The 72,089-nt window shown below is 37.2% G+C and overlaps 1 protein-coding gene across 1 annotated transcript; it reads left to right on the top strand.

The window, feature by feature from the left end:
* The first annotated feature begins 34,752 nt into the window (after positions 1–34,752).
* On the top strand, positions 34,753–61,120 carry SPMIP7 (sperm microtubule inner protein 7). The gene is given in 12 exon segments (XM_056331500.1): positions 34,753–35,020; positions 35,023–35,262; positions 41,973–42,055; positions 43,022–43,043; positions 43,046–43,093; positions 43,755–43,776; positions 43,778–43,890; positions 44,348–44,414; positions 45,507–45,541; positions 46,084–46,192; positions 56,807–56,914; positions 60,997–61,120. Coding segments are annotated over 12 exon segments (1,239 nt in total).
* Positions 61,121–72,089: the final 10,969 nt, after the last annotated feature.

Raw genomic sequence — 72,089 nt, 5'->3', positions numbered from 1 at the left:
GTAAGCTGAGGCAGTGTGGGTTAGACCAGTGGACAGTGCGGTGGACTGAGACCTGGCTGAACAGCACAGAGTAGGCAGAATTAAAGACAAACCTGTAAACCCACTTACTTTTATTTTTTCCAGTAGGCCTGAAAGGGTGTGCAAACTTCATGAATTGAAACTGAATGTCACCTATCGGAAGGACCAAGAAACATTGTTTCTATACTCTGCGAAAATTCATAAACTTATGCATGGAGAAGAAAGTAAATATTCTAGTGTGTATAGTATCCCAGTGAAAATTACATCAGCTTTATTATTCTCCCTCAAAGTATAGATAAAATTCTATAAATTACTTGAATTGATAATACGGTCTGCCAACCAGACCGTTCTCTTTCTGATGTGCAGCAGGAGGGTAAATGTATAAAAATGTCAAAATGCTGCTTAATCTGTATTGCTATTGCCTTAAAAGCTGCATTCATTTCAAAGCGTAATTCTCAAATTAATTTGCTATCCATACTGTAAGAAGTTCCATGTGCTGGTATTACTTGGTATGGTGTTTTGTTCTTTTTTTAAGAACAGTTTATATTTTCAGAAAGACAATACTGCATATCATGCTCTCTCTTTAGCCATCAAACTACTGCTAACTAATTTAGTGTTACTGTGAGTGGGAAATTATGAAGGTAACATATGGATGTGCAGTGCTTCAGCCTAATGTTAACAACCCAGTGGTCTGTTTATTTCTAATTACCACACAAAAATAAGGAATAGGTAGCCTTTAGTCATTCTATGGATTACAAATAGAGTTTCAGTTCTTAACTCCTAAACACTTTTTAACATGCTGGTTTGCAGCTATTTATTTTCAAATAACATTTGATAAAAAGAGCTATTTTATATATTCTGCTAGTTATGCTGTTTCTCCTAGTGTTTGAGCAATAAACAGTGTCACTCTAGAATCCTAATAATGCTTGTTTTCCTTTTTTTTTAAATGCCTTAGTTGCATATGTTCTATATAAAAGTTACTTTAGTTAATTCAAACCAAAAAGGCAAACCATACAATCTTACTAGTTACTTTCAAATGCACTGTTTTCCTTTTTTTGTCCCCTTCACATCAAAATACAATATATTTGGTGCGTCCGGCTCTGTCATGTAAACAATGTATTACTGGAATGGTTATAGTATAGTATCTTAATTTAATATACCATATTGAAAAATTACTTCTTAGATGTAGCACGATATTTCTTTTTATTCCTTCTTTTCAGAGTATAGTTCCAAAAGACAGACATATATTAATCTGTGGTCCTTATTTGTGCTTAAAAAAAAAAAACCCAAACACCTGCAAACCCCATTTTCCAGATAGGACAAAGAGCTAAAAATGGCCTTCACATGTAGCTCATTTTTATACATGGACTAGAAGGAAAAAGACCTAAAGGGAAAAAAAGAGTATAAATGTGATACTTATTAGAAATTCTGCCATTTGCATGGGGTATGATCTGCAAATACAAACACGATTTTAAACAGGATTGTGTTACTAAATACCAACTTAAATAAGGCTGTTAATGAATGACAATGACAAGGAATGCATTGAGCCAACTACTTAGTAATTCTCAACAGTCTTACAAAAGTGAAGATTAGTGTCATGAAGAGTACCATGGTATTTTATGTTACTGTTTGTTTTCTTCAGGTAAGAGCAAAAGTGTTATGCTCAACGTGGTATATCTATAAAGGTGGAACAGATGACTGACCGAAGTGGAATTTTACATTCTTTGGGAAGAAGTTACCAACTGGTCATTAGTGATATTATAATTAATCTTGAAAGTAAGTTTTTAGGATGTTTTTCCATTGGAGGCTACATTGCAATTGTTATGAGCTTTCAGTGCTGGATGTACACCATGAGCTGTTCACTATAATCCTGTTAACCAATGACTGAATGGACAGGTAGATGAAAACTACAATATAGACTTCTTACACCAGTCCATGCTGAGAGGAGCTGAGGTCTATCAGCAAAAGACAAACTATACAAAATACCTCTACTTTTGTATTTTCTTCTTGTGATTTAAATAGTTGTCTCTATTGGTGTTAACCTAGCAGCTACTCTAAAGACCTTAAAATTGAAGGAGTCCTAAGTAATAGGACCTAAAACATGTTTACCAATATGCTGCTGAATCATTATTTTCTAAAAATTAGTGTGTTCTATTGATGTAACCAAAACAAACTGTACACATTTTTTAAATATTTATTAATATGACCACATGAAAATACATAAGAGCTATTGCAAGAGTGCAAATCCCTCAGTCTTTAGAACTTTGTTGCTCCATATATCAAACTGCTGTCACATAGAAGACAGTGAATTCCATTACCAGGGTTGCATGATCCTGGGCTGCATGCAACTATGGACCAAAAAAAAACCAAAAACCAAGGGAAAAATGTGGAATTTAAGTGATAGTAATAAAAAATATTTACATTTGAAATGTTTAGAATGCATCGTTATCTATTTGAAAAAAGAACAGTTTTTCCAGCATTCTGCTAGTTGATGAAAAAATTGTATGTATTTCATACATTATCTGTCTATTAGACCTTATTTTTCTCTCTATCACTTTTCACTCCATTTACAGAGGATATGTCCATCAATTACATTTTAATATGGCCTATATCCAGTAATGTTTTAAATAAAGTGCTGTAGCTACTTATATAAGTAATAACAAAATAAAGCTGATAGCTAAGCTCTGATAATTATTAAAAAGTAGTGCAAAAATAATACATCAAACCAGAAATCAGTGTATGATGCAGAGCAAGTGTTCTAAAGTAAACGTTTTTTTTCCTGTTGAATCATGTTATGCCATTCAATGAAGTCTGTGCAGTCACCTGCAGAACGACTTCATCACAGAAGACTAACTCAGCATTACGCTCTTGGCAGAAAAAAAGCAGAATTTGAACTATTTGGTTATGACTATACTGAATCATACTTATAAGCTGGAAATGGTAGCCTTTTTTAGGATAGACCTTTAATTAATAGCATTAATATTCAGTATGCAAAGGTAATTAAGACCTTCCTTCCTTTTGCAGAGTTGGTGCTTAGCAGCAGGTCATTTGGTTTTCCCTGGCCTAACGACGAGTTCTTAGTCACTCCTGCACAAACCTTCACCAGGATTTTCAGTATTTGGTTTGGTTTATCTTTGTTTGCTGAGGCTGGCAGGATTCACTTGATCCCTAGTAGCTGTTGTTAGCTTGCCTAGCATTTTTTGCCACTGCTATTGACTGAAGAGGGTTTTAGAAGTCTTATGATGTGTAAGAGGAGTCCCCTGCAGCTGATGTCAAGACTCTGCCTTTTTAATAAATTAGTATAGGCAGGCCAAGACGGCTTTATGGGAAAGAGAAAGCCTGACACATGCGTGTAACTAAAGGCATTTTCTAACCTTGCTGTCTGGAAAATCAATCACCTTGTGTATCAGAAGAATAACTCTACTCTTTTTATTGAAGATTATAGGCACACTTCTAGTAAATCCTTCAGAATTTTCAGTTTATTTAATCAGAGCAAGGTAGGCCCCTCTTACAATGGGATAAAAACTTTATTTTTCAGAGGCATCATCTGATGCTGTCTAGCAGAAAGCATGAAAAAGAGAAAGGAATCTTAAGTAGGGACCTGTACTGGATTTAGCCAGATGCTGGAAAGTTTCTGTAACTGGTAAACTTGTTTCAATCTTTTCACTAATGGAAAACTTCTATTGGTATACCTTTACTTTGAAAGTATAAACATCTTTGCAAAATATTCTATCTTTAAATACATGTAAATACATCTAAAAATATATAATTTTTTTTATATATATACTTGCCACTTCACACCACACAAACTGAAATGCACACATCTCAATTTATTCTTGTATCCTGTAAGCTAACTAGTATTTTGCACTCTTCTGATTTTTAGGACTATTTTAAGATTGTCTTAAATAACATATTTCCTTTTGAACTTGCAAGTTACTATGATTCAATAATATAAATAATCACCATACTGTGAGAAAGAACTAAAGAAAACCAAATTAGAACTGACTATTCAGTATCTATTCTACTAAAAATAGCACAGAAATCAAGCCCTGCAAAATAATAAGAATAGTACAGAGTATGATATCAAATTGTCTCTCCAGAGAAGCCCTAAGAAATTTGTGACATTTTGTACTGTATTGATCTCCCAGCTGCATCTGGTTAAAAGAAAAAAAAAAAAAAACCAACCAAAAAAATCAGCATAAACAACAAAAAAACCCACCAAACACCCAGATTTAGAAAGCAGAAAAATCTCATATAGAAGATAAAATCATAGGAAGCAATTTCTAAAATGGCTGTACTTCATCAATTCAGTTTATTCAAGACTGCTTTACAGAAGCAGAAGACTAAATGGAAATATTAATCAGCAGTAACTCCATGTCTTTCAGTCACAGCCTCTATAAAATCACTCAGTAAAGGGTTGTGCCTGAGGCTTTTCTGGTACCTAACGAGCCAAATTTTGATATGTTCTACCACCAGTGTTTTCTGCCAAAAAAAATTCTTTAAAGATAGATGTATCACACAGTGACTAATCAGGTTAACTGATTAATTGACGAATTCAGAAAGAGATTTAGACTAGAAAATGGGAGTAGAAGGTGAGACAATAGCTCGATATTTAATGCCATTTAAATATAAAAGCAGAGGTGGAGAAAACAAATGAGAATATAGCATGATATAAAAGAACATAAGACTGAAGCATGGGGAAGAAAATGAATGCATGTTCTAATGCAGGAGATTTAGATTGGTAGATGATGCAGAAAGTGAAAAGGTTATGCTTAGCGCACAGATTTAGTGATGGCAGTGTGAAATAACTGATGTGCAGTTCACAGAGCACTGCACAACAATGTGGAGGAACCAGAGCTACTAGAACACTACATGAAACTAGGTATTCTAAACACAGTAGAGGAAAGAGAACAGCTTTAACTGAAAGTTAAAAAAAAGTATAAAGTAGAGTAGGTTTGTTTATGAATCCTGCAGAGGATATGCATAAGGTTTTTTATTTCTCCATGTTCTTGGGCCTACTCCATAACCTTTTATGTTCTGTCATATCCTTATGAAGACCTGGAGACTAGAAACACTCACACTACTCAAGGTTTAGTGTACTTTAAATTAGAAAGTCTGAGTAGCATCTGTTTAGATGTTCTAAAATAGAACTGGCCCATGAAATGGTAACACAGATGATAATCTGAGGTTTGCAATGTATCTGCAGTGATACCCTGTGACTGGTGCTAACCTCTGACTGGTAAGAAACGTATTATAAATTTTTCAGAAAAGAAAAAAAGAATCCAAGAAACCACAGGAAAGTTGATCAGACTTCTACACTATTTAAAGATTTCATGAATGAACACTGAAACACATGCAGGTAAGCAGAAAGTAATACAATTTGATGTAGTTCTATAAGCACATAATTAATTTTAAAGCACCTGATATGGCTGCACATACAAATGTAATAAACTACAGAAGACAATCAGAATGAAATTTTAAAGACTCTGAATGATGCTTAAAAGGGAAATAAAAGTTGGAACAAAATTGCTAAAGGCATTAGTCATGAGTTTGCTCTTAGACAGACCTTTACTAAATATTTCCACTAACAAGACTTATCAGAAAAAGTCCCAGTGAACTATGCTGACAACAAAACTAGGAGAAGCTGTGAATAAGGACAAGATTTAAATAGGCAGGAGAAATAAAAGAATGAGAAAGGCCTGTATATTTGTTTGATTAAAGAGCACTGTGAGCACAACTGGGCTCAATGGAAGGGGGAAGCATCATATTGTTACGTCACTTGAGACAGAGGTTCTTAGGACCAAAAGAAAAGCACTGACGATGAAAAGGCACTGGTAAGAGCTCTTCTGAAATACCATGTTAAATTCTAGCCACCCCTGTGCAAGAATATTAAACGCAAAACAGGGCATGTGAGATACAGGTTTGCTGAACGCAAACTTACAAAAGCAGATAGAAAGTAGTTGACTTGTTCTGAATATAAAATAGGAGACCAAAAAAATCTACTTAACCTAAAGGGCATTCTCACCATCAGGGCAAATGAGCATGAACCTTTCATGAATTAATTTAGATTGAAAGCTTGATCTTCTAACTACAAAACAAGAGTAGCTAATGAGACCAAAACTCCCAAATAGTTCTAAAATGGACCCTAAAAATGTTTTCACTGGATTACAAGACCTGGTTCCAGGAACTACATAGGAAACAACTGGATATCCCAAGAAGCTAAACTCTGCTGTACTTCCATGGAAATACTTGTCAAACTGTTTCTGTAAGTAAGTGCATGTTTTGGAAATAGCTCCCCCACTAACAAAGATATAAGGGAAATATTTTCTATTTAAGTAACAAATCTAGGGATTTTAGCAAATGACAATTAATTCTCCCATGTTAGCATGGTCTCCTAAGCACTGCTGCGTAAAGTTTAAGGCACTGAAAACACTTGCAGAGAACCTACAGCAGACAGTAATCAGGCTGAACAGAGGCCTGTCAAACACGACCAAAACCACTGAACTTGAGGTGGTTTAGTTCAGTGAAGACAATATCAGAAAAAGAAAATGGTCAGAGAGACACAGCAATTATTTCAAAGATAAAGGTAATAGTATCATTTCCAGATTTACTGATACAGAACAAGAAGTAACAGGTATAAACTACAGCAAGGGAAATGACATAAGTGCCTTAGAAAAAACCTTTCCAAAAGTGAGGATGTGCAGTACTAAGTTGTATTTCTTTGGGAGTCTGTGTAGTCTTCTGATTTTGTTTTTTATGTTTGTTATGTTTTGACATTTGTGCCAGATACATCTGTCAGGAATAACTGAAGCTCGTATCTTGCCTTCAGATACAATGGCAAGCAGAGGACCCTTTTGGTTTAACTGTCTATAATATGGTGGTTTGGATTCTGGGAAAGGAGATAAATTTTACCAAGAGGTCAATTAAGGAAAAGTGTATGTTTGAGCATGCTGACAGAATGACATCCTCAACTATGGGAAGCACTAATCAGTCCAGTTCCAAGACTGATAGTTTCAGATTTTTTGGTGCCTCTGGTGAGACAGCTTGACCCTCTGTCTGCCAAAGAGGTGCCTGTTACAATCCCAGCTGAACAGGGATCAGCCTCTTGGGCTGACACTGCTGTAGGGCTATGTAGTGTTTCTGTCTGCTGCAGGAAGTAAAGGTGCACGGCAGCAAAGGAAACAGTATTATTTTTTACAGCTCATGTTAAACAGCCACCACTGCTAGGATGAAAGTTGTGTTTTGAAGAAAAAAGGAATACAAATTACTTTAGAATGGAGTACGATATCCTGTGGGAAAGTCCAAAACAAAACTGCAGTCCATACAATCATCCTAAAGAAGACGTGCTTTTCTAAACTTGACTTTAATGTCACTTTTCCTGAAATCATGTGCAACAATATTCTGTATTACAATAAATGTAATAAATTGTATATTCATACATATCCCTTCCAGATATTTGTCACTTTTTGCTTGAAGACGTGGACCGAAAAATGTAAGTTCCTTCTGATTAAGACAACAAATTGGAAAAAACAATCACAAATGGAAATATTTACGCCATGTCCTGCAATTTTGGAATTGTCTCTGTTTTCTTCCATATTCTTATTATTTCTTTCCAAAGCGTAGTCCCTTCTGTAAACTGTCGTTCAATATGTAATCCAGTGTTTTTTCTCACCATTTCTAGGTCTGTAAGGAATCATCTCTGTCAAAAGCTTGACTACAGAATTATTCTCTATGTGTCTTGTCTTCCATTGTTCCCTTGAGACTTCAAGCTCAGTATTTGGAAATCAAATGCACAACCGTCTCTTGGGTGAAATGCAATCTGGCAAAGCCACTCTTTTAAACAACTCATCAACTCTTTAGCATCTAAGGAGGGCAGTATCACTCATTTTAAAATAAGGATTGACAAAAATAAAATTACTGGAATGCATTCCTCCCCTTTTTCTTTATTCTTCCAAAGGGATCACAAATATTTACAAATTTAACTTTATTTTGCAAAGCTATAGAGTGATATTTTATCAAATTATTTTTACTTTACTCAGATCTCGAATGTAGCATTTAAGTTTGTAATTAGATGAAAGCATTGCATTATTATGCCCCCTTTTATAAATTCAAGAACAAAAATAATTGTTTGTCTCATGGTAAAACAACACTTGAAACATACCTTGTCAGATTACAGATTTTCTATGCTAATTCTAAAAAAAAAACCTACTGCTATCTAGAGGTCTGAACTCTGATTGATTTTAATTTAAATCAGTCCATAGAAATAGTGGGTCTGGCCTAAAATCTAGATCAACGAGTTCTACCCAAGCACTAACCTGTTCTAGTACTGGTTACCTTAACAGAATTGACAGGATCACAGGCCAAAACAGTATGGCCTAACAATTTTATAAAATTAAATAGCAAAGTTCTAAGTTCAGTCAGAGCAAAAACCATTGTAACAGTAGTTAATACTTTGTACGATAAATGAATTTGTCACTTACCACAACACTCTGGACAGTCTGGATGTATTAGAGGATTCATTCCATACCCTGGATAGCAGCGATCAACCCATACCATTTGCATCATACCTTCAATGTAGTATATTTCAGGCAATGGTTCAGAACTTCTCCTGTGAAGTTCCACTTGTTTCTTAAAAAATCTCTCTATAAGTTTTTTTGCCTAAATTGAAACAAGTGATATTTTTTTCAGAATCTTTGATAGAAAGAGGTCAGAATACAAAAAAAAAAAAAAAAAAAAAAAAAAAAGATAAAAGAATGTGAGTATGAATAATGTGAGTATGGATTACGATTAAGATGTGCCACTAAATCTTTTGATTGTAGCTGAATGGAAACAGGAGGACAATCTGATATTCTTGGATATGCTGGTTTTAATTTAGATAAACCATGATCAATTAATACAATGTCTTTGAAAGTGTTCAGGATTATACAAATAGAACTTTAAAAGCTAATCCATGGCAATTCTGCCTACATTAGACATCTGTAGCCCAACATGAACAGACCTGCCGTTTTCCCATCTACCTAGGTACTATTACTTAGGTCCACTTATATTTCAGACATACTTTCCATCTTTATTAGCTACTTCTGTTCAATAAAAAGAGAATGCCAAAGGTCTCCTGAAACCAAATTAAATAAAGGGATTATTATTACTGTCTCAGTGAAATATAATCATGGAAGGCTAATTCTCTTACTCAAACAGATTTGCAAAAATGCAATCCTAGATAGGAAAAACACTCATTTCAATCAGTGCAGAACCAGCAGCACAGAATCACAGAAATGTTAGGATACAAGGGAGCAATAATTCAATCTCATCTACTCCACCTCCCTAGACTAAGGCAATATTTGTTTTTAAAAATCCTTGAATTTTGCTGGAATTTTGGACCATATTTTATGAAGTGTCTTCCACTGGAATATTAAAGATTTTAAGTCATAGTATTTAAATTTAAAAATGTGACTTCGAACTGGCTAAAATACATAAAATATGTAACAAAACCCAGACCCTTTAGCAAGTGACAAAGTCTAAGAGTAAAAAGTACATAGTGCTTCATATCCAGACAGTGCTTCATTTGTATGCAGGGATTAATTATATATATATAAAGCTAAAAAGAAAAAGCGAAAAAAAAACCCTTGTTGCTTGGCTTGCAAGTTTCAGTGCACATACAAACTGGCAAAACCAAATTTATTCATGCTCTCCTAACTTGATCTTCTTACCTGTATGAAAAAGATGAACTTTGATCGTGACCTATCCCCACAAATTTAGGGTTTTTTTAGTGGACCGGATGGAACCTGCTTAATAAGCAGAATGTTATTTTAGACTCACCCCTCCACTGGTATCACAAAGCATGATTTGAACACCTGCTCTTTCTTGGTATTCCTCCTGTACTTCCCATCCCCTTCCACCTTTCCCTTTCCAGAACCTCTAAATTAACAGTTAACCTAGTAAGCAAGACTGGCTTCTGGTTCTCTACTGTAAAGGACAAATGCCTTCAAACAGCTATAATTCTCCTAGTTCAATAATAAAATCACTCTGAAGTGATGGAAAGGCACTCCCACTGCAAAACAGCATGTTTGATATTTATAAGATAGCACATATTCAAAGTTTCCCAGTTGTCTTGCCACTTTTCATACTCTTAATATACTGTCTTTATTCCAGACTGATAGTGTGATCTGCCTTACCCGTAATGGCAATAGAATATTAGCAATTATAACTGTTACAAATTATATATCCATTAAAATTTTGGTATCAATTTATTAATTTACTAAACAAAGTTATGTTTCATTTTTTATGTTATCCTTTATTGTGAGAGCAGCTTATTATGTTAGTTGCCGTTTTATTCTTCCATCTGCTGTACCTTGTTTAGTCTGTGAGATGAATCACAAGCACTTTGCTGACATAATCTGTTGTGGGTTTCTCCGTCTAAGGAAGCAACTGTAACAAAACACAATCTATTTATAGAAAAACAAAGTCAAGGAAATCAACATTTATTTATTTATTTATTCATTCATTCATTCATTCATTCATTTATTTATTTATTTTCACTGGTTTAAGATTCTAGTCATTTCTGATGCAAGTATTTGGGACTTTTTACCATATTCCAGATGTCTAACTTGCAATAATTTAAAGCAATCACAGAAGTTGTCCTCTTACAGAAATTACAGGTCTATACCTAATTTTCAGTATACTTAAATATTTTATGGGAACTCATTTCTTTGTAAATTCTAATGGCATGGAAATGTATAATTCTGGACTCTTCCCAGATTTCTAAATATCTGAATTCTTTCAAAAGAAATACACTACTCCCTCTCTAATTACCTGCCTGCCATTGTGATTTTATGAAGGCTCTGGTTTTAAAATAGTCAACCAGGAACCCTAACAGTTCAAGCTTCTGTTTCTGTGATACACTCAAGTTTTCTCTCAAGAACAATCTATCTACTGCTTTTAAGGATTTTCTCTACTCCCCCCACTGCACAAGCACATCAGTTCCTGTGCCTCACCCACTCAACCCTTTACATTCTCATAGGAATGCCTATGACACACAGAACCGAAGGAAGATTTCAGGTATGGACTGAAGAAAAAGTGTAGTTATGTTTTAGTAATTCATTTGCGTGGGTCCACATTCCTTATCAACTGACTAGTACAAACATGTTATGGTGAAGGCCTGTGAAATAGTTAACTAAGCTGCTGGACTGCTCTCCAGAACTGACATTAAAGAGCTGCCATATTAGGAGTAAAATTACCTGTTAACATGTGAATTTAACTCCTTATATTGTAAGCTTTACCTACCTTTGTCATGGAAGTAATTCTGAAACACCAAATGCTACTTAGAAATCAAAAACTCTAAGACTTCAGGCTACTTAACAACATGTAGTTTACCACTAGGTCATATCAAAGTTTACATCCACCTCTAACTGGAGAATTTCTCCTCCTAATGCTCAAATATTCTGTAAGGCCTGCACACTTGCTAAATCTAATTTATGTAGGCTCAATAACCTTAAAATTAACCTTAACTAACTACACTATCAGTAATGAGACTCTTCAGATAACGTCATTGCTATCCACTACAAATACAGTTTTCAAAGAAACACAATAATAGTTTTGTTGGTTTTATAAGCAACTATATATAACTTTCAAGAAAATTAAATTGGAAAGTGGAAATGAAGCGTAATTGGTATACTTTGTTCAGAAAGGGATCTTTTCAATTGCATGTCTTGATACATAGTGACTACTACATCATATGAAAACAATGGTCTTTTTAGAGCTGAAATAATTAGAAACAGTAAGTTAAAGAAAATATTGCATATGTACATTTTTACATACATTCAGCTCAGCTCAACAATTATAAACATCTCTTTGAGCGTTAGATATCTCTTTTAATAGCAGAGTACTTTAAGTGAACTGAACATATATTGGGATTACTTTACAGGTTCCTTCAGACCTCACTCATAGCATAAAGGAGTTGATAGTTTCTTTTCATATAGTTTCAGAGTTCAGAAAGCATATTCTGAGAGCAAGTCTCAAGAGAAAAAATACCTCCTTTGGATTGACATGGCACAGATCTCTGACTTCCACAGTTAATGCCTTTAGTGAAAAGCTGGTAATGGAAACATTTTATGAAAAAAAAATCATGTTACAGTGAAAATGTATTTTTAGTAACTAAACTTTATCAAATGAGGGTAGGTAACTGTGAGGTCTTCATTTATGTGTAAACATAAACTCATTTAAGTATAAACACCCCCAAATATCAAATATAAAATTTTATAATTATTACAATACATAATCACACTCAGTAAGAATCCTTTAATATCGCATAATATGGTGACTTCTTCCCAAACCACCTAATGGTTTGCTTTAAATCAAGCCAGCTCAGTACTTTTAGCAACTCAGTTTTACCCAGTTCTCCTTTAGGCTCCTTTTGTTTTAAAGAAATCAAAAATTATGAAATCTCCCTCTTATCGTTGTTTTATTTAAACAAGGAGAAGTACTGAGGTTCATCTCATTTAACTTTTGTTCTTGAAAATTAGACATCCAGCCTTAGTCTGCCATTTGGAAGCTGTTTATAAAGACCAAGGCACATCCGTGGCCTGATTTATACACCTGTTGTAGGTGGGTAGATTAAGGTAATCTGGGGAGTTACAGAATGCACTGTATCACTTTCCTTCCTATGGTCATGTGCAACAAGGGACATGATAATGTTTTATGATACAAAATTAAAAACATATTGATCTATCCACAGCTATAAAATGTTGTACGGCTCTTCTGAAATAATGTAAAATAAGCACTTTTGAGTGGATCAACTATCTTTTTGCTACTGACATGAATTTCACATGCAATACTTTGCAGCATTTTTACAAGTAAGAAACTATTATTAACCCTTACATTCTCCATATAAGCAGCAAATCCATTACCTATAAAAAATCTAACCATTCTTTAAAAGTAAGATTTTTACCTGAAAATGTAAAGAAGATTTCACTCTGTAGACATCTTCTCTACATTTTTACCTGATGGCATTCTGCCTTAATTAATGTAACCTCACAAGAAAGTTCAGCAACAAGTTTGCTTAGTACCTGAAGCAATGCTTTCTCAAAAGAAGTGTTATGAGAACTGTTGGAGGGGGCTGTGTGATACCGGGCTGTGAACGCATAGTAACTTCTAGGTAGGATGAGAATAAGCTTCAGGAAAAAATGTGGAAAATGATGAGGAACATATGTGAAGTAAAAAGAAAAGTAATATGTGTATTTGAAAATAAAATTGCCAATTTAAATCCTCAATTTATAAACAAAACTTATTTTGCACCCCCAGAGAATTTTTGATGATAAAATAGCGTCTGCTGGACCAGTCAGAAACACTTACGAGATTTTTACAAGTGAACATTCTCATTTATATCCATAGGTAAATCTTACTCTTTATTAATGTAAGTTTTTAATTTTAAAACCAAAAGGAGATTACAGTAAAGGGATCAGGAATATGAACTCTACAGTTAAGAAGCATAGAAAATACCCTTCAGTATGTGACCCAACATTTCATCTCATACATTATGGCCAGTTATCATAGTATGTTACATAGTTTTTAGTCAGCTACCACAGAAGTATTTTAAAGGACTTAAAAACTGAATCCTCTTCCCCAGTGATCAACAGAAGATGAACTAATAAGATGAACAGGAATTCCTTCTCTGTAAGCAGAAGTAACTGAAAGAGCTTCCACATAGGTATGAAATTTACTTTTATGGATAGATCAGCTATTTCACCTTTACTGCAAAGCTAAATGCACATCTGGGCATCTTTTACAAATAAGCCAATGTACCATAAAATGCATGTTTCTAGTTATTTAATGATAACCACACTACTTACCCAAAGCTGAAGATGAACAGAACACAATGTTAAATAGAAAACAGGAGAAGAAAACCCTGAAGAACAGGGGTCATGGTGTGGTTATAACCACAAAAATGAGAAGGAGAGGTGAGGAAGAAAGAATGAAGATACAGAAAATAAACCAGCTGAAGGAAGCAGCAGAACATCCAAAATATGGTACCCAGTTAAGACTGCTCATTAGATCCTCTACCTTGCTTTTGCCTCCCCCATTTCCCTTCCCCTGCTGCTGCATATTCCAGATTTTTTTATATATGTATGAAACTTGAATTTTGTATGCTAACATTCAGATATATCTTTGTTGAAGGATGTAAGTCTGCATTACTGAAAACTGTTAATCTTTTCCATCAAAACTGTTTCAAAGAAACTTTTTCCTTTCCAGTTCTGTCAAGAAGCTAGCTGCTAAAAGTCATGGTTATTTTGTATGAAGGCTACTGTACCAAAGTAAAATTAATTTACATCAGAGGTTAATTTAGGTTATTGTGCTCTACCGTGTTTCTAAATGAGCACTGGTATGCATTTTAAATTCAAGATCAGACACAGTTCCTGCTAAAGGCAATAGAGGCTCTTGCTTACATCTCCACAAGAATAAAATACCCTTTACAGAATAAAAAGAGAGCTAGTAACGAGTAAATGACATTGCCTTTACAATCTTCCACTTTATCAAAGACTTTTTAACGGCCAACAGAAGGAAATGTAATCAGAACAGGAAAGAATAAGCTACAAATATTGCATCACTAAATGATACGTACTTAAAAAACAAAATCAAGTAATAATTAAGGCATTAACATGTGAAATAAACCCATATGGGTGTGCTAAAATTAGCCAGTTTAAAATTATACTATTTTAATGTCATTACGGATTACTGCCTATTCAGTTTGCTACATTTCATTATGTTTTATGTTTCTTTTTAAAAAAGAACTGTATTCATAAGTTTCTCAGTCAGCCACTAAGCTTCATTCAAGGCTTCGTAAATTACATTAAATGAACTGCCTGGTAGTAACAAATATTTTAAAAAATTTCCCATAGAATGTCTTTACCTCTGCAAATTAAATTCTGCAAATAAAACTTTTTCAAGGCAACTACACACTTAACCTGGATTGATAACTTACCATAAATAAGGTATTTTATTACAAGGTTTTTATGAGGCTGCATTGCTGTTAGCTTATAAACAATGGAACATGTGTAAACTCCACTCAGGTTGAAGTGTCTCAATATCAAAGTTCCTGTGGTTGATATTTGCACACTGGTGTTTTCTAGTAAACACAATAATGAGATAAAGTTAGTTGTCATCATGAGAAAATGCAGAAAGTAAGGGTCCAAATGGTTATTTACTGTTAAGCTGTGTACAAAATATTACGGATTCAGCTGAAGAGACAAGACTCAGAAACTGCACCTGACTGGGTGTCACTCGATTCAGCCTTACACAATTGTGCCTTATCGCTGCTGTGTTTTAGGTATTCGTTGACAAAGCAGTCCTAGAAACCTGGGTTTATTTGATCTCAGACATCTATTGTTCTCTTCCATAACTACTTCCGAGAGAAAAAAACTCCCAGAAAAAAAGACAAAGTGGGTAAATAATGTCTTTTTTTACCTCTATATAGTCAAACTGACTACTAACCTTTCAGAATTAGCTGCTGACGGTGTTTAACACGCAGTGAATTTCAAAGTAGGCAAGACAGGATGTTCAAGTTAAGCAACTAGTGCATAACAGACCTTCCAAAAAAGCTATATGCATATGTCAAAATGAGAATCGTGTATGTTTAAGACTGTAAAATAATCTTTCTGTGTGCAAAGATATGCATTGTTATGGTGTCCAAAGTCTTAAGACAACTCCTTAGTTCAAGGCAGAGAGGAAGCAGGATCCTGCTTCAAAGGAAAAATCATAAGCATGGCTCTTTAACTAGGTTTTTAGAGAAAGAAAAGCACTGCTTAAGGTCAGATTTGGGCACTGATAATAAGCCATACAGTTGTCACATGTAGCCTGCATGTGGGTTACATGATGACAGTTGATGAGTCCCTTCCTGACTTGAGAAGTCCTCAGGCAGTATGGATATGAGCTTCTCAAATAGTAATATGCAGCCTATCCTGCTGTCAAAGAAAATCTTGGGAACCATGAGATTACAGTCAATTATAATACATTCAAGGTAAAATACTCACTTTGATAAAGTATTTTGAGAACGCATTCCATTTCACATGCCAAAAAAAAAATTGTTTTAACATCCTAAATAATTTAGATCTTTTATGTAGATGATGGAAGTGTAGACAATTAGTGTGGTGTGAAAGCAGCATCTTTTTAGACTGAAATAATCAATGCTAAGGGCATGAGATCTATACTACACACAGGGCTTTTGCTTCAGAGCAGTCCTAATCTAGTTTTACAGAATAGGCGTGCGTTATTTCTTGAAGCAAATCTTTCCAATTAGCTTCGTCCAAAATTAATCCAGTTTGTGCACTTGAAGACCAAACCATGATCCAAACAAAATGTGGAAAGTGAGTACAATCAAACAATTCATTTCAAAGCCACACTCCTATTCAAACTAACATGTTATTGTAGATGCATGTTGATTTTCCTGGTATGCCATACTGGGGAAAAAAATAGCCTGACTGAAGTGCATCTTTTTACATACTTGACAGGAAGGTGTAGGACAACTTTGTTCCTCAAGAAACCATTTAAGCTTTTAATTAACTTTATTTTGTCATATATATCACTGTGTTTAAAAAAAATAATCAAGTACTGGTAAAAAAGAGTACTATTAAAAAGACTGAAAGTGCAAATTCTTGTGTGGTTTGGGATTCCAATTCAGTCTCAATTAATGGCAGGCTGTCTTTCATTTTTGGGATGATGGAAAGGTTTTTAATCTGATGATTAATGACTAAGGATGCTAAGTCTATAAACTAGGATGTAATTTGCTACTGTATGCTGGAATAGCTATCAGATTAATATCGCCAGAAAAACAGCATAGATTTAAGAACTATAGTTCTGATCTTTGGTGTATGCAGTTGCCCTGTGTGGGCCAAAAGCAACACCACCATTAGTTGACTGGGTAGCTGGAGCACCTTAAAGATACATCATGGACAACTTTGCTAAACTTATAAAATGCATTACTGAACTACAATGACAAGGTCTGCAAAAGACAAAGCTTGGCAATCCAGTGAGGAGGTCTGGTCACAATTTGTTTTGAAGGCACATCAGCAGAAAAGGCTAAGTAAAGTGTTCTTTTGATGGATTGAGGTACTGACTTTATTACAGAATTTTATCCTACCTTGAACACTGAATTCTTCATATAGCAGAAAATATCACAGTTTTGACAAAGTAACCAGTAACTATTTTAGTGATATGTCTGTGTGTAAAGAATCTCCTTTTGGATCACGAAATCAAGAGCCTGTCATGTTGTTGGTTTGTGGGGTTTTTTCTTCTTTAGTTTTACAAAGTAAACCACATTTAAAATGCCTTGCTCCTTGGGATTATCTGGATGAATACTGCCTACTCAGATGAGTTTGGGTTCACAAAATAGACTTATCTTTAATTTTATTTTTTTTAAAGTGATTAAGCTATCCACCCTTTTTTTAAATCCAGTATTTTTTCCATGATATTTCTCTGTAGCAGGTTCAGTAAGACAGGTGAGCAGGATTTCATGTCACAAAATGTAAAGTAAATTATGTCATATAATGGAATATGCCTCTAATACACTGGAGGCATTTCACATGCATGATGGACAAACATTGACGTAATCACATTCAGAGGTTCCTTGGAGTCAGTGAAAACTGGCATGATTTAAAACAGAACGGAAGTTCGTTTTTTAATTCTTGCTAAGAGAAGAAGCTAGAACATTTTGCAGGATCCTCAGGAATTAGAAGGATGCAAAACAGAGTTATTCCTGTGAGAATTATGTTACAGAGACTAAATCCCTTAACTTTCCATACCTTTGTATAAATATATTTAAAACTAAATGTTCCTATATTTTAGTTTCTCTGTTTATTATACTTAAAACCAACAGATTGATTCTCCTTCCAGTTCTTTTCAGTGCAAAAAATAAAGTTACTGCTCATCCTCCCACACCATCTCTTATTCAAACCAGTTTTACAGTAGAGCAACTTCTTCATTTTGAAATTATATATTAAGAACAAAAGTAAATGACACCAGAATCAGGCCAATGGGCTTTTCAGAAACGGATTTTTCAGACTTTTAGGAACAGCTATAAATCCAGATCATAAATTCTAATCTTCAGATTGAACTACTGAGCATGTTCAAGTTTAAATATGCAATATCTGAAGATGTCCAAATATATCATTTCAGTGACTAATTATACATGTATAGAAACAAAAGCTAACACGGTATATAATAAACTTGAGCTCACCTGACAAGTTTCTTAGGAACGAAACATACTCTGTTTTGTAGTCCAGACGGGACTCTTGGCAGTCACTCAGGAAACATGTGTAAGTCATGTATCAGGTACAAGGATAGCATGAGTATACAGATAGACACATCTACAAGCAGCTTCATATTTCTTCTGATTCTCTATTCTTCCCTCTCCATAGAAGAGCTGTTTGATACACCAATAGTACGATTTAGAATATCTGGGGTGTAACTTGTAATTGAGACCTTGAATGCAGGTATTTAATCTGTCAATGGCTTTGTTTTACGAAACTGTAGTACACACTTTTTTCAGCCCTATGACTGGATAGTCACAATCTTCTGATACAAATAGTCCTTCTATGCATATATTATCTGGCAGTGTGTATGAAAAGCAGTAACTTTCCTGTAAATCCAAATTCCTAGGTTCATTTTGGCCAAACGAGAACAGGCCTATTCCAATGTTTGCATTTGGAAATAAAGATGGAAATGCTTTCTCTTTTCTGTTCTATTTAGCTGTTAAGAACACCATCAAAAATGCTGTTTTATGCAGTAAAACTTTAAGAAGCAATTATTTTGAAGGTTTTTTTCCTCCACTTAGAAGTATATTTTGAAAATCTCTTATTCTCAATGAGCCCAACAGCTGTTTAAAAACTTCAAAGTACAATTTTCAGACCTCACTACAAAACAGTCACTATGCTAAGTGAAGAAAAATTACTTGCTAATTTTTAAGTTGTAATGATTTTAAATTACATTTTGTGCAGTATTTAATTTTTCATTACTCTTTCAACTGCACATAAGTGGACTGGAACTATCTGTGAACAAAGCTGCTTGTTCAAAAAGCAGAAGTGTTTTTTAATGGCTACAGAAACACAAGTGTTTACTGCTCTTTGTGAGCTTTTACTGTAGTTGTGATGTTTGATGTATATAGCTAGACTTTTGGGCCACAAAACACCTCCTTAGGGTATGTGTCAAGGGCTGGTGTGCCTGAAAGAGAATCTGGTTTTTCTAACTATGACAGATAGTACAATAAAAGATAGGCTCTCTTCCTACAGATTTTATGCTTAAGTAATTGTTTATTTTGTAGCATTCCCAGAAGCTTATTTTGTTGGTGTTTCCTAAAACTCGATTCACAATTCTACATTTCCACTGAAAGGATTATTTTCTTTCCTATGACCACACTGAAAAAGTATGAAATAATATACCAAGCAAGGTTTATGAATCCTAATTTCCCACTGTTATGGAGATTCTATTACGATATATATTATACTAACTAGTCACACCAAAACCCAGATAATTTTTAATAATTAGAGAGGATTACACCATTCTAAAAGGACGCGGAATGATCAAATTCTTTTACACAGCAAACATTTCCTGAGCTAGAAACTTTAAATAGGTTTTTGTCTGTTTATACTTTGAATCAAAAACAAAAACAAGGAACAGAAGAATGTGACAACAGCCCTAGCAGACTAAGAAGTATATTTGTGATATTTACCCAAAATTGTGGTGGCTGCAGCTGAAATCCTCTCATTACCACTTTTTTAAAATAGGAAATTACGTCAGGAAAACACAAGCTTTCTTCTCTTACTGAAATGTTTGTTGCCCATCTGCTGCTGATTCTAATACACCTGAAGTCACCACAGAGCCAAGAACCCCTACCACCACAGCATTTTTGCTAGGTAACCAAGGTTGGCATAGCAACTTGGGATACTACTGAAGCAATCTGCCCAAAGAGATTTAAACACATGACGATACACCTGATACTGTGTCTGTCATGCACCACAGACTGGGTATCAAAATATATCAGTTACAATGCAGGACACTCAACTAACCAGGATATATCCACCCCAAGGGAGATTAGCAGTTTCATGTAAAATGACATAGCCCACAGGTTTAAGTACAAGCAAAACCACCTATACCACTTTCAGGCAAAGAATGCTAAAAATTCTGAGGACAAAATCTGTTAACAGATTCAGAGCAAAAATACAGGGTAGCGTTAGATATCACAAATCTGCAATGCTTTGCTATGTAGGTCAGCACGTAGAAAATTAAGAATGAAGAGTCACTATGGTGTAAATGGTATTTTAGACTGCGTAACATGAAAATATAAAACCAAGGACAGGGTTCTGATAGACGAAACACTGCCATTGTAAAAGGATGAATGGTTCATAACCTAAATTGTAAACTAAGATATTAATCATGTTTATAAATACATCACAATGCTTATTGTTCTTTTTAAAAAAATGAAATTACTCTAAAGGGTAAATGAGACATAGAAGGAAACAAAAAACAGAACTCGGGTTCCCTGCTCAGACTTGCGATGATATTTCTGATGAGCCAGTCATGATCTCTAAGCAGTCCTTATTATGTGAGAAAAATAACGTATATACAATTAGTCCAACATACTCCATGCAGAAACAATTATTTGGGGTTTTCATGCCATACTATTCAGATTAGGACAATTATATCATTAGAGGCTTCTTTCTGAAAATGAATGTTTAAATTCTCTGCAAGAAGATTAATCAGAAGTTGAAACTGGCAAGGGCTGTGAAGGGCCAACAGAATCACATGCAATTGAGAAAAGGCACTGAGAATGTTGGCCCCAGGCTGAATGGGGCTGAATGACCTAGTGACAAAAGACTTGGAAAACACTGAGGTATGCAATGCCACCTTTGTTTCTCTCATACCTAGCAAGGGCTGCTTTCCAGCCCTGCCCCAGGTTTTAGCAGAGTTTAGGGGAGATGCTACAGGGAGTGCGACGTCAGACACTTACTTGAGCTGGACATATACAAGTTTATAGACCAGAATGAGATATATCTGAGGATGCTGAGTGAGCTAATTAATGACTGTGGTCTATTTTGATGGTGATGACATCCCCAATGACCAGAAAGATCCAAAAAAAAAACCAAAACCAACCCACCATAAAAATAGGCAAGGAAGAAGACCCAGGGAATCATAGTTCAGCCATCCCCACCTCAGGCCCTGCAAAGATGACAGAACTGCTGGAAGTAATTTCCAGATGCTTGAATGACAAGACAGTGACTAAGAACAGACAGCATCAATTTGCCATTGGCAAGTAATGGCTGACCAGCCTGATTATCTTCTGGAAATAAATGACTGCCTCTGAGGATGAAGGGAAAGCAGCACATGTCATATACACTGAAAACCTATAGCAAGGATTTCAGTATGGTCCTCCATCACATCCTTGTAGTCCAACTATGGACATACAGACTAGATGAGTGCAATACAAGACAGATGAAAAACAGCATCATCATTTTGAAGACTGCTCTACCAAGCAGCCAGTTATGAAGGGCTTTCCTCAAGGCTGACAAAAGCACCAGAACTGCCAACATCTTTACCAGTGACGTACACCACAGGACTGAATGCTTTCTTGTCCAGTATGCAAAAGACATCAAATTGGCAGGGGGGGCTGGACATTGCTGCCATTCAGTGGGACCTCGCATGACTAGAGATATAGTCTTCCTGAAACCTCACTAATTTCAGCAGTTACAAAGGCTATGTCCTGCAGCTGCGTCAGAATAAGAGGAGCAACATCTGTTGCTGGGGACCAGATGACTTGGGAGCAGCTCTGCAAAAAACGTACCTGGGAGTCCTGGTGGATTTTAAACTCATTATGAATCAGAAGCACACTTTTGCAGCAGCGAAGGCTATCCATATACTGGGCTGCATTAGCAACAGTATATCCAGGAAATCAAATGAAGTGATCATTCTCTCCCTACTCAGCATTCATTTGGGCAGTCTGGAACACTGTGCCCAGTATTGACTCCTCAGTACAAGACAGATACTAACGAACTGGAGCAAGTCAACAAGAAGGTTTCTGGGATGTTTAGGGAGTTGGAGCATAGGACAAGAGGCAAAAGAAACTGGCATTTTTACACTAGAAGAATCTAAGGAGGGAACTGGAGTCCTTCACTACCTAATGGGAGATACAGGGAAGAATAACCCATACTTTTTAAGAGGTGCACCACAAAAGGACAAGCAGCAATGATGACAAGTTGCAATCATGGAAATTATGATTGAAAATAAGTAAAAAAAGAGGAACAAGCACAGAAAAGACAGAAAATCTCCAGGGATCGAGATTTCCCAAACTCATGTGGTCAAGGCCCTAAGCAACTCTGTACCTAAAGGTAGCCTGTCACTGAGCAGACAGTTGGGCTATATCACATCACCCATCATCCTATTGTTCCGTCCTTGCAGAATGCTCCCAGCTGTCTCTCAGCGCCACAAAGAATGTCATCCTTGGCCCCTGTTGCATCCAACATGCCCTGCTCTATCTAGCACTTGTTAGAGATGGCACCATCCTCTGCAGAGACTTGCAAATGTGTTTTAGTTTGGTTATCCCACCACTTTCTGAAAAGTCAAAGTTAATTTATATGATACACATACAAACACTCACAATGTATCCTCAGTTACTTCTCCATTTTACATTCTCACCTTTATGCTTCTTTGGGGGTGGGGTGGGGTGGGGGGGTAGAGAAGAAGGAAAGAGGGTGCAGCCCCAGGATATGTAAGAAAATAAATCCTTACCTGAAGAAAGACCACCACCTGGTCCATTCCACTGGAATACTGGATCAATCAGTTCTAAATTTTGCAGATGATTTGTCAGACATAAAATACATGGACTGTTGTGATTCAGCTTGACATACACTTTGACTGGAAAAAAAGTATCATTAGCATCAAGTAGTTACCAATGGTATCCTAACAGTGAGCTATACAAATTTCAAGGCAGTGGTTCAAAAATGACCTTGAATGAAGTTCTGATTTTGGGGCTGGTTCTCTTATCCTCTACCATGAAAATGAAATACCAAATAGATAGCAGGTTTGTTTTCTCCAGAAAATCTTTCTAGTTCTAGGCTTCCCTGGTTGTGTAAACAAGAACCACGGTGCACAGTAATATCTTCCTGAATAGATTATATCACTTAGTAGGTTCTCACAAGCACAGGCTTCTGCAACGTTGTGTCTCAAGTAGTATCCCCCACACACACAGAGGGTGAAGTTGCAGTATGTTGGTGTAGGATACTGAGACCTGAAAGCTTGCTGTTTCCATTCCATTAGTGATTGCCTTTTGTACCAGCGCACAATGTATTGGCTTAAAAAGGGTTTAGTGTTGTAGCTCACCAAATGGTAAGCTGCCTATTGTTTAATTCAGAGATAATGAGATTGGAAGCAAATTGAGTAAGGTAAGGATTTGCTTAGTCTTTTACCACAGAAATGCACCTGTGCATGTCTTATATGCCATCTTCAGCATACAGGTGCTTCTAGATCTTTGAATGCAGTCATAATCACTTCCATAACATGCAGGATTTCAGTGTGTACAGTCTGGTTTATTCTCCTTCCCACTGACATTTTGCAAAGCATGTGTCTTCTTCAGAAGTATGGGATGCCAGATACTTCTAGTGAAGTCTGAACTTGAATATACCATGCTCTGTATCAGGCTACCCTAATACCACTGAAAAGTGAAATAGTATAAAGCATTACAGCTACTACAACATTTGTGATCTGAAGAATCTGAATAAAAATTAAAACTGAATCAAATAAGCAAATTACTAAATGTTATCTTACCATTGACTATTTCAGATACCCTGGAAGTGGAAAACAGTTCAAATATTTGTTGCACGAAAGGATTAATGCTCAGAAAAAGTTTTCACTTTTCCATTATGGCAACTGGTGGTAATGCAACCAGTTTTCCCTCCTCTCCAACTATGAATGTTTGCTTTCATTAAAAAATGAAAAGCCATTTGCATTCACATTACATTATTCAGTTGTTGAAAAAGAATAAAGACTTAGATATAGTATTTAATACATAAGAATAATTCCAGAATTTTGATACCCTTAAGATGAGTAGGTATGTCTATCCCAGATAATCCCAAAAATCAGTTTTTTTACAGTAGCTTATACTGCAGAAACCAGCAAAGTATATATATTCAATTGTACAATAGTATGTCATGGAAATAAATGTTGTTTACAGGTGGTGTTCCAGTTTTTAACCTGAAGCATGAAAATTAGTATGAATTCTACATGTTAATGCAATTGCCAATATGATTAAGGTTTTTTCCATTGCAAATCCTTAACTTTTTCTCAAAATTTACTAACCAACTGGCTTTAGCAGTAGTCTGTTGGGGCAAAATTGTATATATTGCATATCTCCCCCACTTCACATTTTGGGTTTTATTTCCACAAGGTTGCTTTGTTCTGTCTTAGAGCAATATGAAGAAAAAAAAAAAAAAAACCACCAAAAAACCCAACACCATATCCATAACAAAAAGTAATAAAATTATGGTGCCATCATTATTATCATAACCTGCCAAGATGGTGAAGTCTGCCCTACCAATGTAAATTTTTTTAAGCATGTATCATAGGATACAGAAGGGCATTGTCTAGAAAATAATGGCTGAAAAAATATCAACCAAGTATAACCTTACTCTTCTTGCTTTCAAAATAAAGTCTTACTCTTTTAATTAAAGTTTTTTGCTGTTTTTCTTATTTGTCCATATTCTCTCCATTATAAAAATATTTACCTTAGATAGTGATCCAAGAACATTTATGTCAGATATTTTAAAACTGCAGGATTTTAAAAGTGCAGGATATTATGTAACCAAATTTTGGTGGAAAAAAAATAGAGATATTGCATAGCACCTCAAAAGAACACTGGAGCCAAATCCAGTATACTCATAATGGTCTGTCCCAGAGAAGGTGGGAATATTCTGCATTGATAACTAAATTGTTTAGAAACAGAGTTGGGATAACATTAACATTCTGGTTTTGCCTTCTAACTTTCAAACTGCCCTGTGCCATTGAAGAAGCAGCCGTGTTTACAGACGTGAGTCAGAAGAGAGAAAAAGTATGCTGATAGGGTGAACCACTAGACCACTCAGAGCCATTATTCAAAATTAAATAATATTATAAGATAAAATACTAAGAAAAAACTTTAAAAACAAATTATTTCCAAGAACTGTTTCACCTTTGGACAAAAATTGGTATGTCTTTGTACCAAAACAAGGTAAAGAAATGTTGGGTTTTAGCTTTCCCCCAAACAACAGAAGTATCACTTCTAGATATGCTACTAGCAAAGCTGTTACTGGAGAACACACGTGGATAAAACTATGGGGTAGAGTATTACCAAAACCAAGCCAGCATTGCAACCAATATGCATTTAGAGAACAAGCAACATGAGTAAATGTATGGCAATGAGGAACATCCTAGTCTTTAATTTTATTTTCAGACCTTCCAATAATTGTTTTGTTTAATGAGAAAAGAAAGTGAAAATGTTATATTCTGGAGTTAGATGGACTTAACTTAGAAAGCAATTAAATCTTAATTCATCTTAATTTTTGTTATAGAATATAGCACACATTTAATGCTTCAGGTTCAGTGTATATAACATGTAAGGTGAAGTTGGAATACCTACAGTTGAGAAAGCAGTATTTCAGAGCAAAAGTCCAACAGCCAGGTGGAAAAATACACAGAACTTAGTTATTTTTATAACAATTACAGAAAATAATTCTCTCAGTTTCATAAAAATTATGAGTAAGAATAAAAAAAAAACTATTGAAAAAATTCCAATGACAGAAATACATTCTGTGGGATGGCCTATTAAGTATACGTAAGTCAGTAGAGAACTGTAATTAATTAAACCGCTTAAACCCATTCAAAACAATTCAACAACAAGAGATATGATAAAGGGCCTTTTCTTGATATATTTTCACTAAAATTTGCAACATTATGTTTAAAGAAAAATACCCGGAAATACGACAGATCCCACTATTTTTAAGCTGTTGGGTCTTGGCACTGCACTTTTTAAAAATCTCCTTGAGGGCTGAACTGTTAAAAGATAAAACAATGACATTATTACAACTATCTAATTTATCTGAAAAAGCAAGCAGCATACTTCAGGTTGATCTACAGCCTTTAATAGACCTGTTCTTCAATGGCTATTAAGTTACTATCTGCCTGACGTCTTACATAACGCATGACTCTTACTAAGGCAAAAAAACCCAAACCACAATGGCAAAGGCCTAACACCAGAAAAAGTATCCTTATTCTTAACAGCACTTTAGACATAAGTTTTAAATATATTCATGTTTTACAACAGAACCATTACATTTTAAATTAAAATTGTCCATAATGGGCAAAAAAATAGGGATAGGCACTATCCAAAATGAGGGTAAAATTCAGCTGCATTGTTTACCATACCCTCAGTGAGGATGTTAATCAATGTGTACACTGACCAATAATGAAGTAATGAACTTGTGTTCTGTCATGATTATGATTTTTTTTAATTTCCCCATGAAATGAAATATATTTTACGGCTATTTTAATTTGCATTTCTTCTATTTTAAACTGAAATTTAAAACGTGTTCATTAAGATTGCAAAGTTTTGCAAGACATAGAAAGCTTTGATAGAAAACTGAAGTATCTTTCAGGTGGGCATTCTAGTACAAGTCAGATCTCAGTTTCTTTTACAGAGTTCCCAGAGAAACAGAACTGAAGCAGCAGAAAGATAACAATGGCTAGTAGCCTGTCAGCATTTTGTGTTCTTTGTCTCCACCTCCTGCCTGGAAAGAACATGGGCTATTGGGAGTTGAGGTATGCTTATGATTTCCAGTTTTGGGGGGGAATCTGGGAAAGAAAGTATATAACAAAGGAATAGAAAGTCTTGAATACAAAAGACAGCAATAAAATATTGAACATATCATCAGTAGCCATTATTTAATGAAGATGGGCTAAATAATTTACGTGGCACCAGATCAGTGCTTTTTGCTAATAGGTTCTATATTCAAAAAGTAAAAGCAACAGTAAAATACTCTGGTAAACTCGTTACAGATTAAGGCATGTGTTGGGGACAATAAAAGAGATGGGGCCAAGTGCCAGCGTTCTTTTGATTTATCTTGATTTAAGCAATAATGGGGAACCATCAAAGCACCCCATCTATTATACAAATGGTAACTGTACTTCTCTACATTGTTGTTATGAAAAACAGAAGTAAGGCAAATTCTCCAGCCTGATAGAGCAAGATAATCAAGGTAAGTTAAAAGAAGTGCTTGTACTTGTCATTTCAGAATGTAAGCGGAGTACACCATTCAAAATAGTTAGAAAGTAAGAAGAAATAAAACCTTGCCGGGGCGGGGGGGAGAAGTGAGGAAAGATGACCATGAGTAATCATACATGATCATCCACAACTTCAACAAGCAAAATTTTTCAGATAACTTAATTTTCCCCAGATACCTCCTAAAAGGATTGAATGCTTTTTTTTGAAAAACAAAATGGATTAAAATTTTCTCATTGGAATATTTATGTTAAGTCTTCTAGAATTCTGCTGCAGAAATGAAACTAATTTTTCACTAAAATTCACCTCCTAGAAGAACACGATCAGATTCTCCACTGATAAAATCAGCATATGCTTTGATTTTAATAAAAGTATACTAATTTATAGCAAATTTTAAATCCTACCTGAAAACCAGTCTGTTTTAAAATTCCTTCTGACACTATTATCTGTCCACATGGTCCATAAATATTTTATGAACTGTCAAGTTGATTTATGTACCATAATTGGAAGGGAAAAACAACCCACCAAACCCAAATAAATTAATGAGAGAAAAACTGAAAAAAATAATCTTTTAAGGAAAGTATTCAAAGTTTATCAAAAGGCAACTGAACAAATTCATCTGGAAAAATTAAGCACTGCAAACTTAAAATGTATGAGCACAGATCTATAACTTTATGCGATGTTTAGGCATTACTTAATCAATGCAGAAGGGTTTTTTACAGTAATAACTTAAACCCAAAGATGGAGCTCTTGAACTGTTTATTAAGAAAGAACTAGGAAAAGTGGAAGCAATAGAGTTACTGAAGGAAGACAACGTAGAATTTCTGGAATTGCTTTTTGGTATCTTCAGTGACATTGCATGCTAGATTTTGAGAAAGTCAGCTTAAATGCTCTTTGGTGTGCATACACATCTCACTTGCATAGCAGCCATTTCAGTCTGTAAATATTTCTATCCGCATATGAATCGCAACTCTCATACACTCTTTCCTCTCTTTCTACACTGCCTTTTAAATTTTTTTCCAGCCTTTTTTTTTTAGGCTTCCTACTTGAATTCCTTTGGTCTCCTCCTAACAACCTGGAATTTAAATGGCACTTCCCACAGCAGTCTCTAGCACAGATGATCTTCCCGCTCTCAGTCTATTTTAAGAGTGCATGTGATCAGGTTAAAAAGATGTTTTTCATAGAAAAAGAAAGTATCAAGAGGACATTATGTTCCACAGAAAGAGCAACAAAAAAAAATAAAGGAGAAGGGAACTGTTTAAACTGCATTTTAAACTCATTAAATATATTACTCCATCCCTTCAATCTGAACCTGCACTTAAAAAGCAGTGGGAAAGCTCTTTCACTCATTTTTGAGAAAAATAAATGAGATTTCTGAATGAATTCCCCAAATTTAATTTTTTTAAGCATCCCAAAGCACTAGAAATATATAGGGTCTGATTCCTCATTGTCTTGTACTTCTTACAGGCATAACACAAGGCATTCCTTTTTCAGAAAATCACAGATGAAGAAAAGTTTTACATCACTATCAAACACATGGAAGTTTGGGGTAATTCACCAAGTCCAGGGTGATTCAAACGTCCCAGCTGCCTGAAAAGCCATTCCTGAAGACTGGAATTCAAGGATACATTTGCCATATGAAGTATTTATGTTACTTGAGGATTCATCAGGCAACTTTAAAATCTGATGGGAGTTAAATTCAACAGCTTTTCTACTAATTTATGCCACTGAAACAGGCCAAAGATCCTGCAGTGAGTTAAATATAAGTCTAAGATGCTAACACCCTGTATGATAAATTTAACATCTACTTGGCAGATGTATAAATTCTACCCAAACACAGAGAAATTCAGCTCATGTATTTCTGAGGAATTCTGCCTATAGGAGGAGGAGTCTCAATTCAAGATTGGAAGCAGCAGATGGATTGTGCCTGCACAGACAAACAAACCCTGCTGCTCCTCTCTGGTCGGAGGGACTTAGAACAGTGCCAGGTAAAGAGGGGTCCCTTCCCACATCCAGCCCAAAGGAGGAGTCCGGGGAGGTTTTTACTGACAAAAGGAACGCAATGAATCCTGTGCCCATTGAGTTGAAAGGGAATGCCATTCACCCACTTAAAAGTTCCACTACAGTTATATATATTCAAGTATCTTATGCTATTTCATAAAAAAATCATTCTGAATCTTTTAGTCTTAAAATGAGCATTACAGTTGCAAAATTAATCTTCACAATAATTCATCAGAAAATTAAATTTGGTCTGAAAATTGCAGTTACCAGGAAACAGAGTTTAAAATGAGCCTTAAATAATCAAACAATCAATTTATTAATTAATAAAATACTGTATTACTAGAATGTTCAATTGGCATAGTTTCAATTCATTTATTTAGAAATGAAAATTCTATGAAGCAATAGGAAAAGATTTATTTAAGTTATGGTAATTGCTAATAGTTTTTTCAAAGTAATTATGTTTTGAGATAATTTTTGTAAAGAGATTTCTGCACCAAAAGAGTATATAAATAGCAATGCTACTTACTTAAGTTATTTTTGCTCAATCATGCTGATAGTCAAGTGTTTTTCTATATCCAAGTATTTTAATTACAGCTGGCATTTTTAAGCTGTCTATTGATGGTAAGTGCTGTGCAGAAATATTACCATTTCTATTACTAGTCATATGAAAGTCATACAGGAGAAACCAAACTTCAGTTTCCAGTCTATCTCAGTTAAGTTTAACCCCTTTGACAAAAAGCCTGCAAGATATGAACTATATTACGTATTTCAAGTGGGTCTTCATATTTCCTTTCAGACAGTTACAGTACTAACACATTTCATAAGTTAAAAAGACTTTTTTCCTTATCATATAGCAAGCTAAAGTTAAAAATTTTGAATCTTTTCAGTAAGATGGAAATTTCCTTCAGGTGGCTCAGAAAAGTCAAATGTAATTAAGACATTTTAAGAAACACGCTCCAAAAGTTTAATTATTCATTGAAGGAAAACCACATAAGCAAAAACTGTCAGCATTAGTAAATAAAAAAAAAAACAACAACAACAAAAAAAAGAGAGAAATCCTTAGAGAAAAAGGTTCATATTCTTTACATCAGTCTGAACTCAAAACTATATTAATAAAACCCCAATGCAATAAAACTGATCTGTCTTTTCTGGAGTTGACAATGTCTGTTAGGCCTACTAAAACCAAAGACAGAAGAAATACTGTGACATTTCAGTGAACAGATGCTGAAATACCACATATGGTTTTCCCTTTTCTGTCACAGAGCAGAAGAACTTTGAACTTCACCTCTGATCTTGCCCCTGGAAAAGACCTTGACTTTCTAAATGAACTGGTAAAACGCGATCGTAACCAGATTATGGAATAAGAAGACCTAGCATGTATGCACACTGATGTACAAATTAAATAATCTAATGTAATACTATCAGAAATCCTAAGTGATTTACTATGTTCAGATTTCAAAATGTCACTAGGAAGCAGAGACTGTCATTTCAGGCCATTCCCAGCCTGAGAGCTGAGGCCGTACAACTGAATTTCCCGCTCAGTGACAGCTGACAGCTGCGATTACGCACACAGTGGATACACGACCAGTAAACCAGAAATGTACCGTCTCGGTGCCTTATCACATAGCTGTTTCTGTGCATCAGAGCCCTCAACAAAGTGATGGAGCTCTTTTAGCTGAGTAACCAAAGTTACCAGCCACTCACTTCCCACGCCAACTCTTGGTGTTACACCCCCTCAGACAGTTTCTTTGGCACATAGGAAGGAGAAACATCCCTCTCCCCATCACTCATTGTTCATCTTTGAGGAAAAGGTTACTTAGTTAATTCTTCAGCTTTCCTGCAGCCATCTCCACATGTGGAGAGGAGGTTTAATCCCACTGGCGGATATGGTGGGTGTAGATGGGAAAAGCACTGGCAAAACCCACACGGGGAAAGCTGGGCTTTGAAGGGCACAGCTCCTCTGTTACGAAGCAGCACGGCCCCGACAACAACACAAACTTAAAAACTGCCCGGCTCCGAAAAAGGTCACTTATGCAGCAACACATGCACCTCTTTTGTAGAACAGTGTAAATACAGGAGGGAGGGCAAGGCCAAAGGCACAGGGAGGGAGGGAACTCAGGAGAACCGCGAACGCCCGATGCTGCAGGAAAGGCAGCGGCGGGAGGCAGCGAGGGCTCGGCAGCGCCGCCCGCCCCGGGCTGTGCGCCCCGGCCCTGCGGGGCGCGGCTGCCCGTGACTCGGCCCCGCCGCCCCGGCACCTCCCGAGGGCCCGGGTGTCGCCGGCCCGAGGCGAGAGGCACCGCCGCGCCGCTCCCCGCCGCGGGACGGTACCTGCGGGGGGTGCCCGCAGCAGCACCAGCAGCAGGAGGCGGCGCCCGGCGGCGGCCCTGCGCCCTGCGCCGCATCGCCACGGCCCCGCGCCCCTTCCTCCGCGCGGCGGCCGTTACCCGCCGCCAACGGCCGCCCGGCCCGGCGCGCTGAGGCGAGCGGCGGCCCCGCCCGGGGCGGCGCGGGGCGGAGAGGTCGGTCCCGGGGCGGGAGGGGGGGCTGCGCCTTCCCTGGCGCGACCTACCGCCGGGAGCGCAGCGGCGGGGCTTTCCCAGCCGCAGCGACAAGCCCCGCGCTTGCAGCTCGGGAGGGAGCGGGGCCGGGGGCTTTCACATCCGCAAACCCCAGGGAAACATCTGCCGCCGCGGCAGCGCCGTCGCGAACCGCCCAGCCGCCGGCTCACACGTGATGAGTCCCAGTCCCGGAACGCACCGGCACGGCCGCCCTCCGCCCCAGGGGCAGCTGCGTTGCAGCAGCGAGGGCTGCGGTGGCGCAGGCCGCACCTGGGGGTTCCCAAAGGTGCAGTGAGCTGGCTTCGTGCTCAGTGCAGTTGTTAAAAAAAAAAAAAAAAAAAAAAAAAAAAAAAAAAAAAAGAGGGCAGGGAAGTTTCTATTGCAAAACTAAGGAACTGTGCTGATCCAGTCACTGGCATGAGCGTTTACAGCTGTGCTGCTCAGTCTTTATTGTGCTGCTATAAAAAGACCATTAAAGTGTCTGGCGTCTCAGGACATTTGCATGTTCCTGTGGCATAAAGTCTATTTAATTTGTAAGTGAGTAGAGAAAGGAGGTTTTTTTATTATTTATTTTAATTTTTTTTGCAGGGGGGAGTAGGAGGTGGGGAATGAGCTATCTGGGAAGCAAATAAAACCTGCCGGGAAAATTTCATTGTATTGGAAGATTTGGTGTGTTGTTACTGTGCCAGAGAAAAATAATAGCTGTTTACATCAAAGAACCAGTAGACTGCTCCACAGAAATCCTGAAGCAAAATAAAAGGCCTATGTCTAGTAAAGAGGACTAGCTTGGACATACGACCAGCTTCATCCATGTGCTTCTTTAAAGCACAGATCACTTCTGAGAATTGACAGTAGAAATAATTCAGCCTTACTTGTTGAATCTACTTCCCAGGATAATCTAGACAGAGTCCCTGCCAACAAAATCCAAGATAACGCTTTAATTGCGTTTCACTCTGCAAAAAAAATGCAACAAAACATGAGTCATCTTTGCAACATCTTCCATTCTGCACTTTACCTGGGTCCCATGTCTTTGCCTCTCCTGCCATCGCTTCCTAAAGCTTTCCAGGAGAAGGTAAGCAGCGGGGCAAAAGATCGGTCTGCAACACTGGATGTTGTTGCTAGTGTAAAACTGATTATATTTGGTATGGAGATTACTGAGCGTCAGTAAATACAATCACCAGCATGGCCTTTTAAAGGCTTATTACTGACAGAAGTCAAATTTTGGAGGTATCTTGTCACTAACTTGAATCATAGGTTCGTATCATAGAATCATAGAATGGTTTTGGTTGGAAGGGATCTTAAAGATCATCGAGTTCAAACCCCCCTGCCATGAGCAGGGACACCTTCTACTAGACCAGGTCACTCAAAGCCCCGTCCAGCCTGGCCTGAACACTTCCAGGGATGGGGCATCCACAGCTGCTCTGGGCAACCTGTTCCAGTGCCTCACCACCCTCACAGTAAAGAGTCACTTTCTAATATCTAATCTAAATCTATCCTCTTTCAGTTTAAAACCGTTACCCCTTGTCCTTCCGCTATTACCCCTTGTCCTTCCGCTATTGGACGCTTGTAAAAAATCCCTCACCAGATCTCTTGTTGGCTCCCTTTAGGTCCTGTAAGGCTTCTACAAGGTCTCCCTGGAGTGTGGTAGAAAGTGGACACAAGATGTGTCAGACAAAGAGTTCTGTGTTTTCATAGTGTTGGCTTAGCCTTACAATGCCAGTACTGCATATACAGTATGCTCGCCTGTCACTTTTCTCCTGTTTTAGTTCTTGTGACCTGTGTATGAAAGCTGTCTTAATAAAGAAGGAAGCTTTATTTAGTTATTTTTGTGCTCCATCAGCAAACTACTCAAAAAACCCCCCTACCATTCTGCATAGTGTTATTACTGTAAATTTGTACTGTAATAAATGTTAGGCCCATTTCTGATTGAGTGTTAATCAAGAGCAAGTTAGGGATTCAGGGAAGTTACATCTGTGTGAGACTAACATAAATGAGAGAAGGATCAGAGTCTCTGCCCTAATTTTTCCTGACAAGACCACAAAATAAAGGCCCTCATAGTGTGAACTGAGCTGTCCAAATAAACGTTTGATTTTTCTTAAGTACCACACCTTTGCAGATGGCACTGAATTCATGCAGAGTGGACCTCTGTAAATCAGACCACTTTTGTTTAGATTGCTAATGAATACCGTCAAGCTTGGGATTAGGAAATGCTGCATATTCTGAGCAGAGACATTAATGGATTCGCTGACCTGATAGAACAAATGGCAAAACTCTGGAGGTAATCAGGCTGCATGGAAAACTCTGATGTCAATGTGATTTACTTATCCCAAGTAATAATTGTAAGTTTTCTGGTTTGCATTTATCTGTGTTTGTGCTTGATAAATTTTGTTGGTGTTAAATCTGTGTTTCAATCTAATGCATATTTGTGATCTGGATAACAGAGTGATTTATTTTAAAATACTTCAGTGAAAACACCATATAATTCTTAGTAAGACTGAAAACTTCTTAATTTTTTCTCTGCTAGCTGAGTAAGTAATTTGTAGTGCCATTTCAAGTTGCTGTGTGTGTCCCCTTGAAGGACTAGATTACTGTGACATGTTTCACACCAGGAGACGTTTCATTGTAAGATGGTTACCATCATCACAAAATAACTCTCTGCTCATTCAGTCGCTCTGTTCTTTTTGTACCATATTTGATAAATCTCTTTTCAGGAAAGAATTCACTACTTAAACCACTGCCTTGCTCTTCACGGTTTCTATACACAGATATTCTGGAGGATGACCTCTAGTTTTACTGTGGTTTGTTGGCTAGGACTTCAGAAACTTGGAGAAACAGGAGCAAGTGGAGTCTTTTAAGTATACTGCCACATAAGGATGATAGAAGAGAATGACTGTGGTTTCCCATGGAGCTGAAAGGCAAGCAAGTGCCTTTAAAAAGTCCACCTTGTCAGTTGAACCCATTCACAAGATGGATAACCAGCAGTATTGAAGTCTGTTTAAGATGTGCACACCTGTTGTGAGAGGTCCTGAGAACAGACATGGCTTTGCCAGCTTTGAAGAGAAAACCAGTAATTCTTTCCTTAAGTACAGTCCATTCACCCCTCTAGGAGAGCTAAATTACCCTTTATTCCCACAGTGGGATGATGTGCCTTTAGTAATCCCTGCGCAGGTTTTCTGAGTCCAGGAGCAGATGCTAACCTGAAGCCCAATGTTGGAAGAGCTATGGAATCCCTGGTAGACTACAGTGATGAGAAACCTCACCAGCAGGTCCCCATCACAGGAAAGAGAGGCCAGCCTGCCCACAGGAGGCAGATGAACCTCTGGGAGGAAAGCAGCCAGGACAGAAGGTGGAACTCCAGGGCTGTGCCAGCTGCTTCTGTCAGGACACAACTCAGAGGTAAAGCAAACTACTGTTTTTATTTCTTAATCACCAAAGAAATCAGTGATGCTTAACAAATAAATAAAATTAGCTTCTGAACTCTATCCCCCAAGGTCCTGGCAGAACAACCTTATAAAATATATTTGCCCTGGATATTTGAACTGAATATGACAACTGCAGCAGTATTTGTATGATTCATTGTCCCTGCTGTAGCAAAGAGGTACCATCAGCAAATTCTAATGAGCATTCTAATGCTAAAAAAATATAAAAATATTTGGAGGTAAATCATATTTTTAAAAATCTATTTATGTAAATTGTGAAGTTATATACAAGAGTTCTAATGAGCACCTGTTTTAATATAAACCAAAATAAGAAATCATTCCAGAGTCAGGAAATCCTCTGGATATTTCTGCGTCATTTAGTATTTCCTGACAAGTTGCAGTACAGTGCATTTAAACACCTATTCAGTGTCTAGTTGTTTAGGGAAGAGAAGGTTTTTAGGACTGCCATCACACGGTGGTCGAAGCACATATTACCCTCTTGTTTTATATCAATGTATTGCACTTATACACATAAAATTGGGTCTGATCATTTTGTATTGATTACAGCATCAAAATGGAAATTAACTCTTTTTAACATGAAGCAAAATTGTGTTGCTGGTTATATTCAGAATTTTCTGATGAAAATTCTGGAAAGCAGAAATACCTACCAAGGGCTTCTAAAGGCAGACGTAATGAGCATAACATAAGCACTATAGTTGAATTTTTATAAAGATTAAGCCAATTCCAGCAGTTTTCATAGAGAAATGCTCATTACAGCTAGAACAAAATTTTACAGGAACTCAGGCAACATCTCGTATACGAAGGGAGGCATTTCTTATAACATGGTAAAGAAATGTAAATAAGCTTCTTGTTCCATTTTACTATACAGAAATAACACTCTCACTTCATGGTTAGCTATACTTTATCCGTGTTATTGTCACCATAAAGTCTTACATGCTATAAATTCAGGCAGCGGTTTTGGTTCCTTGTTTCTGTCTTCGAACTATGCATTTTAAATCACTTTAAACTCACTGCAGTCATATAACAAAACCCAAAAGAACTCAAGAAACCACAAGGGATAAAAAAATAGACTACATAGTTTTCCTTTTTTTTTTCTTGCTCATCCCATATAATTTTCACTTTTATTTCTCATTTAATGTGTTCTCCATTTACATATGAAATTAGACCTCAGACAATCAGAACTGATCAGCTGTTTGTTGGGGTTTTTTTCTGCAAGCCTCTGGAAAAGTGAAGGGGAAAGAAGATTTGAGATATGCAATTCTATTTGACCATTCATTTTTCCAACACAGAATAAAACAGAGACAGAGAGAGAGATAGTCTGGCAGATAGATACCTGAAATGAACACTGACAAAATCTGAAACTGAATGTCATCGAGTCAGTAGCCAGAGTTACATTCAAGAAATGGAGAGTAGTTCCAGAAAGCAGACAGAAATCATCTTGTGCCTTTTTGGTGATATTTTGTTACGTGAAGTTCATTATTGGAGTGAAATACTGACTATACTGAAGCTGTCAGAAAAAGTCAAACTTAACTCAGGGACAAACATTGAAACAGATATAGTCCAGCATAAATTTCTTAAGGAAAGCTGTGCAAATGTTCTTCCAAAACTAGTATTCATTTGCAGGTTTTCCTGTGATGCTGAGATATTGACTACAAATGTGTAAATATAGATCTAAAAAGTAGTTGAGCTTTAAGCTATTGTTTTTAATGACACTTTAATTTTTAATTCCAGATTTCAGCTATATGATTCAAAGGCCAACTACCAACCTCCAGGCACGTGATGTGATGAAAGTGCTAATCTTTCTAGATATCAGTCCCAAGACATTCCATAACTCAGTTGTTAGGGGAAGTTGTGCTGGAAGAGAGGTCAGGCATTTTGCAAGCAAATTCTACAGTCACTTTCTTCACTGCGTCAGGACTGAATGGAAAAAAAAAGAGAGAGAAGCAGCCTTTGAGACGGATTTGCTGAGGTGTATAAAACATCTGCAGCAGACAAGAGTTTCTCTGTTGTGAGAAGATATAGTGCTATGGCTTTGGCAGTCAACAGTGTTACTTTTAACTTCCCCAGCAGTCTTTTGCATCTACTGAACAAAGCAAGTTTATTGAACAGCAAGTCTCTGTGATAGCAAAGCAAAGGTGAGAAGCTGACAAAGGAGGTCATTCTAAGACTGGAAAATCAGAATCTGCCAGAGAAGGGAGACAGCTGAAGAGCTATTCTTCATGTATGCTCCCTTGGTATAGGCAAGGTGCTCAGTGCTAGAAGACACAGTCTTCAGGAAGTTGACAGCATTTGTCTGTAGTCCCCTTCTCTCACACATATGACAACAGAACTTTGTAACCTTTTCTCTGTGGTTTTGAGTTTTTTCCGGTGTTCAGGAGGACCTCAGAATTTGACACTGCAGGTGTATTTGTACCTGAAAACCTGGTGATGAAGCCCTCATATCCAGTTTGTAATTATTATTCTATTTTGTATGTCTTAACTCATTGATGGGCATGGGGATTGCAGAAGGAACTAGGGTATTTGATAAGTCTAATGAAGAGCAGAGATGACTTCTTGCCCCTACTGGAAGCTGATACATCCATAGACAAAGTTTTCTTCAAAAACTGGCAAATAGAAAACACTATAGAGTTTACCTGTAGACTTGATAGTAACCTTTTTCTATAAGAAATCAGCAGTAAACTCATGCCACTACTAGAGTGGCCATATTTTGATTTGTCGAAAAACCTGACTCGTCCAGTATTCCATCCAAGACTGTGGATAATTAACATAGATTGTCAGCATACTTCCTTCATGTGTTTTCCTGTCATGTGATGGCTTGTTGACTAGGAATTTGTGATGAGGAGATGGTATATTTGTAGTTAGTAGTTGTGGATTCATAGATTTGCCTTCAAGAATATATCCATTTGCTGTTTGAACCCATCACTTAACTTCCAGCCCCCTATTTCCAGGTAATTTGTGAATATGTTAAGCAACAAAGTCCTAAGCCCAGACGCGTTACCTCCAGGTTTTTCTACCAGTGATGTCCATCCACCTGAAAAATTTGTCATTTAACCCTTCCCTCCTTCTGTGATCTTCTAATCAATTATTTATCTGTGTGAAGATCTTATCTTTATTCTGTTGTTACTAGGAGAGGCTCTGTCGAAGAACTTTATGCATAACTTGTTGAAATAATTGTGGTCACATACTAATTTCTCAATGGCCTTTGTGTAGGAAGAGTTCCCTTCCCAGTGCTTCTTCTCCCGAAGCAAGAAGCATTTTCTCCGGAGTAATCATTACTCTGGTGAAGTAATCATCCAGGAGTAATCCAGAATTAAGCAGTGCACTGAGTGTGAGGCATATCAAGGTAGGATTCCAGCCTCTCCTACCTTTCAAATAATGATTGAAAATGACTGTAGGCAATGCTGCTGCAGCCCCAGTTTGTAACATAGGTATCTAGTGAGATAAAGCCTTTTATCTGCCTGCAAAAAGAGAAAGAACAAAGGTTAGTCAGAGCAACATGTAAAGTGAAGAGCAAAAAAATGTGCAACTTGAAAAACATCAAATTAACAATTCAAGGACCCTCATAAGTATTATAGCATATAAACAAAGTCAACTAAGAATGAAAAATGGCCTACAGTAACAGTAGGCTCAAGAATATCAGGGCTATCAAATAATTACCCATAACACTATGAATTGTGTAATAGTACACTGCCTAATAAGCTAGTAGGTCATCTGGAAATAATGCATCAAAATTTAGAATAATCTCTTGAGGGCTGAGTGCCATTGAATAAACCAACTGTGGTTTCACTAAGGATTTGATTATTTATCATCCCTACAGTTATGTATTTCACCATGTGTTTGTTTTTTACTTGCTCAATAGCAATGATGCTTTGTTTATTCAAGAACTTTGTTCTTTCTTCGTTGCTTCTTTAGTCATGCATGTCTTTCCAATATAAACTGATGGGGTTTATGCTTATTTAGAATTAGTTTTCAAGGAGTGATTTGTAGCCTTTTCTTTCAAAGGAGTAAAAGAGAAAGAAGAAATAATGTTAATGGGTTGTATTTCTTTTTTATATGTAAAAAGAAGTAGAATAATTAACCAGAGAACTAAGCAAAAACATCTGGAAGAGTTATCTGTAAACCTTTCATTTGCTTGCTGGGCCCACTTGAAGTCAATACTCCTACTGATTTTAAAATACAAGATATCAAAAAACAGTACACAGTTTTCAAATGACAGTGAGGTTCAGTGAAACTTGTTGAGACTGCTGGTTTTGTGAAATCTCTGTATATTTCTTTATGTGTGGCCATGAGAGTCTCACTTTTTCCTTTAAAAACAAAACAAAAAGATGTTCTGGCTTTCATGCTTTCTGGGAAACAGTTTAGGAATACAAATGAGTACATCTTTAGTTTCTGACTCAGAATCTAAACCAGAAATTCCCTAAATTTGTTACCCATCACTGAATCCTGCTTGGTCAGAATAGGAGACTAGTTTAAGTAATAAACTGAAACTGACAGTATCATTAAGCTTGTCATTAGTTAAAAGTGACAAAGCCAAGACACCGAGTTCCCAACTTGGACAAGAACACATCATGAAATTTTCAGTCCTGGGGACTGAGCAAATCATTAGCAGCATTGAAACCTCCAGAAAGTTGACTTAAAGAAAAAAATAATACAGTTTTTATGCTAGATCCTTCCACTGGAAGAAAAAGGAGAAGTAAATGTTAGATTAATCATCCCAGCAGTAGGACAGTAGTGTCAAGACAGCAAATTACAGTATACAATGCAAGAGCAGAGATCTCTAGAAATTCCAATGTACAATTATCAAAGCAAATGTAAAATTGTATACATGTCATCCTTTGTACAGGACCTTGTAGCTGACCTGTTTTAGACATACAACACAAAGAACAACAGTTACAACCTTTAGCTCTTTAATCAATTAACCAGAGGAAGACTTTTTATGGAACTACTAGGATATATGGATATTTGAGCCATATACCTCTTTACTTTAGAGGGCACAAGTACATGCATACCTATCAAGTAATTACAGTATTTCAGACATAAAACTTAATGGAAGTATCCCCATATGAGTAGAAGTTGTATATTTGCAAATGGCATTTAAAGTTTATACAAAGCTGAGGCAATGAAGGTGCAGCCACTGTTTTTACTGCAAGCATATTATCTGCTTAAGAGACACTTCCCAAATTATTGTTTAAAATGGAGAGTGATTCCATTTGAAAGCTCTTCACAGTGCAAAAATCCACAAATTCTATCAAGTTTTTCGAAAGCAGCATCTTGAAAGTTACAGCACATAGTGCAAAAAGCTGTTTTACAAATCAGGTCATATTATTTCAGTATCCGCATATAGCATTAGGATACTAAACTTTGTTTTACTGAAAGCTCTGATTTTCTTTTAAACTTTGTCAGAGTGATTAATTCTGCAAGAACTAATTTTGCATTCTGCACAATGGTTTCCAATTTCTAGTCTTTGAACTATTTACTCCAAATTATATCTAAAATTTCTACAAAAAACTAGGAAAAGTAACTCTATTATGACATAGCTTATATTTGCTACATAAAGGTTCACATATGCATTTGAGATTTTAAAGGGGTCTGGCAGTAAAAAGCAGGTTGAAAGCTACTTAAGTAGTACATTCTAGACACTAAATAATAGTTTCCAGTGTTCATAGAGTGGTGTGATGGCTGTATGGCTGCCTATCCCTTTTACTAGAGTATAACAAAGTATATTTACAAATACACCTTTTCCAAAGTCACCAAAAGCATTATGCTACCTAATGGCACAGCAGTTCAGATGATAATCTCATACATATCCCTTACCTTACTTATGGGATTATTTTGTGGGTTTTATCCTGATTCCTTAAGGAGACAGGTTGTTTCCATTTATCTGTTGGTTCTCTCCTAAAAATTTTGAACACCATTGGCCATTTTTTGCCAAATTTGACAGAGATACAAACATCTCAAGGATAACTGCATCCCTGCAAGATGTTTGAAAATTTAAGTCTGGTGAGAGGAAAGACATAAATGAGTGTTCCTCTTGAGGGAGCTGAAACTCAGGCATTGTAACATACTTCTATTTGGCAGCAGCTTACTATTATCAGCATGTGTGTACTGGCTCACCAATCAGCACATATGTGACTCTGTAGTAATTGCAGGATGTGGCCTTTTGGTGGGAAAGCCTGATTTACAGAACTTGGTCAGGGAGAGCTCAAATTATTGGAATATGAAGTTCGGAGGGTGAAGGAGACAAAGAAATACCTTTAGGAAATCATTCAGCCATTTCTTATGGAATAGAGTATTGCTTTTGGAGTTGGCAAAAATTATGTAACTGTAGAAATGCAATACATAATTCCTAGTTTCAATTGCATTAGCAAATTTTTATTACTATGTTTTATAATTCGGATACTTTCCTTTATACAGTTAGTACTGTGCATGACAATATATGAAGTAGGCCAAACCATAGCAATGTATGTTGTTATAGTATTTATCACTTACTTTCATCTTCTGTGTAATTTAATGTGTTCTTGTGGATGTTTGTAATTTGGAGTGGTAACAGGTAGCTGAACATTGGTGCATCAATTTTTATGGCAAGCCATGAGTTGTTTTCATAGAGTTTAAAACAGTAAGGATTGCTGCAAATTGATTAACACAATAAGAAGCCCTTTCTATCAGTTTGGAGAACTCAGGTGAAAGTTGTTCCTGCTCTGCATAACCAAAACCATATTTTTGCATTTTGTATGGATCCCAATCTCAAGGCAAGTGTCTGGTGCCCTTCTTGTAAAGACAGAAAACATATTGAAATAATTTTGTTTCTAGTCTGCTTTCCATTCAACACACTTGGGCAGTGATTACAGTAGTGTAGTGACTTTTACAGTTCTTCATCTAATTATATTGAAATAAGCGCAATATTTCAGGTAGCTGTGTGTTAGTGTGACCAGATTTTAATGGTGGCTATTGCTCCAATAATTTGCAATTTTTGAACTGTTGCTCCGGTTAAGGTTTTTAGACTGTAATGTGAGACTGATACTACCAATAACAGTTACGTGAAACTGGCAACAGAATTAGAGAAAAAATACCAGAATATACAAAACATAGTAAACCCTCATACTTGATATAAATACTCATGTATTTATTACTTAGGCACGGCCTTGTTTGGTGCAAGTCACAAACAACTAAGTAAATAAAAAAAAATCAATGATTCTATAGCCCAAGTCTAATTAAGTCTTTCACATATTGAAAATGTAATGACATCCTTCATCCTTCTACACTGATGAGCCTATTTATAGTCCTTAAAGTGTTGCATGTACTTAAGTAGTTCTTTGAGTTGGACTCCTTTTGTAGCAATGAACATCATACAAATACATCAGGCATATGGGAGGGACTGCAAAGTGTATTTACTGTACCATTTCATAAGTAATATAGCAAATGGAAAACTGCATTCTTGAGGAGTAGAGAGGCAAGGACATTCTATTAGTTTTTAAACTTGTATTCACTATATTACATTTTCCTTCCTGAATAGAACTCCTCAGGAATAGGTCCACTCCTGATTGCCAGTGCTGGCTGGTGAACTATGTGAAATTGTATGCTTCTGATGCATTCTGATGCAAAAGAAGATAGTAAACTGGGAAAATGCAGATACATACAGTTCACTCTTTAAACAAGCAATCACAGTATCATATAATGATAGCATTGCTTTCTGCCATGTATTTGATTTCTCTTAGGAATCAAGTGATCCTTCTGAAGGTGAAGAGAAGAAAAAGCAAGAGACTATTTCTACAAGTCAAATACTAAAAGTGAGACACCATTTCTTTTGAAAATCGATTTTGCTTGTGCTTTACTTCGTTTTGTCATCTTCTTTTTGCTACTATGCACCTTTATGTAGCAGGGCATGTAAGACTACAAACAATTTTTCTTTCATTGAAGACTTCTGGTGTTTTAACAGCATTTAGCATAGGATTAACCTCATGAACTTCAGTTATCTAAAAGCTTGTATCCAGTCTGTGCCTTTCAACTCCACTTCCTCCAAAGGTAGTGAAGAGAAACTGGAGTTTCCAAAAGGGCATTATGTACATCTGTCTTCAACCCCTGTCACAGGCATGGTATGACTGGTGTCTAATCTCTATTTATGTCTCATCTCACTTAACTGCTTATTCAAATTTAGACAAAATAAATCCCATGATCACTGTAAGCTTATTGGAAGATAAACTACCTCTTTCAATTAGTGAGTGAGACAGTTTTAAAGAAGATGAGCCTGTGAATCGTAACATAACTACTTGTTCTCCAACAAGCAACATTTAATTCCAGGCTTTTAATTTCCTTTTAAACTAGAAACATACACATTTTTTATTTTCTACACCCTTCTGTGTCACATAATTCCTTATTATCTAGTTAACCAATGTCATTCACTAATGACTATACAGGAATTTATTTCTATTTTTTGTTGTTGATCTAGAGCTTACAAAGAAATTTATTGGGATGTTACTTTCCAAAATCTAGTGTCCAGAATCAACAGTGAAAGTGTTGGTTGATCCTGTTTCCCAGTGTTTCACAAAAAGGAGATACAATCCTGAACCTGAAATAATCCAAGTCAGTGCACAATCTCTTGCCAATTGGTTTTATGTTTTGCTAGTGAAATGTAGCCTAAATTTTGTGTAGCTGATACACATAAACCCACAGCAACGTTTTCAAACAAAAACAGCCCCAAGTGAGCATTTAAGGTCATCGGCACACTCCAGCAATTGCCTCAAATGATTGCATACTTTTTCCATCCCCCTCCCCTACAAATTAGTACAGAGGAAGATATGCATGCACAGTACCAAAAGAGAGAGCAAGGATATCAATGAAAAAGTGGTTGACAGGAATGATGCTGCACCATAACAAATTTCACGTTAAGCTAGTTTACTTGTGATCATTAATTGTAATAATTATTATTTTTACTAAACTAAAATTCAGTCCTGCAATTGGTTCTGATTACTGCATGAAAATCTATTAAGCCAAATTAATTAGGTAATGTTGCCTTACAAGAAGCATCTAATTATGATTTTAAGTTGTTGGATGCTTCTGGGACAGATTTCAAACAAGATCTTTTACCTTTCCCCAGAGACCTGTTGATTTGTAAGTTTTGTTTTTTTGTGAATATCAGGGTCCTCTGAACATTTCCTTTGTGAAGTCTGCATACAGTTAATTATTTCAGAAGACTAAACTGAGCAGCATTCTTTAACTAGAGAAATTAAGATATTCAATCAATAACTATATGAGAAGTATACTCTAATATCCTTCTCCTGTGAGAGACTTAAATATAAAAAGCAGAACAGAAGAAAACTATAAAGCTAATTATTGTCATGATTTCATACATCTGATGTTTTCATTAAGGCATGACATTTATGAAAACACCATGTTAATCATACATGTATACAAACTCAAGTTTTTTTCTGTTGTCTGTAGAATCCAAAACAATCACTTGTGCCTTCGTGTCTTTTCTTCACTCTCTATTTCAGCTATTCTGTTCTTAGAGTGGAGTATTTTAGATGAGCCCAGCAAAGGGTGGCAGGAGGTTCAGAAGGGCTCAGATCAGAACCAAGTAGAGATGGGGAAGGAAAGGCTGGTCAAAGCAAGACAGGAAAATTAGAACATGACTCCTTTCCAGGCCATGAGCCAGCAGATTTGCTCAGTCAAACTCAATGGATGAGTGTGCTACTGGGCACAGTCAGGCATACAATGGGAGAGACATGTACCACTGCAGGTTGGAAGGGAGATAGAAAATGCTATCATTATGGTTTCTTGAATGTTGCTCTTTCAAATACAGATGTGGACAGTGAGAGCAGCTTGCAAGGACAGACCAAGAGAGAAATTCAGACTTGATGTTAAATTTTCCCATGTTCTCAGTAATGGAATAAGTCTTGCAAGTAGAGAAACACTACATTTTTAAAGAAAGCTTGCTTATACTATCCTAGGAAATTGACTGAAGTCCCAGTACCTGAGGAGGAAGATTAAAAGACAAAATTCTGTCTGCTGATCTGGGTCATTTAGCATATATGCCAACCTAATCATTTACCACGGTCTTTTACCAAATTCAAATGAGCATTGCATCATGCCACAAGCAAAACTTTGACTTGTCATCAGCTCTCTTTTGGGACCTCATAAATATTGTATCAGAATATGCTGTCTGGCAAAAAAAAGGTGATTGATCTATTTTGTCTTTAACAGTGTAAGTCGAAGCTCTCAAACCTCTCATATCCCTTGTATACCTAAGGACAATGTCCCTGGGTTGTTTCTACTTTCTGCATTTTTGATTAAGCCCAAGGAATCCATCTCTGATTTTCTGAAGCAAGAGTTGTAGATGGACTATGTTATCTAATCTTAAGGTGTTTTCTGGTGCCACAGAAGAGTGTGTGCTGAGTCTTCTCTACTTGCAAGTGACTTCAGCCTTTTACCAGTAAACTAGAAATCAGTATCCATTACGTCCTCTTGGGAAGAATACCCCAGTCTGATCAGGGGCGTAGCCAAAAAGACAAGAGATCTATCTCATTTCCATTCTTCCCAAGCTTCCTCTCTGCACATATGTACTAGAGCTGTAATGTGTTATGTGCTGCAAGTTCAGCAGATGATTGTTTTAATCTTGGGACATGCCAAGCACACAGGGCAGTTCATCTCCATGTGTTTTCTTGTGGAGCTTTTTAATAAATAACTAGAATTTTGGAGCATGTACTATATGGTTCACCTGCCTCCACCAGCTGTCTTATGAATAATGTACATATATTTGATTTCATTTCTATCCAAACAGTGGCTTGTGTTGGTGCAGTAAATTTTGAAGACATTGACAATGTCAGTGTAGTCTTAATCCCACTTAATCATATGTGAACTTCAAAGCCTCACTATACAAGCACTGCACAGTATGTTTCTTTTATTTGCATGGTCTTGATACTGCCTCTTGAGTTCTTGTTACTTAGGAAAGGGGAAAAAAACAGTTAAAGATCTGGTCTTGGACCAAAAGGATGAAAAAAAATGGGGGAACACTCCTTATTCTTTTTAATAGCATAAATGAGGTCTGTAAACACAGGAAGCATGGTGGGCTTTCAGATGCAAGATTGAAATTAAATAGTCCTTTTTAATAACTGAGTCAGTAGTAAATGGCCTACAGCGGTAACTGCCTGCAGTGGTCAGTGTAGGTCTGTATAAATCTAAGGAACCGTTCAGCCTATATATACAAAATTAGTCAAGGAAGCTGATACAAAATAAGCGAAGAGATGTCTACTGAAATGATGGTATAACAGATTTTATCCATCTACTTGAGCTATGGTAAGCTTAAATGCAACCTGTTTTAACTACATGTGAATTTGTCATAGAACATTAAGGCCTGATTCTTTATTGTATCACTTCAGTGTTACAGTTTCAGGGAAATTATGCTCCTAACATCATGTATCACGCTTTTCAACCAAAACTGTTGATGAGGTTTCTTTCCATCCAGGAGTTGCTTTGTGGCCCAGGTGACCCTTGCCATCCATCTAGTACAAAACAGTCATAATGGACTAACAATAACTGACTGTTGGACCAAAATCTGCCCTTAGTTTGCCCATCCTGGGAAGTAAAAGCTGCTTGCGGTAACATCAGTGCAATATACTGTTTGGTATAATGAAGTCTTCACAATCAGCAGTCTCTGACCTAAACTGGGATGGAAATCAGAGTATACTGTCCCTCCTGCTATTAACCTTGCTAGACCAATTGCACAACCAAGTTTTAAAAACTTGGCAGGCACCTTTCCATTTTTCTCAGTTGAGAAAGGTTGCCTGTGAAGCTAGTCTGAGCACATTTGCTAGATCATACCCCAAAACACCTGACTTATGGTTCCTGCTGATGCTGAGACTACCTAACACAGGCATTCCTGTAAACTCCCAGCAGGAAGAAATAGATTTGCATTACATTCAAGGCTCAGGTGGGAGGACATGGAAGAGAAGGTTCTGAGCTTAGCATGCACCAGAAATTTCTGCTGATGCCATTCCAGATAGAGTCCCTACTTCCAAAAAAGCTATTTTCAAACTATGACATATTTTCATACTTCAAATGCTTCCTGTTCTTTAGTATTAATGAACAGATCTGTTGGGTAGAAGTGTGTGTACCATTGTTTGATGGGTAGTATGACTTCAATATTGCCATGTTAGAAATGTATGATTTTTAACTTTAGTCACTAGGTGACCTTTGAGTTCACAAAAGCTCACTAAATGCCGTTACACTTTACTTTTAGCTAGATCATGAACTTTGAAAATCAAAGGTTTTCACTTTAAGCCTTTTCTAAAGTTGTCTTTAGTAGCTTGAGCTGGTATAAAACATTTATTTGCAAACTTTTGTGAACATAAAATGGTAAAAGTAACAACTTAATGGTAAGAACTAAAAATGATAAAACAAGCAAGAGACTGTGCTGTTTACTTACTTGATTTTCTCTTTGCATATGCCTTTCCTTTCTGTCCTTTCAGTGCTCTTGCACAGTCCACATGAGGAAACTGCACTGGGGGAAGCAGAGTGAGAGAAGTTGTAGAAGTATTGCCCTCTCTTTTCTGAAGAGAAGACATAATGCTGGGCCTTACTCACACATAGCAAAGTATGGGTTAAACATTCCTACTTGCTGGGACCTGCCTTGGAAGTAGCTGGAATTTCTGAGCTCCACCTTAGGTCTGTTCATTTCCATTTCTTACATCAGTTTCAGGGAGAATGCATATCCTTTTGCAGAGCATCACATGCTGTCACACACATGTGGGGAACAGCACATCATTCTTCACACAGCCTTACTCGTGACAGCAGTAGTTTCACAGGCAAACTAAGGTGCTAAGCATTTTAAGGTGGTCAAATTTGACCTGTATTGCTACAACCAAACCTACTAATACCAAGCTTTTATGTACATAAGGCACCATTCTGATTGTTTTATCTCACCTCCTGCACAAGTCATCTAATTTCTCACAGCCTTAATCCAACTTTTAACTTCTGCTTGAATTAGAACATAAAATAGTATAAAATGATTATTGAGAAATGTGCCTTAAAAATAGAGTGCACACAGCATACAACACTGTGCTGAACAGGGATTTCTGAGCTGTAGGGAAGTTAGCAGAGCTATTAACCCTTCATTCTGCCATGTCATATTTCTGTTGCCATAGAGCTTTGAAGAATAGAAGCTGATGTGTACACTGTGCCACAAACACAGACATCTTGTCTGGAGTGATTTGCAGCATATGGTCTCACGGTAAGTTTGAGCAACAGGTTCTCTGGTATTCTCCATGTCATTTTCCTATTTTTTAGTGAGTGAGGCTATGGGTTTCATTGATTTCTGGCAACCAGGAGACCAAGATCTCTGAGACCTAAAGGATTCTGACATCTCAAAGCTGTGAAAATCTTAATTCCATCTGAAAAATTCTATGAAATTTTTCATATTTATTCTCTGTCTATGATTGTCAGACATCAAGATTGGTATGATTTTAAGCAGAGGAAAGAATAAAGTCAGAAAGAAGACATAAAAGTGATCCCTGTACAGGTTTTCTTCCTGCTTTGTGTGCTTGCCAGTAGTTCTGGAAAGATGTGTAAAGGTATTAAGGCTGCTAGACTCCCACCAAAGTCCTTGAAAGTTAAATATATGGATTTGAAGTCTAAACATGCTTTGTAAGTCTGTAAATGTAAAAATCTCGCTATAGATAGTCACTTTCACTCTTTCCTGGACTAGTAGTTGCACATCCTGCCTGTAGCACTTGGGCAACAGCATCGACGCTCAAGCATTATTCCAGAGTGAGACACTATTCTTCCCCAGACCATGCAAGAAAGTGGTTACCATTCAAATTATTAGCAAAGCTGAAAACAGCTAAGAGTCATCTGTCATGTAATTTTGCAGAGACAAACAGGAAGAGTGGTGAACCTGGACATGTTTTGCATGTTACCCTTGCACCCACCCTCTCTTCCTTTTGGCAGAACAGGAAACCGTCTTCTGTTTTTCTTTTTTTTTTTCTTAAGGAATTAGAAAAAAGAAAAAAGTCATTACTTATGCTGTAGCTGAGCCTAAAAGCCCCTAGTATAAGATTGGTGTGATGAAAAGCTGCTTTGCATAACCTAGCACTCTAAATAATATTCTGAAATCCTTAGTGTGCAATTTGGAAGTTTTACAGATGGCAATCCAGGTGCAGTGTGATTAAGTGGTTTGCCAAGTCCCATTGGGAATCTGTAGCACAGTTAAGAGTGAAAATTCATGTACCCTGAGCCCTAGCCTGTGCCTTTTTTTTTTTTTTTACCAAACTCTGCTATTGAAATGGTGCTTTGCTGAAACCTGATTTTAAAAATATAATAATTTTTAAAAAAAATTATAATTAATGCAACATGATGGCCATCGTTCTTAAAAGTTAGGCTGAGACACAAGTGAAGACTTGGGAACATAAGTCATTTTTTTAATCCAGTTTTTCTCTGTGGTTCAGACATAGAACAGCTGTGGGAGCTTTCACCACATGTAAAAAGCCATGTCATAAGTGTTGTGATTCATCTAGCAGTGCTAAATTTATGTATCTGAACTTATTAATCAAAACTATGTTTGTGATCTGGTGGCAGTCTAAGGATGATCAGTGGGCATTTCCCTAAGGAAGCTGTGGAAGTGCTTTTCTCAGGTCAGACTCTATTTCACACTTGACCAAAAGTCCTGGATGGTAATTCAGTGCCTCTCATTTGCTTCTAGGCTTTCATTAAAGCCTGTCTTGGGGGAAAGGGATCAACTACATCATCTCTTGAAGTCTGTTCCAGTCCTGGCATGTAGCATCATTCTTAATATCCTTGGTTTGTGTATACACACCTGAATTTGCTTTAGGATGAACTTGTTCCTCTCTTTCATCCTCAGTTATATTGCAACGTATGCCTAAAAGCTGGAATCTTCTATCATTTCTTTGCCAACGGCAACGTAAAAATATTTTTTTAAAAAAGAGCCAGTCAAAGAATTAGGAATTTGTTGTGAAACAGCACTCTGAAAATCTCTTCCTAATGCAGTCCCTTTTCACCAGCAGATCTCCAAAAATCTTTTATAAAACATACATGATCTTGTCTTACAGCTCAGTGCTCCATCGAGTAGAGTACAGTCAGAGCACAGGAGTTACAGGTTTGAATCTCATCTTTTTATATCACTAAGTAGCAAAGACTTTTTGTATTTTCAATGTATGCCATGTAATTTTGTTAGGTATACTGGAAAACAATTGTCCAGTGTTCAAGTGGCTTTTTTGTATTTTTAAATTTATCATTTTTTTGTACATATTTTATTTTACTTGTGGTGGGTTTTCTTCCTACTTTCACTACTTGTCTGCCTACTTTAAACTATCTTCTTGTTTAGACTTTCTTTTCTTTCAAACCCATGAAGTGTAAATTCCATTGGAATCAGTGAGTTAAAGGTATCTGCTTAACAAGATTTCCTGAACAGGGATAGTATTGAGTATCTGTTTATATATTTTGGAGAACTGAGACCTCTGTTATTTGTTTTAGAAGTCATTGAACTCTGAATTGATTATGACTGTTTTCCTTAGTTATTTTTACTTTGTTTCTTACTGATTATATTATTAATTTTTTTTTTCTTATAATATTTATTTGTGGAAGATGAATACTGCATGTGGTTTTATATGTCACATAGCTAACCATATACAGGTAGGGAAGCAACTGAGAGCTAAAGAGTATGTTTTGTGCAGCCAGCCAGGCTTTCAGAAATAGCTCAGCAACCACACATGAAAACCAGAATTCTGAAAGAGCTCACATTCTGGGTGCATGTTGATTGCTAAGCTCCTGTGAAAACCTGGCCACAAACACCACAATGAAACTTTTAGGTGCCGAGCACTTTATAAAATCTGATCCCCTGTGTGTAATTGCTGCTACAACTCAAATGTGTATCAGGGAAGAGGAGGACGGTCCAAATTCTGAAGAAACACCGTATTTTCAACTCCCTTGGGCAAGTTACACAGGGGAGGGAACTTTGCAGCACAGCTACAGAGACTTCCAGGAAGGCTCAGACTGCTAAATTCTTCGGGCACTTTTGAGATGCTCCATGTTATTAATAAGTGAAAATAAGTAATGACCCAATTCATTCTTTCTTATTATTAGCAACTACTTTTAAAAAAAATCTCTTTCTCATTCAGAAAGACATTTTGAACCTAGTAATTTTGAAAACCATAGAGAAACTGCTTTTAATGTATCGTATGGATTCCCAACAGAATAATCTACTGTTCTCTTTTCTTAAAAACATCTTTATAGGTATGTAATTTTGTTTAATTCTCCTCCTCCCCTAATCACCAGCTTTTTCCTTTGTTGACCTCTTCCCCAAGCAGCTGCTGAAACAAGGTTATGCTCTATGTGGTATTTTAGTTCTGCAGGTGTTTTAAGGGTCAATGGAAAAAAGCCTCCCACGCTGGTGATGGGGATTTCCTCTGTAGCATTCATGGGCAGGCCTCTGGTAAGTGCTCCGTGACAGACGCAAATAACTCTCCTTGGCATCGTTAGAACTCCCTTACACCCTCAGTGAATTAGTAGTACTTAGTGTAGTAATAGCATAGCACAGGGTGCATTCCAAGCATACATTAATCAAGTGTTACATCTGACTGGTGATTTTCTCTTTTGTGTGCATTTTTTGTATTACAGTACAGCAACTTCCTGATTTTCATTGTTGTACTTGTTGGTACCTATCTCCTGAAATTTGACAAAAGCAGTTAGGACAGAGATTTGTTTTCTTGTTCCACATTAAAAGCCTCTGCTTCCACAATTAAGTAAAAATCTGGCAGTCATCGACATTTTAAAGCTTGCTACTCATAATTCATCAGCTCTTATAATACTCAGTAGAGGGCAGTGCTTACACAATACATACACATTCCAACAAGGTGTTACTTAGCAGCACTTTTGAAGCATCAACTAATTCTTTGCCATAGCACTGGTAGATTATAGTGTTAGTTTTTGAAAGATGAGAACTGAGGAGGCTGAAGTGACTTGTCCAAGGCCACAGAGGTTGTTTGTATCAGAGAGAGGAAAGGATCTAACCAACATCAATTTCTGGAAGCAGTTGATTGAAATGGGAACTTAATACATACATACAGTTTCTAGGAAGACAAAGTCCTAAGTGTTTCAAGTCCTGCAGTTCTTGCACAAAGCTGTCCTCTGAAACTACCCTTTATTCTTGGTTTCTCATTTCTCAAGCACATTGGGCAAAGTGCTGCTATCACATCAGTGTATCTGTAGTGACTTCAGTCATATTTCTTCAGTGTGGTCAGCTTACAACTGACTGTGTGCATGCATCCCTTATAATTTCAAGTTCCCACAGAAACCTCACAGGCCGCAATTAGCTGGGGACAGGACCCTCTGCTGCCATGCACCTTGCATAGTCATGTTCATGGGCTGCCTAAGAGCTTTCCCACAATGTATCTTTTCTTCAGAAACTGATGGCTTGTCCACCGTGTATTATTTTCCAGTTTGATTCATTCATGGGATTGAGGGTGAGGGGTGCTGAAATATCCTACTTCAACATTTTCCAAATGAGGTTTTATGGCTGGCTTGAATCTTGTTTCTGAAAACTATTACCCTGTACTAAAAATGGGGGTTGAAAAAGTTGAAAGCAGAATAAAACTGTTTGAAATTGTAGAAACAAATGTTCCAGTTCAACATAATTCAAAATATTTCTGCGGAGTTACCATTTTGATGGTTTTATTCTTTCAGAAACCCCACATCCACTTTTAAATACCCATGCCCTATCCTGCTTTAATGGCCAAGTGAGAAGGGTATGACATGCAACCCAGTATGCTCCGCTCAAAAACTGTGTCAGCCCCGTTCTTTGTTCCACATGCAGTGCCTTGTTTTAACTTCACAAGTTCTCTCAGGTATGTTCTTCCCCAACGCAAAAGACTGTATGCATTGAATTTCCCGACACAGGGTCGTGTCTGAGGTGGTTTTGCCACAGGTTATTCTGATTGACAGATAGGATCATGGAGTAAAAGAAGGACCACAAATGTGTCACACATCCCTTCCTGGAAGGGAATGTGAGGTTGAAGCCAGTTGTGAGTCTTATGAGTCCATGAGACCTGAGAGGCCTATTTTATAACTGCAGTAACCAGAAGAACTACTTAATGACTTAATCTGGTGATTTAGTTCTGTGAGATTTATAGAACAGTATTTCTAAGAAAGAGTAAGATGTTGGGAACTCTTTGCTTGTAAGTGCAAGCTGGGAATCTACTGGATTGCTTTCACTAGATAGAATTTTTGCACAAAGAACTTGGATACCTCAGTTGCTCAAGCTGAAGTGCTAGATTCAAGTTTTTCAAGAATTAGGAATTATTTGGGGGAATCTTGATTTTGGTCCCATAAAAACAGCTGACATGGAATTTATACGACAAACCTGGGCATCCAATGCCCTGGAGAACCTAGACCATCACTTCCAGCTGCTGCTCCAGAACAGCATGGATCTTCTGCAGGTTCTGTGCTATAGGGGGTTATCTCAGGTACCTTAAGGCATCTCAAATGGTGGCCAACTAAATTAAGTACATGCTTTTTTTCCTGAACACTACCAGAAAATAAAAATTTTCTGTCCCAAGATGGACATATGAAACAGAGGCATACCGAAGCAGAGGCACTTAGAATCACCATATTCCACTTGAAAAATCTTAGAGCTGGCACAGATTCAACTGTCAACACTATGTTTCTTACTGTTGGGACTAGGAGCTGCTAGCATGATAACAAGGAAGTGTATGAACAAGAGAGATGTCATGGTTACAGAAAGAAAGCTTGATGACGACAGCATAACCACAGAGGAGTTTTGTATGTTGCCCAGTGGTAGCCTGGCACTTAGTTGTTTTCTTTAGCAGCAGCAATCTGGTTTAGCAGCTCATCAGAGAAAACACAAAGAGCTAGACAGTGGAATCCAAAAACAAAAAACCAAAGGGGTATTTTTTTAACCTCAGTTTCTTCTGCTTTATCACATACATAACCGCAGCACATTTTTGCGTCTTCTTTGCAGGTTCCCAGAAGAGCAGCTGCTTTACTGTAGTGTAAGCTTTCTTACTATCCTGGTACTTCTAGCTTCTCTCTGCCCATTTCTCTTCTCTTTCAGACATACATCCTTTCCACATGTTGTGAAGGTACCCAATTCTGTCAATCCTTTCTAACAGTCTAGTACAAGTCTACATCTTGAATCATCTCTCAGGCTTGATTTTTGGGTCACATTTGGCCACTTATGATGCTTTTCTCTTCTAGATTTGCAAGTTTTTAAGGTCAGAAGATTTTATCAATCAGATGTCTCACAGTACATAATGTATTCTAATATCTCCACAGTTGTATAGTTATTATGTGAGTTAACTCCAAATAGGCTTATAAAATGTTGCAAGTTAATATGGGGCTTCTTGTGCTGCTTCTCTTCTCTGTGACGCTCATACAATTTCAAGGAAGTCAATGGAATTTCTTTGTTACATAGGAGAGCTGTATCTTGGTGTGTAGCACATCACCAGGGTAATAAAACTGCCCACAGTCTGACTGATTCCTTCAAAATGATATCATATTTTCAGGTTTGGATGAATGCATGTGCATATACACACATAATGTCCATTGTGTCCCTCAGTGGGATCTTTGTATATGCAGATGAAATTTCCTACATAGTTACCTAATCTGCACATAACCTAACAATTGTCTAATTTGACATGAAAAAGCAAATTTGTCTGCAAGCCATTTTGACCAGTTCTGAAAATATGTTCTACTGCTGTACTAGAATTTCAGGCCTCCTTGTTATCCCTGCATGGCTGCTGTCAAGACTGAGGGCAGATTTGTTACTTGCTCAGCCAACTACTTGGTGATTCCCCATAGGTAACAGCTTCCCAAGTGCAACAGAACTGCTGCACTGATTCTACAAAGCCATCTTCTCTGGAGGGTCATGTACTGGAGCTTGGCCCAGGGAACAGAGCAGTATATGAATGTCTGGGTTAGTGCAAAACTACCTCAAAATAAGACAAAGAACTAAATGGTCTTTCAGATAACTATGAGTACAAAGATTACAATATATACCACCAATGCTCCTGTGGCAAGTATAGTTCACCCAGAGTCCTTTGTTATAATGTGGTAGGTAGATACAGCATTTTGTCATTACCTCTGCTATTCTGGTGAGGAACTTCAGAGCCAAGTTTCCTAGTGCACAGGTCATAGAATTTTCTGATAAACCACATTTTGCACATATGTCCAGTTTTGCATCCTGTGCTGAACTTAGTTGCAGAGAAGTACCTGATCATCTGTACTGAAACTAATAACTTTATGCACTTTATAATTAAAGAAACTGTTTATTTTTACCCGGTGTACAAGGGAACCAAAAACTACCTCAGATTATTTTAAAGGAGACACTTATCATGCATAGGGTCTGAAAACCAACAAAAGACTAATGGAGGCAAGGTTTACAATGCCAAGTATGTAGTTGATTCAGTGAATGAAAGAGTTTGTCATGAGCTCTTACGTCCATGTGTATAGGCAGTCTGGATACATGTATAATGCAGCAGTATCCTTTTTTGAGCTGTCAATATAGAACAGTACTGATGACACTGAATAACTGCTGCAAAAAAAGCTGTTATATTGGGCGTTTAGATTGCTTTATTTTTAACCTTCCTGGATTATCTCTCTGAATTCATATTAGTACCTTTTTTTCCTTTGATTTTGTCCATCTCTGCTTCATCTTGCAGCAATTGCTATCAAAATTTTCTGTTGTGCTTCCTCAGATAAGTAGAATTCTTTCCTCTGTCTCTTTAAGGAACTTTCTTTTTAATTTCACTTTAAAACTTAGCATCAGAATTAACAAAATGCTTTAGTTTTCCAAGATGTGGACATACTGTCTCAATCCACTAGTCTACTCAAGCTATTTATTATTTATGTGTCTAAGCATTGTTAATAATGTTACATATACATGTAAGTACATTCTTAATAAATTCTAGGGGAAATATAGAGAACTTCAGAATCATTTGGGATATCATTTGTGGTTTAGGCATGAGAAATCACACCTTTTGGTCTAAAGCCTGCTACCTAAATTCCATATTTGAAGCTGAAACCTAAATATGGAGTAAAACTGTATCAAATTTTTAAGGAATATTTCCATGCTTTTTGTGCTCTATGTGAACCCCGGAACCCCATTTTTTCTTCAAGATTAAATGTTTCTTGTAATCATGAATATTGTACAGATATTTGACCCTAAACAACTGGGGGGGGGGGGGGCATGGGGGGAAGGAAAATCACTACAGAACTCGGTTTTGCCATGTCTAACCAAAGATTTTGGGTCAGATCATCAGCTAGGTGATCATAAAGTAGTTTCACTTATCTTAAAGGAGCTATGCCAGTTCATACATTCTAAGTACTGCTCATTACATTATGAAGAGTTTTTACTCCATCCATCTTTGATAAACACTAGCTATTTTAGAACTGATCTGTAAGTCATATTTCAAGCCTATGGTCATTTCCTTTACCCTTTCTCTACTCCTCATCCCCACTTTAACTTTTTCCTTTAGCACTCCAGATATCCCTGGATACACTGGCAAGGTTCATTGATCAGCAGCTCACCCAGCAAATTCTAATCTTCCATCAACAACCCAATCAATAATTGCACGAATGCATGGGTAGGTATGAGGTATATTTCTCAGCTTGTTCAGGAAGATTATAGGTAAAATCCTAATTTAATTTACTCAGTTAACAAACAATTAAATGTTAAGCATGACATGTTGGCTTAAAAAATACGAAACAGTTGGGGTTGGATTCCACCACATTGTTGTCATTCTAATCTGAAATGCTTTTGAGGTTTTAGAGTTTTTCTGGAACTTTGTAAGGTATGTATTGGGAAGGTACCTTAATACTGGGGTAAATCATGATTTCTGAATGTGGATTGTTTCTACACTGAGAATGTTTTTTCTTTAGCTATAGTCACTGAGTTATGGTTTAAGTGACTTTTTTTTTTTTTATTGATTGATCTGTATGTGTTTTGAAAGAGGCCCATGGACGTCAAAGTTAAAAATTCCCAAAAGAAAATTGTTGGTGTTGTGTGTCCAAATTGTTGTTGGCAGACTTAAGAAATGGTTATTTGTTATACAAGAATAGTTGTTAAAAATGGGTGGGTTTACTTAGAAGGCAGTGTGAGGCAAAATCATGCCATGCCCCCACACTGTTGCAGCCCGGGACCCTATGACTATGAAATCATCATAGCCCCACATCACTGTTGTGGCTACCTCAAGAAGTGGATTAGTAATCTTTATTCCCTCTTGCTCTTCCATACAAAGCTTGTTAAATCTATGGGCCAATGTAAGTATTCAGGTGTCTAATTCTTGTTGGGTTTGAAAGAGCTGGACACTTCAAAACAGTTGAAAACCCCTTTTGTTAACACAAAGAGCTTCTGACACTGGCAAAGGACCAACCTAACCTTTTTCCCAGTAGCTTCAAAATAGCTTAATAACTGTTTGTGTCCCTTTCCTATGATTTTGCACTTTAGTTTCTGACTTCTCGTTATCCCTAATGATCTAGGACGTGTTGACACTATCCCAAGTTTCCATGTTCTCCTGAGAAATTTATCTTATGTTAAACTGGTTGATTGGATTCTGTTCACAACACATCACACTTCTTATTCCGCACTGAGAGGGAAAAGTATCCAGAAAAGGCTTGAGGAGCTTTAGGGAGCTGCCTGGCTTTTAAAGAATTCACCCTGTCAAGCGTTTCATCGTTGTGCAAAATGCATTGCCTTCCATTTCTGCTGCCTTCCATCCATTCACCTCTGCTCTTTTTGTCTTGTGGTTATACTTTGAAAACAGACAGTCACTTGTAGTCACAGTTTGCTGTTGACAGGAAATGAAAAGATGGAACAGCATCCTGAGTCTCCATAGGCTAATAAAGTTGAACTTGGAGCAGCCTGATGCAAGACTAACTTGCTTGTAAATGTCACAGACAAATAAAAAGGCAAATGCATCTTAGGAAATATCATCGTCAGACTTCAGACAGGTACCAGATTTCAAGAGCAAAAAGACAGGTGCCACTGTGATCTAAGAAAGCAAAACACATCTGTTACTTCCTTTTACTTTATACAGGTGTTACTGTGGGTGTAGTTCATAGTGGATGAATTTTCTTAGTTTTCAGTGGATGGCAAGAACAGGGTCCTTGTTTTGTGCTACTGGATACTTTCCAGAACCAGGACAGAATCCCCTGACTTTTTTGAAGAAGGCTGTGTGGGAAACATATAGCAAGCATAATCATACCCAGACATTGTAGACCAGGTTTCACCAGCTTTTTTTCTGAGCTGTGGTACATTCCCCTGAGGGTAGTACCCAGTCCTATTTTACCTTCTCTGGGCCTACTTGTGGAGTAAAATAAATGTTCACTGACTTAAGATGGAGGATCATAGCCTCTATGAAACTGCTGTGTAGAATATTAGTGATGCTGGGAATCTCCCCCCAACATCAGTTAGTGATGCCCATAAAAGAGATGCTTAACATTTGTTTCCTTCCCGGCTAATTTCAGTGGTCACAGGTCAAGCTCAGCTGTGGTGGAGAGGTGAAGAGAATAGAGGTTATTCCTGAAATCTGGGATCAGACTATCCCAATTCACCTTCACATGCTTTTCATGTAAAGCGTGATTTCATTCTTACTGTTTTTAAATTGGTGACCTGTTTTTTTCTCTCTTTGATCATTTTCAAGCCATGCCTGTAATAATTTCTCAGAAAGTAGCAAGTGATTGCATGTGGTAGATGATTTTACAGCTGCTTTATTTGACATATCTACAATATACGGTCAGTCTCCTGAAGACAATTATGGGTATCAGAGAGAGTCTCTTGTCTACTGCTGACATGGTCTAATAATTGTTCCTGTCAAAAGTATCAGCAATATCAGATAGACCAGGCAGCATGCAACCACTTCTGCACTGCACTTCCATTACATGGAGCTTCCACAGTATGTAGGGCAAAATCCTTTATATCTGTTTTAAGCATGCTAAACTCAACAGGATTGTATAGAATATAGAACAGAAGAAATATGGTTTCTTTGTCTTCGAATATGAATAGTATTTTTATATGTCAAGTTTTATTGGTGTATTTTTATTGTATTTTTGCTTCCAGGTAATCCCAAGGTAAAGTCAGAAAATTAGGTTTCAAAGTCCTTTAGAACAATTAAATTCTGGCAGCATTGCTTAGCTTTTGCCTAGGAATGAATGTTTTATATGTTGTTTTGTGTTTAAATGAACTTTTCATTACTAGTCAGAAAACACAAATCCATTTGCACCATGAGTTGTAAGGATATTCATTGGCCTCACCATGTGTAATATGTTTGATTTTCAAAAGAAAGCTTGAACCTTTTCAGCAAGTTGCTTTGGAGAATGCAAAAGAGATCTTTAGGTCAAAAGAAAATATTTTTTGTTTGGAGAGTGAGTGAACATAAGAGTCTGGTCAGTTCTGTGTCAGCCCTGCTTTGATTAGGCAGGTGTTCTGCAGCAGACAGGCTACACCAACTGTTGTGGTTTAACCCCGGCTGGTAACTAAGTACCACACAGCCACTCACTCTCTCCCCCTAACCCAGGGGGATAGGGAGGAGAATTGGAAAGGAATGTAAAAATCATGGGTTGAGATAAGAACAACTTAATAAGAAAACTCAAAGCCACGCATGCAAGCAAAGCAAAGCAAGGAATTCCCCACTTCCCATGGGCAGGCAGCTGTTCAGCCATCCCCAGGAAAGCCAAGCTCCATCACACCTAACGGTTACTTGGGAAGACAAATGCCATAACACCAAAATGTCCCTGCCCTTCCTTCTTCTTCCCCTAGCTTATCTACTCAGCATGACATCTTAGGGTATGGAATATCCCTTTGGCCAGTTGGGGTCACCTGTCCTGGCTGTGTCCCCTCCCAGTTTCCCGTGCCCCTCCAGCCCTCTCCCTGGCAGGGCCCAAGGAACTGAAAAGTCCTTGACTTAGTATAAACATCACCCATCAACAACTGAAAGCATCAGTGTCCTATCAACAGTCTTCTCACAGCAAATCCAAAGCACAGATACTAAGAAGAAAATTAGCTCTATCCCAGCTGAAATCAGGACACTAACTTAGACTGTAGGTATAAGATTATTTATAGTGCCTCCTCTTGTAAAGGATCAGAAGAATATTAGAAGTCTAGCATAAATTGTTCCTTCCCAGACTATCCCCAGCATATTTTCTAATGCCCAACCCAGTATTCGGTACCGCAAGGACTGAGCATCTAAAGCAGGCATGCCATGGTGCCAGAAAAGTGTCTTTTCCAGGCTTGAAAGTCAAACCTTCAGCATCACCTCCAGGCGCTGCAGGGCCTTATGTGCTTGAATGCTTTCAGCATGCTCATAGCGGTTCTCCACAGACAGTGTGCAGGTTAGTTGTGAAGCAACTGTGTGTGTCCAAGAAAGGCTGTAAAGATGCAAGATGCAGAATACAGCTCTTACAGCTGATGTAGGAATCTGTCTTTCAGCATGTTACATATATACAGATAGTAAGACTTAAAATAAGTTTTAATACTCTTAGGCAGTTTTGCCACCATTGTTCTTAAGGGGGCTGATTCTAATATCATGGAGTACTGCAAATAGTAGTCTCTGAGGCCAGTGGGCACAACTGTTTACGAAGAAAGCAGTTAGATGGGAGAGAGCGAATGTTTAGCAATATGAGAACACATTTTAAAAGTATTTTCTTCTCTGTCTCTGTGCGGCTGCAGATACATAGCCAAACATGGAAGCTTGTCTCAATATAATCACCAGGAGCCTCTTTCTCAAGTTGTGACTCCAGTTAGTCCTCAGAATTATTTCAACAAGACAGAACCAGAAACTATTACAGTTTAGAAAATGTCAATCCTTTTTACCTGCATAACTGAGAGCCTCAGTGTCTGACAGTGAGGAGGAAGGAAATGTGTGAAGATGTGTGGATACTTTAAATATGGAACAAAAATAAAATAACATAGAAGTGGGTGTTTGTGGTAGACTTATTACATTATTCTCATATTTATGACTTACTAGCGTTGACAGTTAAAACCATATTAAAACAAGAGGAGTCATAAGTCAAAGGCTTGAAACTTGTTCTTTCTTGTTCTTACTGGATTGCCTTATTAACTAAGGTTGAAGATGATGCTGTAGCTGTTCCATCCATTGACATAAACATTTTGTGTATATATATATACAAACACACATACACATGTGGATGCACATATGTAAATGTATTACTAACAAAGAAATCATTACAGAGCGGCAACCCTTCTTACTAGTCTTGCAAAGATGCTTAAATGTCAGAGTGAGATTTTAATCTTCGCCTGTACTGACTCTGTGTGTAGTAGTCAATAAAAGGAGGCAGGTTATGTTCTCTGATCTGGAGGCTAAATAAGACTGAGTGGCTTGCATCGATGCTTAAATTCTTTTATGCTTAAACTGAAAACAGTTAAACGGGGAAGATGGAGGGCCAATACTTAAGGATTTATCTCAGCAGTGTTTTATTTTCTCATGTTATTGTAGACAACATGAGGAAGTTGCATCCCTAAGAAAGAGACCAAATGTGAATTTGTAGTCCAGGGAGTTCTACGGTTCTCCAGGGGCCAAAATAGTCGTCATAGTTTATTTTAATTTGGACAGCCTGGCAGCTTGCTCAGAAGTTTCTGTGCTGAGGTCTCTGGTATTATTCAAATCATCTATATACCTGCCCTGTTACCTATCCTGCTTGATTTTCTCCAGTACAGGTTTTCTCCAGGCTTTTGAGGTACATATGTATGTAACACATTTGTAATAGCTTTCCCATAGCCACTTAAGGGCTTTCTGTGAAGGACTATGAAATGCACCAATGGCAAAAGGCCTGTTTAAAAGCAGCCTGGAAATACTCACTAGAAATACTGAAAGGTGGGGAACATTAACCACAGAGCCAGAAGACAGCACATCTGCAGAAAGAACTAATATCTCTTAACAAAGGGATTAGATCCTCAGCAACAATAATGGGAACTGAGCATCCAAACCCCTGACATTGCTGTGCAAATCTCAGTCACAGAGGATATACAAGCCCCTAGGGAATGTCAGTTGACAGCTAAGCAAGAAAAGGACTGACACTAAGGTATACCGTTTCCCCTAATAAGACTGTAGCAGATTGTTTATCCTAAAGTGAAGCAGAAAGATTGCAGTTCTTGTAGTGTCTGACCTAACAAAGAAACTATATCACTTCTAGCTTTCTGTATTTTCATTGTGCACAAACCACTGATACCAGATTTTTAAAAACAGATGCTCTCATCTCATCTCATCTCATCAGTTTCTCTGTATGCATTAAATTAGAACTTCTGTGTACATATGCAAAATCAAGGCATATGTATAGGTACAGGAAGGATGCCTTTGCCTTTTGTGCTTGTACATTTTGGACCTACGCGCGTATACAAGCCAGTGAGTATTTTAGATTAAAAAATAGTCTCTTTTGCAAGTTTGGCTAATTATGTCCTACTGAATTATTATGTACCATATAAAAATATTTGAAAATTTGTTACTGGTTACAAAGGCCATGTTGTTATATGCTTGAGAAGGATTCCAATTAAGTCTTTCAGAGCCCCAGCTCTGCAATGTAAAGAGAATGATCTGACTTTGGTTAAGAATGTAGGAACTGTGTGCAATGCAATGCAGCATCAGAGGCTATATCTTCAACAGAAACTTAAATTCCATTCAAACTAACAGATGAAAACTGATCACATTTTAAACCAGCAGTGGGCTGAGAACACTGACTGCAAAGACAGATGCCATCGCTTGAGTAAGTTCAGATTGGTTGCTTTATGTATAAAAACATTCTACACATGGCATAATTAAAGCACAATTATCTAAGGAGATGGGAGTGATATTTAAAGGGGGGCAGGTTCTCAGCTGGATAACTCAGCATAGTTTTCTCTGACTTTACAGATTGGTTAAGAGCCAGAATCTCTACATCTAATGAGTGAAAGCTGTATATTAGAAATACTCTAGATAAATCAAAATTGTGAAAAAAAAAAAAAAAAAAAAAAAAAAAAAGGTTAGGATGATTTACACTTTTTCATATTCTAGGTCAAGCTGAGGAAAATTATAAAAAAAATAAAGAGTGGGGAGGAAAGGTATTTTTGAAAGTCAGCTTCTAGTTACTTTCAGTTTCTGTGAAAACTTGAACAAAAAGAAACAAGCTTTTGGGCTTAAAGAGCAAATAGAAGGGAAATACTTGTATCCAAATTATAAAAAAGTCCTTCATTTCACTTGAACTCATTAAAACAACAAAAAGCATGTTTTTAAACTGTTTTTCCAATTAAGAAGTTCTATTACTTTAGCAAATCTGTATTTGATCCTAAAATTACAAGATAGTATTCCTTGAAACCTTAAAGGGAGATAATTTTCATATATTGAAACAGAAGAACTTACAAAACTAATAATTAAAAAATAGGTGTGTGACACTTTCTGTATAAGGCCTATCCCTTTTTCTGCTGGTTGCAATAGCATTGCTCTTGGCAGTGAAGACAGAAGGGGATTCTTGCCATCATGTCAATCCTATAAATAGCACTACTTGATTTAATCTGAACTCTTCTAGATTCATGTGATTCATGGTATGGTGAGCTGGTTATTGCTGTTTTAAAATTTTCTGGCTCTTCCACACCATCCTAAAGAGAAATACCTCCCTTCCCCTAGAATATCTTTTCACTTGATACTGTGACATATGATATAAAATATATGAAATAGGGTGGCTATTAAAGAATCTCAGTTTTGCCTTCAGTTGGAAACCATTGAACAAATACTTCAGTTCATGGGCCAACTTCTGCTTTCCATCTGTTGAATGCCTTGCTGAATCATAAATGCTGTTGATGTATACATGGTGTTCATAAAGCAATCAAATTTCAAGTGACAAAAAAATAATTTTTGGATCTGTTCCTTTGAGTTATGGCATCAACACCTAGATGAACAGGAACAGAGTTGGCTTCCGGTTGTAGTAAAACCACTGAAAAACAATGCTGCCGTGAGAGAAATGGTTTCCTGAGTAGAATTTAGTTGGTTTTCCTTCTACAGTCTTCTAAGGGCTATGGAAAGTATAGTCTTCTAAAGCAGAGCATTTACACCTCGCAAAAAGTCACTACAGTTGCAGCTTGTTTCACAGAATTTCTCTTTATAACCAGCAGGCTTTGGAAGTGAAATGAGTTGAAGGGATGTTTTTTGTAAAGTAGTTGTTAGCATAGTGACCATGCCTTTAATATGATCCCTTCAATGTACACAGTAAATAAACATGTCTTAAATAATTCTATTTCTTTCTAAATATCCCTAAATAATATCTATATCTTTTTTGTTTATAAACCCCTTCAAATACATTTTTGCATTATGTTTAATGGTTTGATCATAAAGAAACATTTAGACATGGAAAAATAGGCTACAATAGAACAATTATCATAACTCAAGCTAAAGTTCATATTCTTTTAGACTAGATTCTTTTCCCTCTTGCTCCTTTCAGAAATATGCATTTTAAAAAATTGGTTTCCTTTGGTTTGTTTGTTATTTTACTCCTAATGCTTCTCATCTGCCGTCTAGTAAAGGTCATAGAAATATTAATGTACTTCCAAAGCAAGAGGACCAAAAAAGCTTTGCTTTCAACATAGCTTAGAGTATGGGGATGCAAATTGCAAAAAATCAGTGGCCTGTATCTTCTCACAGAATTATTTAGTAATGAATATACCAAGTGAAAGAGAAATGTCTGTTGGGTAAACAATACACATAAACAACTTCATGGTAGGGAAATAATATGATATAAGAGGCGGTGGTGATCCTAGCCTGAAATCTTGAAAATGACTGGAGAAAATAAGGTACTTACAGAGGAGACAGAAACTAAAAGCATATAATAACTGGAAACTTTGTTTGTTTCGCTGTAGATGGAAGCATTTTTTATTTAATAAAATACAATTAAAAATAGAAAAACATCATGACCAAGTAGAGGATTTGTGTTGCTTTCAGAAATTGAGAGATAAAGTGTTATTTACTTGGATAAGTTTGGCAGAGCAGAGGAGAAAACAAAGTTTAAGTAGGGTATTCCCTTCCACTGGTGGCTAAAAACTCCTTGGTTTGGGTCTCAGAATCTGTTAGCCACTGCTGTCTTTTCTGTCCCCTCAGCAACGTGGGACTTGAGAGGCTTAGCTTACACTTTAGAACAGGACTCAATTTTCACCCCTGTGCAGGAGTACAATGTAGCCCTGCAAAGTGTCTATCAAACCATCCCAGAGGAGATTGCTCTTGAAATACTGACCTATCTCATGCTGAGGCAGGACAGCTGCTTACCATCTCATCCACAATCAGTTTCTACTTAGAAAATGTAATTGCTGGCTTTATAGCAAGGAGTAAGGACACCCCTTCCCTTGTAAATACTGTTGCATGACATTTAATGACAGTAAGAAGTCAAGACTGCACCTCATATCTTCCCTGAAAAACAGCAGCTCTGAGATCAGCCTGAGGAAATGTGTCTCAGTAAAGACTGAGAAAAAAAAAACCTGCCCAAATCATCCCCTCCTTTACTAAATGTTATTTGCATTGGGGGGTTCTCTAGGAAATAGGAATCAGGCCTAAGTGTAGTTGGCTGTGGGACAAGACAAAGCTGCTGCTGCTGCTGTGTGCTCATTACTTGGTCTAGTAATGAGCATATGTAGTGATTTTATGATTATACATATACATATATATATATATATATACACACATACATACATACATACATACATATAGGCCCTAAAAGTCAAAGGCCTTTAAGCACCCATGTTCTACTCACTGGTGGTTTCATTTGCCTGCATGTGCAACTTTGGAGCATCACTATCTCAGAAGCTAGGTAACATTAAAGCAATGGTGGTGTAAGTGCTGTTCCTTTTACTGTGGCTTATACTGCAAGCCTCTGACATTGTCCTATCTCTGCTGCCATTAAAAAGATAATAATCAGGTTCCATCTTTAGATAAAAGGCATTCTATGGCTCCTCATTGTCACTCTGTGTGAAACAAATCTGTATGGGTAAATTATATGCACACTCATTAGTTTAGGATTTTGCCGTGAATTTCTGTAGCATTCTCACAATTGGAATACAAAATGAAATTTCCATGACCTCCTAATAAAGATCTAAACCACACAAGTAGCAGTATGAAGGAATTCAATGGAACTATTCACATGAATAAAATCACATTTGTGCAGCTTCTCTCATCTTTGATGTGACCCTTTGATTCAAGAAATTATCCCTATATAACAAAGTACTTACAGAACAAAGCTGAGCGCAAGCGTATTACTAGCTCTCAATTTTAGAACAGCATATAGCTTGCTGAATCCTGTGGTACAGACCTTCTCACCTATATCAGTGACCACTAAAAAACCTATAGATCACTTGCTTGACACCACCTAAACTGACTGTTTCATTGCTGATAGGAAGTCTGACAATATGCAAATATTGCAGTTATTCAGTCCAGCAAGAATGTATCTATGAAATGCAGACATTTCCTTCAACAAGAACCTTTGCCTATTCAGCAAGCCCATTACTTTTAGTTAAAAAAGAAATACTTCTTAGAATTTTTTTCTTTAAAAACTGAACTAAGTTTCTTATAGGACCTCTGTGTGTCTTGAAGAAAGAATGTCCAATATATTCTGCACAGGGTGAAAGTGAAACTCTCAGCTCATAAAATTACTTGCAGCTATTATGTTCAGTTCACCAGTGACTGCCAGTCAATTCAGGATAAAAAGCCTACCCAAGGTTGGAAAGAAGTCCAGGCCAGTTAGCCAGGCACAGACCTGAGAGTTAGGGTTTTCCAATTTACCTGCATCGTGCTCTCAGTTTTCTTAACCTTCATTTCCTAGACACAAACACACACACACACACATTCTTTTAGTATGGGGATAAAATCACCTGACTTTGTAAAGTAAGAAAATCAAGAAGGAAAAGAGATAGACAAAACCTAAGTGCTCTTACTATCGTTCTGTATTGAAAGTAAAATGCGAGCTAATTTCTTTTCCTGCAGGCTCCACGTTGCTCTTGCTATTTCTCCGTTTGTCTAATTCCAGCCTAACCTGAAGAGCTGTTAGTGTGAAATCTCACAGAACTTCCTAGGCTCATCTCCATATTTTTTTGCTGACAACCTTGCGTGGGACAATTAAATAATTTGGGTAAGCAGTCACCCCAATCAAAATATTTTCCAGTTAATTAGGAGATCAGATATCAGTGAAAAAAGCATATAATTGTATTAGCCACCATCAGTTTGACACAGTAAATATGCTAGTATGTACACATCTCAAATAATGATACAGTCAGCAGGCTGTAAATCAAACTAATTTACACTTAAAATAATTAGAGAATAAAGGAGAAATGACTGGAATGACTGAAGATTTCGTGAAGGCAAGCCACATCGCAAATATAAGTGATTAAAAAGAAAAATCTTAATGACAGCCTTGATAAAGCTGCCTAAAATGCAAGGTAACTCCAACTATTTACCTTATCAGGAAACTGGACAAGCTCCAAGCAACAACAACAAAACCAAACCAAACAAACAACCAAACAAAAAAAAAACCACCCAAAAGCAAAAGCATCCACTGACTTCAATGACCTGCTGCAGCTTTCTAACAGCTAAAGATTAAGTGCATTAAGTGCAAGTCTAAAGCAGAAGTCAGGTGTGATTTAATTACTCAAATCAAAACCTGAGATTAATTCTCCTCCCCACAATATACATAAAGATGCAAAACTGCCAGCACATCCTGAAGTTGACTCTGGCTTCGAAGTTCCCTAGACACTGTGGATGTATACACATTGGTGAATTAAAACATATCAAGTGCCACTTTATGGCACTTGGCTCAAGGAATGGCAAATATCTGTGCTGTTAACTTGACAAGAGTCCAAAACAAGGATGCCACCACTATGAAGCATTGGTAACTCCTGCCAATTTCCAAATTTAAGCCTGGTATTTTTTTGGGTGGGTGAAGAAGAATGCTGTTCAGCATGAACCAAGAGTATGCCAGATGCCATGCTTGAATTCTAATAGTATAGCTGGTCCAATTGTACAGCCAGGAAGAGTCCCCAGTGGTATTTCATTTGCTCATGTAGACACAGCTGCAGAAGTTTGCTTCAGAGCTTGCACAGAATTACCTGACATAGTGCATACATAAGCCAGATCAAGTTCCAGAAACCATCAATAACCAGGAAGAAAGAGTTTCCCTAAGTGACCTGTCCCCTGGGAATTAGGATATGTCCTTTGGAAGAAGAGATATGGGTAGGATTCAGAACTGCAGCAAGAATAAGATGGCTATAAGACTCAGAAAAGAATCATGGAGTCATAAATAAACATAATTTGGAGAGAAGCTCTGGAGGTCATCCATTTAAACTCCCTGTTCAAAATGAGGCCAATGATGAAGGCAAAGCATATTGCCCAGGGCCTTGCCCAGCTGGATTATAAAAAATCTCCAGGCATGCAGACTCCACAGCCTCTCTGAGCCACACGTTCCAGTGCTTCCCAGCTGCCCCTGTGAGAAACTTTTCCTCATATTGTCTCTGTTATGGTTTGTGACCATTCCCTCATGTCACTTGACGTTGCACCTCACATCTGGCTCTGTCTATTCTGTAACCTTTTTTGGTCAGTTGAAGGCTGCAATTACACCCTCCCATGTGACTCCTTTTCTTCAGGCTAAAGTAACCCTGTTCCCTAGTCCTTAGATGATGTGCTCCAGCCCCATGACCATCTTTGTGGCCCTCATCTGAACACTCTCCAATTTGTCATTAGTAACCTCTCCTATCTCCAGGCAGCTTATGGTTATCTGGCCTTTTGAATCCTTTAAGCCAACAGACTACTGAATTTCCATGCCACATAAAGGAGATGTGGGAAAGAGGGAGGGAAGAAGGGAAAGTAGCTTCCCCAGTTTTGTTTTTTTTTTATTAGGAAGTCTCTTGTAGATTTCTTTTGTTGTAAAAGCTATACCCCTTAATAAGCAATAGCATTTTATGCAGACACAGTAAATATGCTAGTATGTGTGTGCATGTGCATGTGTGTATATATGTGTGTGTTTATATATATGGATACATATGTATCTCCCACTGGCTGCGTTGAAGTGGCTACACACCAAGTGTTTCAGACAGCGCAGCTGCAGGATTTCACCTGCATTTGCAGTTCCTGCCTCTCCGTAGGCATTCTTTCCCACATTCCCTTTGTCTAAATTTGGGATGTGGTTTCCCCTGTGAGATGGGGTTACCTCAAAATTTGACCCTGCGCTATCTTTAGGGCACTTGCTCTTTTTCTGATTTGCCCCCCAGTGACTGCTCATTGTAAGCAAATTTACTTACATATTCATTTTAGTACTGCCCTGGGAGCAATATGTTACCTTGCAACCTTAAACCCCCCTCTTGAGAGGCAGTTCTGTAGCATAGATGCTATTTTTCAGCCCAGGACAGGGTATCAGTTGACTTGCAACAACTAACCTGCTTCCATACACCACTCACTGGCAGCGTGCTATGCATTTACTTTGCATCAGCTACTCCTCACTCTAATTTACCTTTCAAGTGGGCTAATGAAATGCAGTGCTATAGTCCAGCTGTATGAAAAAAAACCCCAAAAAACAAAAAACAAACAAACAAAAAACAAACCACCAAACCCACCACCCCAACTCTGGGGTACTGAATAGCAAAGAAAAAGAATGTAATGTAACAGAGACAGGCTCCCATCATATTTGTAAAACTTTCCCAGGAAGGAAATACTGTCAACTTTCAAAAGTTCCTCATCTATCCAGATATTTCAGTTAGAGATGTGTTTTTGTGTATAATAAATTGCTTCTAGTTGGCTGAAAATCATTTTTTAGCTCTTATCTTTGTGATCGGTTACCTCTGCTGTTCTTTAATGGCCTTCACCTCATTATGCAACTAGTCATTAAAAGCTTAGTATCCAGTACAATGGTAGCTTATGTAAAGTGATCTATGAGAGCTTTATATAGGCTTACCAGCCGCAGCCTTAATTTTACTCATTCGTCTTAATTTTTTGTAATCATTTTTTGTAAAAAGGGTATAATGTCAGGCATGCTTCCTTGCTACTGACAGATCCAATCTAGCAGATAATTACCATAAGGAAATTGATGTTTTAGTGTGCAGGGGAGAATTTAATTTACTCAGACATCCTACAGTACAATGCATTCCAAAAGATATGGGGATTTAAGTTTTTAAGAAATTAAATTTCACTATTTAACATGATTACTTATGTTGAACATCATTAACTAGCTTTTTTTTTAACTGTTTGATATAATTACAAGAACAGTTATTTGGTCTAAAATCCAAAGTCATCTTTAAATAAGGGTTAAGGATCCATGAAGTGCAAAAAAGAAGGTTGCATTCTTTCTCTTCCCCTCTCCAACACCAGCCTTCCAGCAACAGCATTAAAAAATCTATAGAGATTAACTGAGCCAATGCTTGAACTATAGAGCTTTTTCCAATGATGTTTTAATAGATCCTTTGTTATCCACCCATTCCACCTCAACTCCATCGGTCAGGAAAGGCTCTTTAGTCCTATTCACAAATATAAATTGCTTATAATATTTCTGATAGAACCATGAAGGAGTTGCTGAGATCCAAGTTAAGCAAGGTGATTAACTTAATGCTTAATTTTGGGCATTTGATTACTTCAGGAGAAATCCATGGGATTTAGAATTAGATTAATTTGATGTCTATAAAACAGTTCAGTGTCCATGAGAAAGCATTCTTTCTAAGCTACAGCATATATACCTTGCAAGCAGAACACACAAAGTACAACCAGGAATACCCAAGAGGTTGGGTCTTTTGAAAAATAATTTTTTTAAATCCTGAAAAACCTTCCTCTAAAAAGTCCAGAAGCTTTGCTTTGGTCACTGAACTTCCTTATTAATATTTCAGCCAAAGAATTAAAGCAATCGAATTTTGTAAGCCTGCTCTTTTCTCTTCTTTGTTTGAATTTTTGCTAAATATTTTAAGACAACTTTTCCTTCTTTCCATTTGTCATGAGGCTGTACAGTCAGAGAACAAAAAATTAAAAAACTGTCAAGTGTGTGTGACAAGTATGTGCAAGTTGCAGGACCTATCAACAGAATTTGAATAGCAGCAGCAGCTACCTCATCCTCGTAACTGTTGCACAGAGCTAATGCTGATTTAAAATATTCTCTTAGGACGCCTTTTTCATTTTGGATTAAAGTGCCTTCTCCAAGGATAGGAAATCCCTATCACATGATACCCTAGAAATTATGCTCACCAGAACTTTTACTGAAACCCCATTAGGAGTACAGTCAGGATGGGGGTGGGGGGGTGGCAGGCATGGATGAGGGCATCTTTGCTTTTGTCTGGAACTGGAGAAAGCTCCTGGCTACCCATGGTCTGACAAGCATTTCTAGATGGTACAGCAGACTTCTGATCAGACAGTGTTTTCTCTTATTCTTTATTATTTAAATAAAAGACATTAAAACCAAAGAAAGAACTATTTCAGTAGGAGTAGAATAAGGCCAACCATTGGTGCCTCAGATAATCTACTAAAAAATAGCTTCTGTCTGTCTTCTCTTAAAACAGCTTTGTCAAAGGCACACTTTTCGTATTTGCAGAAGAGAAGCTAAGAAACTGTAAATAGGAGGGAATTACATGACTCTGTATTATTTTTAAAATAAAAGGTAAAGCCATGCCATTTTTAGTTACAGCCATAGACACACAATGTAAAATGGAAAGAACATAATGTCAGCAATGACGTCAGTGCTCACTTCACAGTAGCTGTTTTTTAGAAGAACTGCATTTGTAAGACTGCTCCCAAATGCAGAACAGAGCCAGTCAATAACAATGGAAGC

The sequence above is a fragment of the Falco biarmicus genome, chromosome 3, assembly GCF_023638135.1.
Source record: "Falco biarmicus isolate bFalBia1 chromosome 3, bFalBia1.pri, whole genome shotgun sequence".
NCBI classification, from domain to species: domain Eukaryota; kingdom Metazoa; phylum Chordata; class Aves; order Falconiformes; family Falconidae; genus Falco; species Falco biarmicus.
The sequence above is the reverse complement of the archived record's forward strand: the minus strand, read 5'-3'. Positions and strand labels throughout refer to the sequence as shown.